This window comes from Amphiura filiformis, chromosome 14, assembly GCF_039555335.1.
Source record: "Amphiura filiformis chromosome 14, Afil_fr2py, whole genome shotgun sequence".
Classification (NCBI taxonomy): domain Eukaryota; kingdom Metazoa; phylum Echinodermata; class Ophiuroidea; order Amphilepidida; family Amphiuridae; genus Amphiura; species Amphiura filiformis.
Genome location: NC_092641.1, coordinates 13,105,336 through 13,177,424, shown reverse-complemented (window position 1 = coordinate 13,177,424; position 72,089 = coordinate 13,105,336). Strand labels below are relative to the sequence as shown.

The following is a 72,089-nucleotide window of genomic DNA, read 5'->3' as shown; positions in this document are numbered from 1 at the left end:
AACAAATAAGAGACTTCTTTACTGCAAATCCACTAATTGATCGAACACATATTGAGCCTGTCGAGTGTGGTGAAGAATTCGGGATCATCTGGGTTAACGGTCTTACCACGCACTATGATAGCGAAAACCAACCTCTCACCAAATTCAGGTTCGTAAAGATGGTACCAAAAACTTCGTATTTAAAAGTGTAATTCCCATTGTGCCAGACGTTGGGATTACGTCAACAAGATTTGATCGTATATCCGTATTGGGTTAACACGAACATGTTGTACATAGCTTGTTATATATATAGTATATTTTATTCACACACAAATCGTGGCCCTCAGGCCAAATTACAAGTGGTTTACAATATTAAAAACATTAAACATTAAAAAATATAGTATCAATATTAACATGGAAAAATAGAGCAACTGCTGTTGATATTAAATAAACTATTGCACTTATTCAAGACATCATTCAAAAACATTATAAATACACACCATTAAAAGGCTAAAATTGCCTCAATATTACCATATTTAAAAAGTCAGAATATGCAAAAAAGTTCAGGGCATTTAGTTATTCAATAAATTGATAAAGTATGGAATAGCGCTGTTTTTGAAACGATCGGTCCTTGCATAAAGTTGAGAGATTTTATTTGCATTGCGAAGGACCCTGCCATGATTCTCCAGTCTGGTAGGAGGGATGAGATCTTTTGTTCGAATAGAAGCAGAAAGCCCTTCGGCCAACTTACGACAATGGTCCTCCCTCCTTTTGGACACAATTTCAGCAATGTTTCTATCCCATTTGAGGTTGTCCTGCATCCAAATACCCAAAATTTTTGCCTCAGAAACAAAGTTGAGAGGAATGTCATTGATTTTGATAACATTATTGGGTGGATTCCTCTTAAAGCAGACCTGCAGGGCTTGACATTTCAAAGGGTTAAGTTTCAGATTATTATTGGCATACCATTCACTGAATTCATCCAAAACATCTTGAATTTGGCTGGATTGGGGATGGATACAGTTCTCAACAATTGTTAAATCATCAACATATTTCCAACATTTTGTTTTGGGCACACTACTTGATACAGCATCATTGATTATAATCTGAAAGCCTATTGGGCCTAGTGTTGAGATTCCAAGAGTCTTAAAAAATGATGAAGTCTTTCTAACAAACTGGCAGCGTGAGGAATGGTCACATGGCTGGTAGAGGAGGTGTCTGTCCCTTGACCATTAGGCTTGGAATTAAATAAATTAGTTTTGGTAACAGATCCAAAACTAAAGTACTCACTCGAAATAGTCATACTCCTATCAAGAGTGTTGTTCACTCTGCAATTACATCAAAATATTTCAGATTACTTTCATTCCTTAGGAGCTGTAACTTATTTATTTAATTGACGTTTGAATGACAAATCTCATAATAACATTAGGCTTAGAGTTTTGCTCTGTCTTATTAGCTTCCATGAGCCCACATTAGGGGTATTAGCAGTTCCCCCAAAGAGCTCTGAGTGCAGTATTTCTCTTCCGGTATGTACTTGGGGTGCGGATCACTGTGTAGGGCGATGATTGAGAGATCTGGTTACATCAAGCTACAATTGGTGATCGATACGTTCTGGCGTTCTATATACCATAGAACCCTAACTTTTCAGGTGTAGTTGACAGTATAAAAATCCCAAATTGTTGTCATCACATTCCTTCCGTGTGAAGTTGATTAATGTAATCAAAAACGAAATAGTCTCTCTTTTATCTATGATGATGAAAGTGTCATCGACAAACCGAAACCACAAGTCCCGCCTCAAGTATGGCGTCTGCCCAGGGTAGTTACTTAACAATGTCGTGTTGCTCAAAGCACATAGCACATCAATGTTGTTGAATGTAAAAATATATTGCTATTATATAATTCTAATCGTTTTTTTAAGACATATGGTGCAATGTGTTCCACTGCGCTAAGTAGCAAACTGCCATTCCTAATATGTCACCACCACCAGTCAGATACCCGACGAAGTCCGGTTTTCTAGTACTACTGTAGGAATATCTTGACAAAAATATGTTTTACATTATTTCAATCACACATAAAATAGCGTTATTATTATTATGTTTTCAGGTATATGGGTGTGTTAAAACGCGTCGATGGACAGCTCCGAGAATTCATCATTATCCTCTTTTAAAGTATCATGGCGATTTATTTGGATTTTAGAGACAGGTGCAATTCCTTTTGTCTCAGAAAAAAAGGTCCAACTGGGAAACTAAATACATTTTAACAATAGAAACTGGACAATGTCCGGCTAACTTTGTCACATCATGGTAAATATGTATATATTAGGACCATTCCTACAATTATTATTTTCGTATTGTGTTAACCGAGTACAATAACATAAAATTCTAACATCTAGTAATATATAAGTATGATATAAATAACTCAATGAAAAGGATTTGCGACTGGCCGTCAGTGGCGTAGACAGGAGGCAGCAGCTACCCAACACCACTACTGCCAATGTATAGAGAATAGCATTATCATCCTGGTTGAGCCAGAGTAACGTATCCATCGGGCGTCAGAGACGTAAAATAGTTGGAAAACATTTGGAAAGTAGGACGCTAGAACCATTTTTTTTTTCAATTTTAGCCGTTTAAGGGTAAATACTCTAGTATACTGGTTTGATTGGTCTAACAATATTTTCATTTTTTAGCATTAAGGCGATATGACAATTGATCATATGAAATAAAATAATGAAAACAAATCATGAAAGTGTTCTATTTCGACAATTTTGAGTAATGGTAGATCTTGTTTTCAAACTTTTTGTGGGCCCAGGGCCAGGCCAAAATTTGGAGGCCCCAAACTCACCGTGAGGAAGGCATGTGCACTCAAGTGATCAAGATTTGGTATAGGTATAATATCGACAGTGGCGGCGGGAGCATTACAATAATAGGAGACAATCATAGAATTCAATAGGAAAAATGTGTGCGAAGCGGGCGAAAATAAATAAATAATTTCTCATCATTTAACCCCAAGTGGAAGTGAATTTTGTTATATATATTTTTCAATTTTACCCTATTTTGGCCTAAAACACGGCGTTTTCGGGCTTATAAGAAGGATGCACAGGAAAATGTTTGGGGCCCCAAAATTTGGGCTGCCCGGGCCCATCTGGCTCAATGGCAAATTTACCAACCGCAGGCCAGAATTGGTGATTTTGAGGTTTTCTACACAATGTTCGATTCTTGGCTGCGATATCACGTTCAAATGATTAACGGCTACGTTTGTCGCAAATCGGGGTCGCAACGACGCGGCAAGACGTCGAATTATTGTATACTAGAAAACAAAATTAAACTTCTGGGCTACTCAAATTTTGTATACTCATCGGAGCGATTTATGTAACATGAAATCCAATGCGGCCAGTTCCAAGTCACCGATCAAGTAAAATATTGATAGGAGCAAAGGACACCAGATTGACTGGGAAAACATAACAGTGTTAGAGAGGAGTCAAATGACTCCCTCGTATGGTCTTGGAAGCAAACCATATCAGAACTAAAAGACCCAGACTGAACCGTGACAAAATGTTAGAAATCGACCCTGTCTGGAACAACCTCCTGACCCACAGTCCGAGCCAAGAGGCGCCAAAACATCTTCTTTTTGCCGTCATCTACATCTGTGACGTCATCGGAGGTGTCTGAACAACATCACTATCAACAACAAATCTTCACAGAAATAACATCCGCTGGAGACGCCGATTGACCCGGCGAAAGCACTCCGGTTAGTACACCAAATTTAAGTAGCGTAGAAATTTAATTTTGCTTATGTTTACCGCTACGTATGAATAACAGCGTGTGGCGAAAAGCTCTTTTTTCACGGATCAAGTTGGAACTCTCGGAGAATTTTACTGGGGTATATACTACTATTGTGCTGAAATATCAGTAAAATTAAAGCATGTTTCCCAGGTCTACTCAGTCAAAGATGACAATTTTAGTCTTTTTGCATAGATATGAACAGCAGCATTACCAAAAATAAATGATACATGATTTTCGGGAAGCCATATTTTGACCAGAAGTCTAAATGTTATATGGCCTTGAAAATTACTGCAAATTGCATGTTACATGACCTTCTATCCCTGGTTTTTTTACAATTGTAAAAGCTATGGCAATTGACTGAGTAAAGTCGAGAAATAACCTCTTAATCTAGCAACTTTTAATGCCGTCGTTGTCATCGCCCCCAACATATCTCATATACAATTGCACACACCAAGTACTGATTCATTTGGGCTTATTACCGAAACTTGAAGTCGCCTGCGATTTTAGATATAATGCAACCTGGTCTCTCTAATATGTGAGTGGACACTACGAATGAGCCGTAAACTCGGCAAGTTGTATTCTAAGATACAGTGCAAAATGTGCCGCAAGTCGTATTCATAGGTGTCTCAATTAGGCGCGACATGTTTCTCATTTGATAGCGTTTAAACCAATAATCCTATTGCTGAAGAGGATAATAATCTTCTACATATAAAATCATTAAATAGCTTGTATTTTGGCTGGGAATGTATAACCAACAATTTACAATGAGAGGACATTCCTGTACCTCGTTGACTCGGGGATGATTTGAAATGACCGCCAATTATGACTTTATTACCAGCAAAGTGGAAAAAGAGACACATATAGAACCGAAAGGGGTACAATTTTGTTGAAGGAGCAGAGTTCAACAAACCATAACCCCGCTTCTGGATATCGTTTGAAGTCAAATGATATACTATTTTAAAGCTTATGATATATATATATTTTCTAAACACGAAATAAAACAAAATTGACCGGGGCCGAGTTTACGGCTGATTCGTAGTGTCCAGTCACATATTCAGTCTATAACGCACTGAATCACATTTGAAATTCAGTCTATATTACACTGAATACTACGGCATAAATAGCGCCCTCTGTTGATACCTAGAGCGTTCCCCACACCATAGCTGAAATATGGGGTTCAGCTATTATAAGTTAATAAATATTTGATGCCATAGAATATATAAACTACTATTTTGAGAAGTAAAATAGCTGGATGAGGTTTGGGCTGGATTTGGGTGGCTACGTGGCGTTAAAACGAGAAACGTCAGAACCACTTGGCTACCAAGAACCACTCTCAGTTTGTGGAAATGTGGATATCCAACAAGCTTGGAATATTAATTTGCCCCCGGTATGGGCAGGGCCTGAAGAATGAGGAAAATTATGGGGTAGTTTTAAAAAAAAAATAAAGGTATAAAAGAAGAACCGCTAACCGTGAAATGTGGATATCCAACTAGTTTGCCTCGCAGGGCTACAAAGAACCAATATGGTAGCCCACCTGAAAAGGACAAGAGCACGACCAGTTACTTTAAATTATCTCATTGCCACCATGTGGTTTAATCGTTCAGGAATTCTATAGAGACAGTGAGACACTGCTTATTCTATTGTTCTTCAACAATGTAGGAATTTTATTCTGTTTGGTCGTTACTAACAATATGGTAGTTATCATTGGTTACGAGCGAATATTTTGTATATTGTTATCGGCGGCGTGATAGCAGATACACGTGCATTGATTTAGTTTCGCTGCCTGTTGCCTGTATAATATAATTATTTACCTGGCGTTGTTGCTGTGCCTAGTTAGAGTCAGGGTTATTATATAATTAAGGTTAGCGTTATGGTTACGGTTTTCACTGGGGTTAGGGTTATGGTCAGTGATAGGGATAGGCTAGGGTTGGAGTCAGAGTCAGGGTTATGTTTAGGTTTAGGATTAGGGCTTATATAGTTTATAGGTTAGGGTTAGGGTGGAGTTTATAGGGTAAGGGCGGGGATAAGGATTAGCGTTTATTAATATTTTCGGACTAACGAACCTTTCTGACTATCGACCCGCAACCGGGGAGGGGTTAATAAGTATATGGTTGAATCCAACCAAAAGTGTCCACGGGCCAAAAATAAAAGTCCAACATAAAAATGTCTCCACAATTTTTTCCTTTTGCCCATTGATTGATGGCATGTTGGCCTTATAGGAACCAAAAGTGCCATCACTAATCTTGAAAAATAAATCCAGGACGTGTGATAGTAAATGTGACATCAAAACCCAATGTTACCTACGAATACCACTAGCATGCTTTCACTATCGCAATACTAATCAACCTAAAACAAATGAAATATTCCCATTAACACTTTTTTCGTGTAATGTAGACCACGGGGTGTCAGGAAAATGCTAGCTCAACCAGAAAATATTTGTTTTTATTTTTACAACGCGATCAATATGATCTTAGTCAATTTATGCTAGTTTATTTTTGAAAATGAAGTTTAGGTCAGTTTCTGTATTTTATTTATCAAATGAGTATGACTAAATTTACATATTGTATAAGAACGAGTGGGATATCTGTTTTCAGGAATATTAGGATTTATACGGATACGCCTAATGCTTTATAAAATGATAGGTGAAGAAACCCGGATATTCGTAGGTAGCATGAGCGATTTAACAATTTCTATATTGAGTTTAGAGGTTCAAATTTTGCTATTATGATAATGAATGAATAAAATGGTAGTATAAGTGCTTTTACCTTAGATCAAACATTTTTTGATGCTTTTAGCAAAATTTTGAACACTTCATTTTGATATACAAGTAGTTAAACAGCAAATTTACAAATAATTGTTGAATGAATCCGTATATGGGTAATAATATTTTCCGGGGGTAACGCTTAAAGCTTTTGACAATTAAGTTCCATTGGTCGGGACACTTCATTACACATGTCATGTATTATGCTGTATTAGTAAGTAACATTTCAGTATTTGTAGGTAAGAATTAGACTTTTGGTGGATATCGCAAACAAATCTTCATTTTATAAAGAACTTTGAATGTATTATCTTCTTTATGTGCGTTTATTGATACTTGAGACCCTATCATGTATATTTAATGTCGGTTCACAGTGGTTGAAAGAGATTGAAGTAAGAAACAAAGGCACTAAAGTGACTTTAATTTGCTTAACTGCACACAAATCGCTTAAAACCGTTATTGCAGACTTGTGAAGTCCATTTTGGAATCAGTTCACGATGCAGTCATGTCTACAGTAGAATTCATCTCGACCTTTGCAGGACTTAAACCCCATTAAAAGCTATTAAACCAAGATAACACTCATTGAAACAGCTCAACTGATTAAATCGGATCTTCTCTGGTTGTGCACATGTGTCTGTTTTCATGTGTGCGATATCGCAATAAAGCTGGTATTATAGCTTCAGTTGGGTAACCGATTATAAAGGAAACGAAAGGAAACAATGGTATGTGTACCTTTGTTCACGAAATGAGACAATGGCCTGCTTTTTGTAAACCAGCATTCTTGAAAATGAGCAACATAATGATTGTTGACTTAATACGGTTTGGAAATAATTTCTTCATATTTTTGGTGTTATCTGTCCTTTACATATCCTTCCTAAAACACAAAAGTGCGACCTCTCCAAACACCTAAATTAGCTAAAAATTTAGGACATGTTACAAAACTATATTTTCTAGAATTTCATAGAATAGTTTAAATGTAGCTTGTACCGTTTTTTTTTTTGGCATCCTTCAGAACGGAGCGGTCCGTTACCAATATAGCTCAATATTTTCGGTCAAATCTCCATTCAATTAACACGGGGAGTTGCCTAGCTATGAGCTAGCTATGCTTTACCCTCACTCATATTCTACGACAGTGCGATCCCTTCTGAACATCTAACCTAGCTGTAATTTTAGGTCATGTTAGAGAAATATATTTGCTAGAAGTTTGGAGAATAGTTTAAATATTGGCTGGTTATTTTTCACACAGTGATGTTAACTAGGCATTGCCCATATACCTATAACATACACTGTTTGTAGAGGTCACGCGTCAATGGTGAGAGCACTGTGTATTGTGTATAGGAAAACGGACAGTAACTGCAGTATGTACGTCTTGTGGCCTTTCGTTTAAGGGCAACTATAATTAGCTTTATACTAGAGTCCACCACTGTGTTGTCTAGATCATGAGACAATGAGAAAAGTCGTTTTTGTCCATGGTATTCGTAGGTAAACTTAGCGAAAACGTCAAAAGTTACCTTCGAATAAACCAATTTGGACACAAATTACTCAGAAACCAGAAGGTCGGTAAACGTTTAAAATGAAACACACATGACAGCTGACAAATCCAAGTATTTATCCCCTTCTAATCTTCTTCGAATCTGATTTTTCATTCAAATGAGCAGACCGTCGTCTATTTCAGTACATCTTTTTCAACAATTAAGCCGTATTCAGTTTTGCATGGTGGGCATGTATGTGAATTCGCAACTTTCATTGACATATGATTTGATAGCAAACATACAGGCCTTCGTTATGTACCAATATGGGCATTGGCATGAATGGCGGTGTTTCACAATAGTGTCATGATGTCAAATTGTATTCGTAGGTAACATTCGGTTACCGAAATTTACCTACGAATACTTGCTTTTATTGTTGACATCTCAGAAATATTTAAACGCAGGCTATTGAAACTTGGTAGAAATAAAGAGTGTATTACCCTGCACATATTGCTTAACTACTGTTTACTATTCTCTCAGTTTGTGGAAATGACACAGCTTTTAACATGTATTCGGAGGTAATGCATATTTTTTACCAAACCTACCTTTGTGCCATTTAGAATTTCTGGCAGGTAAACACAATAATAAAGATGTCCGAATGCAATGCATTTCAGTATTGGACATATCAAAGCTTGTATCAATTACGCATTTATTAGTGATTTCAATTTTTAAAGATATATCTAGTGCTATGTAATATTGTATTCGTAGGTAATGTAAAAAATACCACTCAAAATATTATCACAAAAAATCATAATTATGTACAAATATGTGAAAAATTGAACAGGCAAAGTTTGAATACACACCTTTCAGGAAATCAATTTAGATTCAATCCAATGACTTCTTTTCATAACTGATTTAGATGTTTTTAAAAATACTTTAAGAAATATTTTGAAAAAATGGGTAAAAATAGCACGTTTTGGGGTCTCTGTGTCTAAGTTTTTCACAGAAGGGGGTCTTATTATATATGGCGCGAAGCGTATGATCAAGGCGAATAAACACAATACAAAACGAATGCCAATTGATTTTAATCAATTGGCATTCGTTTTAAAATACTTTTAAGTTATGGCCCTGAACATGACGTGTACACTTTTCGTTGGATTCGACCATATAACAAAAAGAAAAATTAATAAAAAATAATAAATAAAGAAATGAAATATGACTACAATTTTTTTCTCAATGTGTTTTTTTTGTATCGGTGGAGTTTTTTTTCGTCATGTGTTATTTTTCTAGGTGATATATTTTCCACTCTATTGTGCTATAGATATTAAAAATCTCCGAGAGTTCCAAATCGACCCGAGAAAAAGAAAGTGTTTATCGCCACGCTCTAATACATCATTTTATTATTTACTATTATGTACATTTGAATACCAGTAGTTAGCATAATATAATCATTATAGTAGCTATTTTGATTCTCAGTCACGACGTTCTGCAATCACAATATGCTATACGTATTTTTTGCAGCTTTTTAAAAAGTCGTCAATATTTTTTTTCTTTATTATGATATTGCCATGAGTCCCAGGAAGTCGTACATAATCATCACAATATCGTTTATCAGTTGGGGAAATGTTTTCAATCCATAGTCCATGCGTGACTCCTGTTCTGTTAACACACATCTGCTGCATTAATGATAACTTTTTTCGAAGCTCTCTTACATCCTTCCAAAACCTGTCTTGATCAGCTGCTTCAATTCTTGACCATAGCGTTTTGTTGTAATAGTCATACAGTTTCATATCAGCGAAGTTGTAGTTTTCAATTTTACTCCTTACATATTCAGACATTTCTCCATGTCGCTTAGAGTTTATCCTAACATGTTGTGGTACGTATACCACATCATCTATATCCCAACACAGCAGATCTTTGAGAAGAACAAGTGATTCCAGGTAATATTCCAGTATGATAAAAAGGTGGATGTCTCTATCCAACTGCTGAAATATATGTGCAAAGTCAGTACCGCTTATGTTGTTCTTATTTATACCAAGATAACGTAATTGATAGTTTTGATGAAATCGCTCGATGTTAGGTTCAGCAGGAAATTTCGTGAAAAACGATTTCATTGGATCTTCGACACTTGTCGGAATTGACAATTGATCTGTAACGTTCATATTATAAAAAGTGATTCAAAATGGGAGACAGGGTTTCGTAAAGTAGTGATGTAAACTGCATTTGGTACAATGTTATCCACTTCCTCTTTTTTTTTTTTTTTTTGATTAGTCAACATATCAAACGTTTCATGACAACCAATTATGGAATCATACTCGTATATATGTTTGGTCAGTGGGCGATGAATTTCTGGAGTAAAATCTGGTACGGCAAAAGTCAGGTTATGCGCAAATCCATAACGGTCTAAGATTGATGTGGTTGTTCCACTCCCTGTTTTGTCAATTTTTATGTAAACAATCCTTTGAACGGGTTTACAATGCTTTGTGATTACAGACTTATTTGAAAATGTTGACGAAGACCTGTTGAAGAAGATATAACACGTTGAAGCACAGGTTTTAAAAGACATATTTACGTCAAAGAACTTTGATCGCTAGAGTGAAGCCGTATATTTCATACTTTTTATCACGCTAAACTTTTTAGATTGACTTGTACACATGATCTTCTTCACTGCATAGGTGCAAAGCTCGCTTCCAGATCGTATGGTTGTTATAGCTCACGTTAAAGCGTCTAGTTCCAAAGACTTCCAAATGCTTAGCCTTACCACACTTGCACCTGCATTGCTGAAAAGTCACCGTATTTAGATTTACCAATTCGTCAAACTCAGTAAGTTATTATAGATGTGCACATATCACTTTGCTCTTTGGCTACGTTACTGATCCCCGTAAACCCGATAGCGTATGAGCCTGGCCCCTCAAATGGGTGTTTGGTACCAGTTAGGGGGGAGCTGCACTGCTAGAGCAAAATCGGTCAAGTACCATTGAGGCCTATTTACCTTAACTTTGGCAACGTAACATCCAATATGGTGCAATCCTATTCTTATGTGAATAACCTTTTCGGGTATAAATCAAGGAAACTATACATTTTCTGAATCCTTGTGACTAGAGAAATACATTGGAATTATTTTAAACACAATTTGAGCAAGTTTTGACCCCGTGTAAAGTTTTAAAGTGCAGTTTTGCCCCCCCCTGATACCGTCCAGCCCCCGTTCTCACAAAGGCAATTTGTATACTTACATCATTGTAACGTTCACATACCTACGCAAACCTGATGTCATACCAATGTAAACATGGTTTAGTTCTTCATTCCAAATGAAAACTGAAATTTTACGAACAACAAAGTAATTATAGTTCCACCAATTGACACCAAACATAATGTGTGAAATATTCATTAGCTTCGGAGCTTTGGTCAGTTTAAAGTCTCATTCAGTGATCCCAGCGCAAGTGTTTAAAAATCGAATTGTTTATAAATTGCTTAAAAGTGAAGGATAAGTAATTCAAATTGCCAAGCTATGTTAGCACATCTATGAAAATGACAAAGGTACAAAAATCTGAATTTTGATTATTTTTACGATCGTTCAGATGAGCAAATTACTGAATGGGCCTTTATGTGTTTGGATAGAAGGTATTTAAAGGACCGTTCCCAAACACTTGTTAGGGGAGCCTGATTATCGCGAAATTTTCTCAATCTCAAAGCCTTCAGGCCCCCCTTTTGACATGATAATTATTGGCCGATCGACCCCATAGAAAAGCATATAAAGTCAAATTTCCCAGATAAATTTGTGGTCATTTTCTCAGCACCCCCCCAGGGTACAAAGTTTAAGCCCCACCCCCCTCCCCCCTTTTTTGCTTCAGCCCCCCCCACAAGTATTTGTGAACAGTCCCTAAATGACCGGCTCATATTAGAACCAACTAAAAACTATGCAGGGCCTAGTTTTCGTGTATATTATCTATGATGTGTTTATATAGACGAATCTCACGAGCCAAGTCAAGGTCAGGATTTGGTCGGCCATTACTGGGTCCCCGTTGCACCAAACTGGTGTTTTGACTGCCCAATTGTGCGACTAAAAGCCGCCTAATGCCTAGAGAAGATGCAAGGACAAGGAGAGTTAATAGAATAATATATACAGTAGAGATAATTCCGCAGGTAATCCCGTCGCATCTATTCATACATAGTACTTTTGTTCGCAAGTAATAGACATCAATTTGAAGTAGCGTTTGATATGGTGTATGACTTTATTTTCTTTGTACCGCACGTAAAAGGCAATAGACCATGTATATAGAAGCTGTGTGTTTTGCCGAAGGGAATTCTATTGTGTTGCAAACTTTCATCATTCTTTTGTCTGCAATGTTTTCGCGGCAGGTGTAAAACAGGTGATGGAATGCAGTTTACAATTCCCGCCAAGGCCGAATCATTTCACATTTTGGGTGTATTATAGCCGACGGGGACCCAGGTTGGCTGCCAGTGAGGTGTAGGAATGCGTGAAATGAGATTCGTCTCTAGACCACTTGACATCATTGTTTATCAACAAAGGCGAGGATTGGTCTATCGATATGCTCGAACGAACCGCTTCAATGTGCAATGTTTCAATGGCTTTCTTGTACAAGTGGTCTATAGATCAACACATAGCAGGATTAGTCTTTCGTATGTCGACACGATGACGTCATATCATACTAGACAGGGTTATATTTTCGCACATGAATGTGGTACGTAAACATTGCGCCAATTTGGGTATTTTTATTCAAAAGTGCGAATTGGTTGAAGTGATATCACGTATCGCGTCCACGTACGTAAATCTAATCCTGTCTAATTTGTTTCGGACCAGATAGCATGAATGTTGAGCCGACGTTGACATACCAACCACGGTAAGGTCGATATGCCAAAGGTGAGTTAATTGGGCCAACGTTGTTGTGCCTACCTTCCCACATTCCTTTTTACAGTCAATGCTTCCAAACCTAAAATTACGGCAACTACGCTAAAGTCAGGCCAACGCAGCCGACCAACCTTAAAATAATAGTCTGCATCTAATGTCATGATTTATTTTAAGGCATAAATTTGTAAGAAAAATACATCTTAATGAAAATGGTAGAAAGAGTATGAAAGTGCGATACTTACAAATGTAAGCAAGTGAGAATCCCAACACAGGGCAAATAAACAGTATAGTCTTCCAGTTCATTTTATGATGCTAGAATATTAATGGAACAAATTAGATTTAGAACTAATACAGTTTGCAATTTAGCATTTGGTCTGGTTTTTTTTAAACTGAATAAACCCTATTTTGGCCCGTTTTAGCATTAACGTTCTCGCTTCTCTTACGCATCAGAAAATAACTTTTATGCAAAAGTGTATCGATACTGATACATCTGACTGCCATAATGTAGGTGTAATGAATCACCGTTTTCTATTTAATTTGTTTGCCTTTGTTTATTAATTTTGTCCTAATATTGGCCTCTAAAATATAACTTATTTTGGAGATCAAAGATATTAATGAAAATTTTACCTGCTTACGACACAAACCAATTTACAGCAACTAATATTCCTTTTTTCTCGTATGGCTGCCAATACCGTACACACTATATATGGAACACGTATAGCACAGTGTAATTGATTGGATTTTCCACTCCAAATAATACCACATACCCATTAAACCCAGTACAAAAGATAGTTATTTCATTATGTATCAAGTTCAGGGCCAAGTTCACAATTAAACTGTTGATCTAAACCATTTCTTCACTGATTTCAGTGGTTTTTGAACGACATACGCACTACAAGCAATGAAAAGAATGTATGTGTAACTAGCTCTACCTTTTTAATACGCCATCACGAGCTAGAAAAACACCTTTTACCCAGTGGAAGCAGATGTACTTTCAGGTGTATAAATTCAGTGCGTCTGGAAACTAGTCATGGCCCTGTCCTACAGACCCGTATACAATTGTTCAGGAAGAAAGTTTGAATGTTGATTCGAGTAGGGTATGCATAGGTCTTTCAAATTCTACTAGGTGGAAAATTCCAAACCCGGGCAAACTCTGTATATGGCCGTTTTTCAAAATGGCCGCCAAAATGTACTTATGAACCAGGTATAATGACAATAACTCTGAAACTATTTGACCTAGAGGGCGATTGAGGTGTCTATCCCCACTAAATCAAGGCTGTCTGATTGAATGAAGGGGGTTTCATGGTTGTCCGAGGTCTAGGACACCTGAAATCCAAGATGGCCGCCCGTAGCAACCATAATCATCATATTCGCCAGATTAAATGACAATAATTCGGAATCTGCTTGACCTACAAGGGTCATTAAGGTGTCTATCCCCACTAAATCAAGGCTTTCTGATTGAATAAAGGGAGTTTCATGGTTGTCCGAGGTCTAGGACACCTGAAATTCAAGATGGCCGCCCATAGCAACCAGATAATCATCATATTAGCCAGATGAAATGACAATAATTCGGAATCTGCTTGACCTGCAAGGGCCATTTAGGTCTCTATCCCTATGAAATCAAGACTGTCTAATTGAATGAAGAGGGTGTCATGGTTGTCTGATGTCTAGGACCCCCGGGTCTAGGACAACCACAATCTAAGATGGCCGCCCATAGCAACCATATAAATATTCACATTAACCAGGTGAGATGACAATATCTCAATAATTGAATACATGAATACAAAAGCCACCTAAGTCCATGGGAAGTGATTTTGAGAGAAAAACCTGTGTATCATTTTAATTCCTTCAGTTAGATTTACTTGGTCAATATGGTAAGTTTTAAGTGCAAATGAGTGGATTAACCTGTAATAGGTATGACGATTAGCATTTCAGGGACTTCGTGGGGTTCATTTTAAATTTTGGACTTAGGTGGTTTTTTGAATCATATACAAAGACAACAATGTTAAATTGAGATTACCACTAGTAAGATAATACAAAATAAAGCACACAGGTATGTATAATGTTGATAAGCATTCTGCCATGTAATATAAACCACACACTTTCCTTTATTAAACCCATTTTTTTCTTCAAAAGTCACTCTCTAGCAATGAATGTGTTACAAGTGGACTTTTATACATACTGGATTTCAATCAATGTGTTACAAGACTCAAATCATGGAATTGGGTGATTCTTTCATACATGCTATTTTTCACATGCTCAATAGACACAGTGGGCGAATTTGAGTTGTTCTTTCATACATATGACAGGCCTATGTATAGCAACAATTTCCAATGCTTAACTCAATTTGGCCACAGTATGGACTTAGGTGGCTTTTGTATTCATATATTCAATTATTTGATCCAGAAGAGCAATTAAGGCGTGTAACTTCGCTAAATCAAGGCTGTTTGATGAAATGATGTGATATCATGGTTGTCTGAAGTCGAAGTCACACCAACCCAGATGGCAGCCATAGCAACCACTATTAACCAAGTAAAATGTCATCAATTAGAACCTCTGTAACATAGAGGCTGGATTAATGCCGCCAAAATACGTTTTTTTCACTAAAAATGGGTTAGAGTGTCATTGAAACAGCATTATAAGCACTAAATATTCAAAATAATCGATGAAAAATGGCTTTGAGGGTTATAGCAGAAACATTTCTCCCTAAATTATGTTGCTAATATGTTTTTAATCCAAAATGGCGCCGATTATGAGGTCCAAAATGGCCTTCAAAATACATTTTTTCACTTAAAAATGGGTTAGAGTGGCATTAAAACAGCATTTAACACATTAAATATTCAAACTTATCAATGGTAAATGGCTTTGAAGGTTACAGCAGAAACATTTCTCCCCAATTGTGTTGTTAACATGTTTCAAATCCAAAATGGTGCCGATTATGAGGTCAAAAATGGCCACCAAAATACTTTTTTCACTCAAAAATGGGTTAGAGTGGCATTAAAACAGCATTATAAACATTAAATATTCAAAATAATCAATGAAAAATGGCTTTGAGGGTTATAGAAGAAACATGTCTCCCCAAATTATGTTGCTTATATGTTTTAAATCCAAAATGGCGCCGATATTATGAGGTCCAAAATGGCCTCCAAAATACATTTATACACACAAAAAATGGGTTAGAGTGGCATTAAAATAACATTTAACACATTAAATATTAAAACTTATCAATGGTAAATGGCTTTAGAGGGTTACAGCAGAAACATTTTCCCCAAATTGTGTTGTTAACATGTTTCAAATCCAAAATGGTGTCCATTATGAGGTCCAAAATGGCCGCAAAAATACATTTTAAGCAGCCATAAGTAGTATTAAAACAGCATTAAACACATTAAATATTCAAAATAATCAATGGTAAACCGTTTTAGGGATTACAACAGAAACATAATTATACAGAGTTTGCCCGGGTTTGGAATTTTCCACCTAGTATAATTTGAAAGACCTATGCATACCCTACTCGAATCAACATTCAAACTTTCTTCCTGAACAATTGTATACGGGTCTGTAGGACAGGGCCAGGACTAAACTCATCATTGCAAACAGCAGCGTATCGGAACCTGGGTGTCGGGTATGTACCGTAACCCTACATAGTTTTGGTCCCAGTAAATGTTAATTTTAATTAACATTTGAGAATTTAAAGATAAGTATGTCATGGAAGTCTGGCCATTGGCACGGCCACTGATATCAATATGATAGCTTATTGATGTTCCTAAAGATACTATAATAATAATCGAATAAATCTAATAATAATAATCTAATAATAATAATAATAATAATGATAATAATAATAATAATAATAATAATAATAATAATAATAATAATAATAATAATAATAATAATAATAATAATAATAATAATAACACTAATAATAATAAATGTTTACAATAATAACAATGACGATAAAGATAATAACTTACCAATATTTGCCGCTTACTACGTCATGGAAAAATAATGCTGAGCTAAAATAAATCTTTTGGTCAGAATACTCAGTGAACCTGTAATTTTATATTTGCATTTCATTAAATATGTAAGAATAAAAGGCATATCACATGAGGCGTTATGCCATCTGTCGATGGGGAATCTCACCGTGTGTGCACCAAGTATATAACTTTCATATTTGTCGGCATGGCATAAATGTTTGCATCACCCTTTTTCACTGGTGGCTTCAGAATGTTATGATAAGGACGATTCACTGAACAAAGTGCTTTAGTTAAGATAATCGCACGAAGAATTATTGCATTTAAATCGTGAGCTAAATGCAATAATTCAATGGTCAAGTGAGATTATCTTAACGAGTGCGCTATTGCGAAGTAATTATCCGGCATAAACCTTGCGAGTGCATCAGATACTTTACTTTGACCATTTAGGGAATATCTTAGATTAAAACGCTGTCAGTTCAGTGACTTTAAAGTGGCATAAATTATCTATATCAATATATTTTTGATAGTAGTGCCGAACACAGAAAGCGTGAACCAGTTGACCTGGCAACGGTCGATTTTGACGTCACACTACGACGGCAAATATGCAGAGAAGATGAGAAAAAACACTCAAATATCAACGGGAATTAATTACATGTCAATAGTTCTGTAATTGGAACTGTAACATCTACTTCTATTAAAACTGGAATCTGAATTGTACAGAATAACTGTAAGCAGGATCATCATAATACGCGCCAGTGTGTGTTAATGTTTATTTTTAGACATATTTCATTTGTAAAAAGCTGAATTTTGGACATCTCTTGGACGGATCTTAAGAACTTGAGGAAAATTACCCTCGATTAGAGAAAAGCGAGGGCAATAAATCTTCTTTCCCTGGTCTTATTTTCACATACCACTGGCGGCAGGAGGGCTCCCAGCTCCAACCAAACCATGGGAAAGAACCCTTTCCCTTCTTCCCTGGACCTCTGTGCAACTCAGTGGTATACACTTAGTAGGCCTATGTGGTAAAGTTCAAACATGCAGAGGTCAATTTCTCATTTAGATTATTCTTTCTTTTAATATTATCTTATTAAGATAGTTATTCTTTCCCATAATAATATTTTCTAAACCTTTATTCGTTATGCAGTAGTAACAATTTTACCTTGGTTAATGTTAAATCTTGATATGATGAATTCTTGAACAGCTTGAACATAGCTTGGTGCAAAAATTATATATACTGAGACCTTCATGTCCAGACCAGACATAGTGCCTATATGGCATATTGTATGTTCCACCTGTTGTTAAAGGTCCGTAACCCGATCGACAGCATCATCCCCCGATTTTTTTCATTGTTGATGAGGTTTTGGTATCACATAATAGATACTATTTTTCTCATTACTATCCTGAAATTTGACGCTCCAAGTCGATGTATTTCCGGAGAAATCATGAAACACACCAGTTGTTCGCATTTTACACGACACGGGAGTTTTGGGTAGTCATAGAATGAAATCGGAATAGATACGGAAGACTTCACCCCAGTACCAATTCGTCCGCAAAAATACATCAAATAGGCCCCCTAATGTCAATGTCCTAAACCGATAGGGTTACCCCCTTTAACTAGTCAATTATGACATTTTGGCATAAACACACCAGCAGGAATTCTAGCTGACAGCTTCCAAATTTGCTTTCAAAACTTTTAAAGGATATGTTCGCCTAATGAAAATTGGGATAGCCGAAGTTAATTATTGCGTATGGAGGAGTACCCGAGGTTACATTACTCCCTCTGGTTACATGCATAGTGTGCCGTGGTTAGGAGAGTCACGTAAAATGGTGGTACCATGTACCAGAAGAGCAATATCTGGACATGTAAATGTTGCCGGCCTTTTCATTATTATTATTATTATTATTAGTGTTGTTATTATTATTATTATTATTATTATTATTATTATTATTAACATTATTATTATTATTATTATTAGTGTTATTATTATTATTATTATTATTATTAGTATTATTATTATTATTATTACGTCACTGTTTATCTTTAATCTTAAATGATACATTTTACTGAAATAGAACCGTCGAGAATTCCTGAAGCTCCCCGTTGATGTGCTTGAAGAGAGACATAAATCTGTAAAAAATAATGCATAAATACAAAACAATTCGTACGATATTTTTAAGTATAATAAGTCATGAAACACCAATTAAATTAATTTCCTACACTCTTTGATAGCAATAACCAATCAGACCAAGCGTTAGAAAAATCCAAAACATGCCTTGATTGTGTATATTGTGCACTCCGCGTACTACGCGCAGTGTTTCTCGCGTGTTCGCGTCGCGTATGATTGATTCATTTTTCGGCCGGGTTGATGCATTTACATTTGTTTCTATTTTCCAACATGTTTAGTGATAATTCGTTATAAAAATAGGAAAATCATGTGTTTGTTTTACTTCGGGGCACGTGCATTAGACGCATCAACATCAGCGCGCGTGCATTATTTTGTCTCATTTCTCTCCCAACAAGTAATACGCGTTCATTAACCTATAAATAATTACCGGCTTAGATTTAAGGGGTCGAATACCAACGTTTGCACAGTATTTTGTAAACATTAATTAGAGCACATCAGACATACGAGGAATGTCCTTCTGATAATAGTAGATAAATGATATCAGTCATACCTGATGAAGTCCTCCGAAGTGAAGGACGAAATATTGTAGTGAGTAAAAATTCACTTGGTTTTGTCACACAAAAATGTCGTTTTGTTTATTTAATCAACAAACCTGGTGAACTTATTCAATGGAGTAAGTAATGTTTCATGTTATTGCATATTGGATAACTTGATTCTAAATCAGTTGTTACTGCATAAAGGAATACCAATTTAAAACACTAATATCGGAAATTCTATGCCGGTTTGGCCTGCGAAAACAGCACCATGTTCGACCTACCGACACTGTGTCTGTAGAGAAGTGGGGGACAACAAAATAATTATAAGTGAAATAGCTGTGATGTGTTAGATGAGTACAATTTACTATGTGTAAATTGCCAAATGTTCACAGGGCAGCTATTTGCACTTACCCATTTCTGTGACTGCTTAGTGCAAGAACTGGGTAAGACGAAATAGCTGCAATTTAGATGAGTACAAAATACCATATGTAAATTGCCAAATGAGAGGAGGGCAGCTATTTGCACTTATCGACTTCCAGCATGTATCCACATTATACACTAAGCAGTTATGTTGTTGTTTCCCTAACCGTAAAACCTCGTCTACAAGCAGTGAATTAAAGTGTTTCTGGTGAAAGCTAAATTGATACGAAACAACCTTAAATATACCAATACAATATATATTGGTATGTGTTTGGATGTCCTTGACCGAGGTCAGGTTATTTTGGTGACAAGTTGAGAGAAAGAATTTTCCAGTAGAAAATTCAGGAATTTCATATGAACAGGTGCAGGTTTGGTGTTGGTGGTGGACCAATAGATGGGTCTTACATTAGTACTTGTTCGTTTGTGTATGCTTGTATTGGTAATTTGTTTGCTCAAACTCCATAATGATATAATTTTGTCGATGGATGGGGCCTGAATTAATTTAGGTTTCATAAAATGTATTCTATACGCTTGTAGACGAGGTTTTATGGTATTCAGTGTATCGTGCGGGTCTTAGTTGTTACAACAACCGCCCGGCCTGCTCACCTATATGATGAGACCTTCTGGTCCTGCTTATCATACCAAGTCTGAATACCGTTGACCCAGATGATTCCGTATTCCTCACCATAGAAAACGGGATCAAAATTCGTACGATCAAGGTCGGATTTGCAATAAAGAAGTCTCTCAGTTGTTGAGCCCTTTCTAATAGAATAAATAGAATAATTAGTGTTTGAGTTAGATTATATTATATATTTTATTTATATTAAATTAGTCGAGTCAGTTAATTTAGGTATATTTACTACAGCAACTTACTGGCGCGTATTTAGATTAGGTATGAAATCAAAACTCGACCGGCAGTTAAATGCCGGTTCCATCCGGTTCCGTCCTGTTGCTATTGTTCTAAGCAATGGGAACCAGAAGGAACCGGGCGGAACCGGTCGAGTTTTGATTTCACCCCTTAATTAGTCAAATACCTAATAAGTCAAATAGCTAGTAGTCACTCCGTTTTACGTATTTAATTATCATAATAGTTAGCCGATTAGTTAGGTAGTGTATAGGTAGGTAAATGGTATTGTAGGTATAGGTACTAAGGTAATTACATTTACCCTCACGTCCAATAACAGGCATCTGCTCGTCAATGATACACACGGTGCACACGATATCCTCATCCGTTATTTTATCATTAAATGTAGCTACTACACCTGCCACGTCTTTTGCCGAAAACAAATCGGATCTTCTTTCGTAGAATTCCTCAATCTCGGATTGCAGCACTGGAGTAGGTGTGGATACTGCACTAAGGAACGATTGGTCCCCTTTGGAATGAATCAAATATGCAAACAAACATTACATTGTTACCCAGCGTTTCAAATAGTTGTAACTAACGCATGGAAATCACAGGATGCCTAAATCCAGAGATTGTGGCAGCGTTTGAGTTAGGATTAGGGTTTAGGCTAGGGTAGGGTTAGGGTTATACTTATGGTAAGGGTTAGGGTTATTGATAAAGTTAGGGTTGGGGTGGCAATCCTGTGATTTCGGAGCTGCCGAAAGCCCGGGGTTTCTTGTCGAAATCAATCTGCCGATTTCGGCACTCCCATGATTTCGGCGCAATATGTTGGACGACTTGTTTTACCCCGATGATTGGCATTAAAAACTTCACACTCTTGGCACAGCCAAAATATAGCTCCCAAAGATAATACCACAATACTATAGCTGACTGTGATCTAAAAAAACGTACTTAAAAAAATTGGCTTTCGAATTAATGTCTTTTCACTTTTTTTAAAAACCTATTGCTGTGGTGTGTTTTCATACAAAACGTTTTAAAACGTTTTAATGACCTTTATATAACCCGACATTTTAATATTATTAAAACGTTTTTACCTAAACCAAAAGCCAAAATATAACTTATTTAAAACGTTTTTAAAACGTGTTTGTGTTTGTCTTACACTGGCGCTATACAAATTCGATTTTCATTTGGTAAAATGCTATTTTACACTTACGATAACCTACTGGGTAGCAATTCAGTAAGTAATGGCTCCTTATCTTATAAGCTGAAGTTTGTTCTAGATCGTCCCATTCATAATCAAAACCAGACACTGAAGTTTTTCCCTTGTGGTTGACCACTGTTTCACTAAAACGCTATAAAATTCCAAACGCTGCTATGTAATTGTATGACACCATTAAGTGCTCATTTTAATGATACTTTACCAAATTTAACAACCCTACCTTATCCGGGGTAGGTTGTGCTATTCAAGTCTTCCTGCACAAGATGTTAGAAAGGTCTCTAATGGAAATTATATTAATAGCATTGGCAAACAAAACATGCAAATTAATGTGTAGAAGATCGGTGAAAATATGGTGTGATGTTTAACATTTGGGACTCATTTTAGTATTGGGGCTCTTTATTCAAATATCTTAACAAATGTTACAATTTGGTATAATTCTGGTATCCTGCGCACCCTGTGTTTTAGTGTTAGGGGTTAGGATTAGTGTTTGGGTTATAATTAGGATTAGGGTTATAAAAAGGGTAGGTTCGGATAAGGGTTAGGGTTATACTTGTGCTCAGGGTATTCCAGAATTATTTCTATAATTTATAAACAGTTAGATTACCAGAACAAGTGAAATGGTCTACCCCCTCTGCAATGCATTTCTCCAAGCATCCCATCCGTTTCATTGAATCCTGATTAGCGAAGCATTCTTTGCAAGTTGCCTCACATTGCTGTTCATCAGTCTCACTCATAATGGCCTCTGGATTTGCAATACAATGTACTATGCATATCTTCGTAATGATCAGGAATGTTTGATGGAGTATCATGATGTATATCGTTTCTGCTATGATAAAAACATAAATATGGTCCAAATAGATCATTAGACAAGGTCTGTTTTTAACTTTTGGTATGTCAGATAAAAATAATATATAAAAATAGTATAAATATTTACAAATAATATTTATTTATCTATTTATAATAATGACAATGACGATAATGATAATAACTCACCAATATTTGCCGCTTACGCCTTCATACAGAAATAATGCTTTAATAAATATAAAGAAATAATATTTTTGGTCAGAATAATTAATAAACCTGCAACTTCCGTAATAATTTGCATCTCATTAATACGAAATGTTAGTTTCATACTTTCCTGCTTCTTGCCGCTTTGACGCTTAGATATTGTGTTACTGCGCAGTCGCACCCGAAAGCGGTGATCAGCGGCAAGCCGATATATCGATCACTCCACCGTGGCAGATCGCTAAGAGTTTAATTCAAATCAACTCGGGAGCAACGCAACTCTGACGTAGGCGGCAACATTGGCTTTCATAGTCAAGCCACTGCCATTTAGTGATATACCGCTCAGTTTGCTGAAAAGTAAAAGTGGCACGATTGAGCGTCACGCCGCTCAGCGGCAAGCATCAGAAAGTATAAACCAGCATAAGAATACAAGGCATGCCACATGATGTGCTATGCCATATGTCGATGTGGTATCTCTCCTTTTTGTGCAAAGTATACGGCATGGCAGAAATATTTGCATCACCCCTTTTCCACTAGTGGCACCACACTATTATTTACGGGGCAGGTGTGGAGCAGATGAGGGGAGGGAACAAAAATGTTTGGCTCAATTTTTTTTTTCTATGATTGATCATGTTGATGATTGTGAAACACATGCAAGTTATCATTTGAAAGTATTTATTATGATATATTAATGAACTTGAAAAGTAAAATGAACAGGTACTAAGAGCATTGACACAGTTCAATTCAATAGCAATTTAATTAATTTTACGTTTATTTTCATAATCAATGAGAGACAAAAATATAAAATACATATACCGCCTATATAACAAAATGGAAAAATCAATACCATAATGGAGGAATGGTCAAAAGGTCAGCATTGTCCATTATTTTTCATGAGACGACATAAAGAAGGAAAAATTAGCATATTTATTACGAAACACAAATGGGTGTGCATGGTGCAGAGCAAATCAACATTGGTATTGAAAACCGCATAGACCTACCGAATAACTTATACAAATGATGTTTCAGATCAAATTTATTTTATGTTTCAATGAACTTCATCTTATGTTTTCATCTTCTACAATGTCTTTACTTTTGAAGATTCATCACTAGCTATATATTGACGTAGCTAGGGGTTTTGGCACCCGAGGACAATTAAGATTATAAAATGCCCGCTCTTCCTAAAACAATAGCGCGTTTGATGGGCCGCGCGAAAATGTAAAGTGCATAAATATCACTTATTTTATGTAATCAAGGTGAATTTCTGTGTTAAACTGTCTTTTAAATGACAAATTCATGTTAAAATGCGAAAATGTTGTGTTTAAGGATAGCATCCAAATGAACACTAATTCAGTGCATGTCGGGTAAAGGTTTCCACTTCTTTCCTTTCAAAATGGGTATCCTGGCCTGGGTGCCCCTTAGAGCACATAGGATTTACGCCATTGCAATTGGGCTTCGTAAAGACACTAAAATTAAATTACAAAATAAAGTTGCCGATAGATGAGAATTTATGATACCCTATTTCAGTTTAGTACGATACAATTTTATTTTCATAACTTATAGCAATTTGAAAAAAAAAATTCAAAAGTGACAAAATTGGCATGCACTTTTCCCTCGAAGTACGCAGATATTAAACATAGCGGATTGAGTGTTCATCCGTCAGGCTTTATTGAAACAGTAACAAAAGGTAGCAGACATCGCCTTGAAGGTTGAAATACCTACATTTGTCACTTTTGAAACTCGACCATTTGTCATTCAAATGCGTTTAGCTTATTGGAATAAATCGAACTGCGCAGAACAAAATCCTCCATCTATCGACTACTTTGTTATCAACTCGTCGCTCTGAGGCAGGATTATTATGGATAATGACTTTGTCTGTGTGTAGGCCTATACATCATCAGCCTTTCAGTGTGGTAAATCTTTGACCAAGTTCGGGGACCAAATGTTCTTTTGGAATATATCGTTGTAGGTTTTTTGTTTTGTTTCTGCATTACACTTTCATGACTCAGAGCTGACTTATAGCCTACCTGTTGCAATCGGATACTGTAATATTATCCAAATAAGTGACATTTTCGGGTAAGTTAAAGTATATTTTAGACTTTAGTAGTAGGGAATTGCCGATTCTGGCTCATTTATTGTCATTTCCCGTGTAAATCGCCCCCAACCATCAAATACACAGTAAAATCACAGAAACCTGTGTAACTGCCGTGTAAATCGACTCAACCACCAAATACACAGTAAAATCACAGAAACCTGTCTATTTCTGTGTAAATCGACTCAACCACCAAATTACACATAAAATCACAGAAACCTGTCTATTTCTGTGTAAACCTCCACTCTTCAAATCACAGTAAAATCACAGAAACCTGTCTAACTTCTGTGATTTTTTTATCCACCAATTCACCAGAATCTTAAACCTCCCCTCATTTCTCCGTGTAAAAAAAACACTCCCACCTCGATTCCCAAAAATTTACACACAAAAAAAAAAAACTCCTCCTCAAGCCAATACTTCAGTAGGGGTGCACCACTTTGATCCCTACTTAAAAAAATATTTATTCATTTAAGAAAAAAATATTTAGAAAAAATAAATATAATAAAAAAATGGAATCATTCAAAAATCATTACAACGTTAAAAAGAAATAACTCTCGAATCGAAAGTAGAAAATAACCGTCTGTTCGTATTTTACAACAACCAGTGGGTTCAACTCAGTCAAAAAAATTCCAACAAATTTTACAAACCCGTAACATTGCAGAATCGTTACAATGTCGGTCTATGTAAAGAGTTGGGAATTCCGACAAATAAGGGTAAAAAATATAGTTCGACTTATTACCGGAAGAATAGAGAGAAGTATTGTATGGCTTCAAAAAAATATTACGAAAAAATGAAATCCTCGCGATAATTTTGATATTACGAGGATTTTTTTTTTGAAAAATAAAAAATCTATTTAAGAAAATAAAAAAATTGTATATAATAAAAGAAGATGAAAAGAATACTAAAATTTTCATCGGTCGCTGAATGGGAGCGTTTTAAAAAAAATCAAGAGGGAATATACGGTAAAGGATCTACGAGCCATTGCGAAAAATGCTGGCCTGCAAGGAGATTGGAGACACACCCGCAAAACCGATCTGATAAAAATTCTTCAAGAAAACTATGTCTTAGATCCGCTGGATGCTCCGATACAAAATATCGATACGCCTATCCTTCAACCAACGCCGTACATGCCATCAACACAACCACAAGCGCAACAAAGACCACAACCGCAAGACTGGTCCTTTTTGGACACACCTCAACCACCTTTCAACGAAAAATTAAACAACTGTACAAGCAGAAAGAAAAACCTTTTGAAATTCAAGAAACCGAATCTGCTCTCAATCGATTTACTACTCAATACAAAATTGGTGGAAGATCACGTTATGAACCAAGAACCTTTTTAGCAGCAACTAAACAACCTGTTGTGAACCTTTTAACCAACAATCGTCAAACAAAGGTTGTGCTAGTTTTTCGCTGCATGATGGAAAAGACGAATCTCCAAACGGGAGAACTTATCATCAAAGAAGCCGCATTTACCTCCACAACGGATGTTAATCTGGAGGCAACTGATCTTGATGAATTATACAAAAGGTGGTCTGAAAGAATTTTGGAAAACATTGCGACATTTCAAAACAGTGGAAGCGGATGGGTATTCAAGTCCATCGTAGCTCTGGAGATTCATACCGTGAAGTATAAACCGATGAGTGGTTCGTCATACATTCCGCTTCCAAAAGATTTAGCCAAAAAGAAAGCGATCATCAATCCCAAAAATGAGGACAACCAATGCTTCAAGTACGCTGTCGCTCGAGCTCTTAATCCAGTTGACAAAAATGCTGAAAGAATAAGCAAAAAGCTTATAGCACAAGCCGACGAATACAACTGGGATGGTATCACATTTCCAACTCCTACATCAGAAATTGTCAAGTTTGAAAGGAACAATCCTACGATTTCCGTCAATGTCTTGGGATACGCCCGAAAAAAATCATCCGAGAGGTTGTACAAAAATGAAGTCTACCCGCTGAGAGAAGGTGCTAGCAATCGAAAACATGAAGTTAATCTTCTTTTAATTTCGGGCAAAAATAAGGATGGCTATGACACCCAACATTACTGCGTCATCAAGAGTATGAGCAGACTAATGTCGTCACGAGAGAGTAAAAATGGTCATGCTAGATATTATTGTATGCGATGTCTCACGTCCTACATCTCCAAACAAAAATTGGTGAAACATAAAGAGCTATGTCAAAATAATGAAACCGTGAAAATTGAAATGCCGGATCCAGAGAAGGATTCATCTCAGTATTTTAAACATCATTTCAAGTCTCAGAACGTCCCCTTTGTCGTGTACGCCGACTTTGAATCTTTTACAAAACCGATTCAAACTTGTCAACCAAACCTCAAAGACTCCTACACCAAAAAGTATCAGAAGCACGAACCATCGGGCTTTTGCTATTATATCAAGTGTTTCGATGACTCGGTGTACACTCAAGAACCAGTGATCTTCACCAAGGAATCCGAGGACCAAGATGTGGCTCAGATTTTTGTGGAAACTCTAGAGCAAAACATCAAAGAGATCTATCAAGAATTCAAGTTCCAAAAGGAAATGATCTTCGGGGGGCAAGAGCGAGAGATCTTCGAAAAATCCACCCACTGCCACATCTGTAAGGATCCACTGACCCCCGATGATAAAGATAATTACAACGTCAGAGACCACTGCCACTTTACTGGAAAATTCAGAGGAGCTGCCCACAATATCTGCAATATGAAATATAGGAAACCAAAGTTCTTTCCCGTGATTTTCCATAATCTAGCCGGATATGACGCTCATCTGTTCATCAAGAATCTTGGCAAGACCGAGGGAGAGATCGACTGTATTCCTTCCAACGAAGAGAAGTACATCTCATTCACCAAGAAGATATTGGTTGATACATTTACCAATAAGGAAGGAAAAGAAGTGGAAGTTAAGCGTGATCTTAGATTTATCGATAGTTTCAAATTCATGGCTGCTGGGTTGGATAAACTTGTCGAAAATTTAACAGGGTATGAAGATGCTATCAAAACCTTTGTTGGAGGAAAGTTTGACACCGTCAAAGATTATAAGAAAGCTTATCGAAAACGGACTGGAAAGAGTCTTACGCATCAAGATTATTGTCATTTGTTGCGAAAGAACAATTGTAAAAATCTTCAGCAGTCTTATAAAGATGAAAGGTTAGACCTTCTCTTGAGAAAAGGAGTATACCCTTACGATCACGTCAACTCTCTCGAGAAACTACGGAAACTAGTCTCCCTTCCAAAGAAGCGTTTTACTCCAAGCTCAACGAATCGGAAATTTCCGACGAGGACTATCAGCACGCACAGAATGTTTGGAATACCTTCGAGATGAAAACCATGAGGGAGTACCACGATCTGTATCTCAAGTCGGACGTTCTTCTTCTAGCGGATGTTTTGAGAGTTTTAGGAAAGTATGCTTGAAAAATTACAAATTAGATCCTTGTTGGTACTACACAGTTCCTGGACTTTCCTACGACGCCATGCTGAAAACGACGGGTGTAAAATTGGAACTCCTTGTGGATTATGACATGGCTATGATGATCGAAAAAGGGATCAGAGGTGGGGTTTCCATGATATCAACCAGATATTCAGAAGCAAATAACAAATACATGGGATCCGATTACGATCCGAGCAAGCCCTCCAAGTATATCCAATACCTCGACAATAATAACCTTTATGGCTGGGCGATGAGTCAACCATTGCCAACCGGAGATTTTGAGTGGATGACTCCGAAACAGCTAGACTCTTGGGATGAAATCCCATGCATTCTTGAAGTGGATCTGGAATACCCTAAGAAGCTACACGACCTCCATAACGACTATCCCCTAGCTCCTGAGAGAGTCACCGTAAACAGGGTGGAAAAACTCATTCCAAATCTTGGAGATAAGGAAAAGTACGTCATTCACCACACGGCTTTGAAACAATGTCTAGACCTTGGACTCAAATTAACCAAGATCCACAGAGGAATCATATTTAATGAGAGTCCCTTTATGAAAAAGTACATCGATCTGAATACCGAGCTTCGCAAAAATGCAAACTCGGAGTTTGAAAAGGATTTTTTTAAGTTGATGAATAACTCGGTTTTTGGCAAAACTATGGAAAACATCAGAAATCGCGATAATGTCCATCTCGTGAATTCGGAACACAAAGCCATCAAATTAGCCGCAAAACCCAACTACCAGCGATGCACAATCTTTGATGAAAATCTTGTGGCTGTTCACATGAAGAAAATCAAACTGTACTTCAACAAGCCGATCTATCTTGGAATGAGCATCCTGGATATCTCAAAGACAATGATGTACGACTTCCACTACAATTACATCAAGAGGAATTATGGTGAAAGGGCAAAGCTCTGTATGACTGATACCGACTCGTTGACCTATGAAATTCAGACTGAGGATTTTTACACTGACATTTCGGGTGATGTGAAAAAGCTTTTTGACACCTCCAACTACCCAGCTGATCATCCGTCGAAAATTCCGACTGGAAAGAACAAAAAAGTTCCCGGTATGTTCAAAGACGAAGCCGGAGGAAAGCAAATCACCGAATTTGTTGGTCTCAGAGCAAAGTTGTACTCTTACAGAATGCATGAGGGAAAAGAGGAAAAGAGATGTAAGGGTGTCAAAAAAGCAGTCGTTGAAAGAAAAACTACCTTCGACGACTACAAGCGTTGTCTCTTCGATGAGAAACCTCTGATGAGAACGATGAATGTGATTAGGAGTTACAAGCATGAGGTGTACACTGAAACCGTCAACAAAGTTGCCCTAGATCCGCACGATGACAAACGAAAGAGACTTAAGGACAAAATTCACACACATGCACACGGTTACTGTGTTGAAAAACTTGAATAAGAAATTTTACTTCAAAACTCTGTCGGGTGGCAACTGTGTACCCTCGGGTACTATCATAAGCTCCTGTCTAACAAACGCTCTTTTTGGTGCACCTTCACTCAAATAATACAAAATTGGATCACCCGGTGTTCTCGCGATACTATCAACCGTGTAAGTTTCCAGAGACCAAATGGGATCGGTTGCGCGTCTTCTCTCACCTCCCTCCAACTCTCCGGGAGCGTACAAATACCTTAATCTCACGTTACCTGGAATTTTAATCTCATTTTTCAACTTCTGTGGAGCTGAAGACATCGTTTCAATCTTTTTCTTCTTGATAGCATCAACCGGTTTCATTCCTATCAGCCGAGTCTCTTCGCTGTTCAAAGCTCTGATCACATCCGGAAGCCTACCCACCCACTCGGTAGACCTCACATTTTTCTGACCACGAGCTTCCATCAGTATTTCCTGCGAGTACTGATGGCCAAACAGTCTTTCAGCCAAAGTTCTGTTGAATCTTTCAACAATTGCCTGAGCTCTATGTTGACCAGGCAACCCTCTTCTGATATCGACCTTGTGCTTTTTCATCACTTCGTTCACTTTGCCCATGAATTCTCTTCCAGGATCGACCTGCAGAAGCTTCGGCCACTTTAAAACTCGAGAGTAAATTTTTCAAATGCCTTAGCCACCTCCCCAGATTCCTTCGAGCTCAGAGGCTCAGCTTCCTTGTATCTGCTCGCGACATCCACCACAGTCAACGCGTACTTGTAAAGCTTTTTTCCTTTACTTTTTCTGTCGAGAGGGCGAAACAACAAATCGGCTTGATGAACTTCATTAGGTACACTTACGTTAAATTTTGCTCTGGGAATGTACTTTGGAGGTGGTAGGTAAATTTGCCACTGAGTCTGCTTTTTCAAAAATTTCTAGCTTTTTTTTCGTCACTCCAGCCTCTTTCGCCAGCTTGTCTATCGCAGAAACACCCTTCCAATACCCTCTCGGACTGTAGTAAACCTTAGACATTTTAGTTTCAGCCATCTTTTATTTTTAGCCTCGATTTGAAAATAAAAACAGTTTAAGAAAATCCTAATTAATAAAAAAAAAGCGAACAAAATGGCAAAACAATCAAGCATACTGAAGGTGGAATTTGAGCAATTGTTAGAAGAGCAAAAAGGCTCCTCAATTTTGAAATGGGTTGAACTAGAAGAAGGTGGAATTTACAAAATTACCAATTTTGAGATCATGGAAACCAGGGTTGGAAAATCCGGAGTTATCACTCTCAGTGATGACACTCGAGTTTGGAGTTGTTCTACCCTAACAAAAAGGCTAGAGAACTTGGACTTGGACTTCGGTGAATCAATAGCTCTTGTTAGACCCACGGGCAAAAAAGAAAGCAAAACAACCGGGAACATGTACCACAGTTTTGACCTTGTAGTGAAGAGTTGGAATATGACGAAGACTCAGACTAGTCGTACAGTCTACCATAACAACAAAAAATCTCCTTTAGACATTCAGTCTAAAGGAGATTTTTTATTGTTACAAAAATGAAGTGTACGAGTAAATATAAGCGTTGTTTTTGCAAATTGTGTAAAAAGAAAACTCGCCTCCGAAAACAGAACAAAAAACCGATTTGCAACCTATACGGTACCGAATTCACTCAGTTGTTTAAAGAACCCGCACGAGTGGAGCAAAGAGTTCCGCCAAAATGTAAAAATTGCAACTCAGAATACATAGTAGACGATGTGTGTTATGATTGTGGTTTAGAAAATGACGCGTCTCTTAACGAGAACTCACCCCGAGTTAACATCGACCAAATTCGACAATCGATAAAGTACTGCGAAACCAAGACCTACCAGTTTGAAGAATACATCGAAATCTATCAAGGAAATGTTACGAATTTGAACGAAAAAAAAATTATTGTTCGAGTCCCCTCCGAGTAAAAAAGACTTGTTAAAAGTCTTGAGATCAGACCCAAAAGCCGTTCACAAGATTTATTACAAAGTTACGGGCAATTCTCCTGTCGATTTTTGGCACGATCGAGCTAATTTGTTATGCGATCTTGATAATATACTGAAAATTTATCTACAAAATAAACCCAAGAGAAATAATTTTAACATCCACTACACTCTTTTTACCTACTCAAACGAAGAAATTATCCCGTAACTCTCGACGATTTTCCAGAGATTAGAGGCTCAGCTCCCACCCAAATACTTTTATCCAAAGTATTTGATAGCGACCACACCGGTTCCGAGCAATCCCAGTCCGAGCAAAGCTAACTCCCCATTTTGGATCGATTTTGTTTGATCTTCGTCGAGATACTCTCCATCATAAAGTTGTGGTTCGGGTGGAAAAGAATCCATCAAAATTCCCGTTAAATTATAATACTGTCTCATCGCGTCATCGACGTCCGAAAAGGTTCTCTCCGCGTGACCCTGTTTTTTAATTGATCGTTGATGTAATCTATTCTTGAAAGACGCGCTAAATTCCAAGAATCTCGGTCGTGCTGAAGTTTTTCGAGAGCGAGATCGTGTCTTTTGCGTTCTTCCGAACTACTGAGAGAGTTGAACAGATAATTGCTCCCTGAAAATGCCAAAGCGTTAACCATGGCTCCACCAACCATGAATGCGAGTGACGCCATTTTCTCTTTATTTTCACAAAAAAAAAACCCTCTTAGCACAGATAGTGCTAAGAGGGTTTTTAATATACCTACCTACCATAGACAGAATGTCTAAGCCATAATTTGATCCGGAAGAATTCCTTGATTCACGAGCCAATCTCTGAGCATCGTAGCCGAAAAGACACTCAAAGTCAACTTTCCGATATCCTCCGCATCAAGCTGCGAGAGATTAGCCGGCTTCCATTTCAGGAACTTTTCATAACGAACGAGTTAGCCCATATACCGAGGCTTATCGTTGTTGCGTGATACGCACCGTTTACGATTATTTTTACGTTTGGATTGGTTTCTGCCATCTTCTTTTTTGTGTCTAAAATTCGATAGGCTCGACTTTTGGTTGATGCTCGACCACTGTGGTCACGGTGGGTGGGCTTTCAGTCGTACCGTTTAAGGTAGAATACCCATATGCCACTATCCTCCAACGACGACGACCACTCCTCCAACAAGAACTGGACCTGACAACCAGTTTGACACGTCTGAAGGCATGGTCTCAGGTGTATCTTTGGATGGTGTTGCTTGCATTGCTTCAAAGACTTTCATTTTTGCTGTCCTTTCTTTGTTTCTTGCGGCTAATGCTTTTCCAGCGGCAACCCGGTTCGGGTTTTTGACTTTTGCTTGATTCACTCCTGCCGTCACTTTTGTCGGAGGCGTCGTGTCCGCTGCTGGAACGACCACCTTAGGCGGAATGTCTACTGATTTGGTTTCTAGATCACTCATCTTTTATTATTAGAAAAAATCTATAGATACCTGTAGAATCATCTATAGATACCTGTAGAATCATCTATAGATACCTGTAGAAATCATCTATAGATACCTGTAGAATCATCTATAGATACCTGTAGAATCATCTATAGATACCTGTAGAAATCATCTATAGATACCTGTAGAAATCATCTATAGATACCTGTAGAATCATCTATAGATACCTGTAGAAATCATCTATAGATACCTGTAGAATCGTCTACAAAAAAAAATTCTTATCATACAATTTTAGTATGATAAGAATTTTTAGTCAGTTTGTGTCTCTATGGATCTCATCTCCGGATAAGTTTGTGTTTCTATGGTTCTTTTCTCCGGATAGGTTTGGGTTTCAATCTCAGGATGCTCCTGTTGAACTTCATGCATCGCTTCGTTCTGCAACCATTTTTCCAGCTGCGACTCGTCTTGGATTTTTTTCCTTTACTTTTTTTTGCGCTTCAAACTCTCTTAATAATTCAAGCTGTTCTTTATTCTTTGCAGCCAATGCTTTACCAGCCACAACCCTTTTTGGATTCTTTGCTGGATCACAAATTGCTGTTGACATAACTGTAGTTGTAGTGATTGTTGTCATTGTTTTGGTTTTCTTTTTGTTATGCTTTTCATAAATCAATTTTTATTTATTCTGCACTCGGACATACATCTGATTTAGCACTAAGATTTTCACTAGAGTGTTTAGCTGGTGGTGGAGATTCTGATTGATTTCCAGCCAAGGGTTGGAGTTCCTAAGGGGTTTCTGGGTTTTTCTGAATGTGATTGCCTGTCAACAGTACAGCCTCAAGTGGGTCTAGCATATGTCCAAATTTGTTCAAGTACCATAGGAATCCAACCAAAAAAAAATTCAAGAGGAATAAATACTTCCTCTTGAATTTTTTAGTTTCCAGGATCTTAACCCTTTCCATACTAGGCGGGTTTTTGTTGCTTTACGAGTTGTCTCCAGAAAAAAAGATTGCATTCGATCATCATGGTAGTCAACAGAGCTGGCGATTCGCTTCTTCCTAAAATCACGGCCCTTGTAAAATCATCCTTGCTGGATTCGCTAAAAATGTTGTAAAGCGGAGTCGGAAACGGTGAAAATGAAGAAAGTATGTAGCTTGCCATCAGCCTTACGGTTCTTCCGTTTCCGTCCGAAAAAGGATGCAGTTCGAGCATTTCGGCTACAAAATATGCGCAAGCTTTGAAGGTATTCAACAATCTTTTTTCCTCGTCAGGATCTTCCCTGCTTTGAATAAACAAACTATTGAATCTATCAACAATGTTGATTACCGCCATTTCCATATCTTCAGGCATGCGATACTCGTGTCTCTGACCCATAAACGTTGTAAACCTCCGAGCCTGACTATACTCTCCGGGCTTTGTTTCACCAAATTCTAACGGAAGATTTTTCCTCACAATTTTGTTGGTCTGTCTAATCAAGTTTTCTTCTAGAAACCCAAAATTGCTATCATTTTTCAAACTCATTAAATTTTGGCAGGCTTCGTGTAGGTTGAGCGTTTCTTTTGCTTGTAAGGAGGTGTCATCGGAGTCAGGGTTCGATAGAAACTCTCGCGTTTGCGATAGGTTTTGAAATCCATGATATTCTTCGTCTAGACAATGATAAACAAATTCTGTCAAGAGAAAGTCTTTTGGAACCTCGCAATTATTCATCTTTTTGCACTTCAGAATCTCTCGAATGGCATCTTTGATACTTGGAAATTCACCCTTTCTCCAACTAGGGTTTTCTTCTGGAGAAAAATCGATCAAATCGCTAACCGAAGAAATAAATGGCATTTTTAGAATATAAAAAAAGTTATATCTTAAAAACTGTTTTGCAAACTTTTAACTAACGGCGACTCGAGTCGCCGTTAGTATTCAAAGGGTTAATCAATCACATCAATACTTGGGGAGTCGTCTACTGTGCACTTCGCTTCTGGTGGAAAGTCAACTTTTTTAACACCGTTGCTAGTTAACAGAATAGCCTCCAACGGAGCTAGCATATGTCCAAAACTATGATACAGCCCACAGGTCCATTTGTTTAAAGCTAAATCAATAAAGGGTCCTTCGTTCAGAGACTCTTCCAGAGCATCGCGATCGGTAATCGCCAAATTTTTTGGAAGGAAGAGTCCGACCAAATTTACGTAAGTGGTAACGAAGTGCTTTTTCATTGACCTGGTCACTATCCCACCCATGTGAGCCTCGTATCTGGCGTAGAGTCTCATCAGGCTCTTTTGATCAAGCCTATCGATCTCAGCGGAGGTTATGGTCTTTCCCAAATACTCTTTGCTTTTTCCTGCCTCTGCTACGCCGATCAACCGTTCCCGCAGCTGTTCCGTTTCGCCAGACTCCCTCACAGGTTCCTCCCGTGTAGCCGTACCGTCTAAGGTAGACATTCCGCCTATGGTAGACGTTTCGCTCAGGGTGGGTAGAACGTCCACGGTCATCGCCTCGTTAACTATATCTTCAATTTCAGTCATCTTGCTTTTTATCTTAAGATTATTTTTGCCACCAGTACTCAGTCGGTTGCTCGGTAATTAGAATTAGTTTGGAATGTTTTTGTTTAGCTAGCTTTTTTTATCTCTTTCTTCTCTTCTAGAGTTGGGATTATATCGTTCTCCCTTAGAGTCTCGCCAAAACTATCTTGATCTTTTGTGTAAAACAAGGCTGTCCATTTTGTCTGCTCTCTGAGATCGGTAACGATGGAGTTATATTTTTGTGTAAGCACCCAAACGGAGCAATTATCGTGTCTTCCCGAGAATGCTAGCTGAGAAAGCATTTGTTTCTTTTTGGTTAATGATCTGTCAGAGCTGCAGTCGTCGATAATGAAAAGTGTGTGTCCGTCTTGTATTCCATAAGTTTTGTAGCCAAATTTCAAACAATCGTTCAGCCAATCGTCGGACTTTGGACACCAGTTAGGATCCATTGGAATGACATCAACGTCCTTAAAAAACCAGGATCTGTTTAAGTACGCTTTGTTGCGCGTCCAGGTAGGGCAAACGATTATGATGTATTCAAAGAAATTCTTGTATTCCCTCTCGAGTAAATCCAAAACAAATTCAGTCTTGCCACAGCCGGTGGCTCCGCAGATTATAGCCGAGTGCGCGTGTTTTGGAAACATCTTTTATTCTAGTATTTCACGCTCTGCAATCTTCCGGCTTCGATATTCACCTGTGCATCCTGTATGTAGTACACGTAAGCGTTCAACGCGCCTGCCGTCTCGGCTTCTTTTTCGATCTCGATCTGAATACTCTGACTAGCTCCTTCAATTTTCCTACCAGATCCATACAACGTGTCATCATCCGTGGTTCTCATGTCCAACCAGAGACCATACTTGGTTGTGAGATAATCTCGCCTCCTCACATCAGCCAATCCCGCTTCCTTGATTACGTGTGGAACGGTTCTGAATTTTCCATCCGCGAAGTGCTTTTGAATTTCTTTGAAGTGATGGTGAGGCAGCATCCCAGAGGAGTGCAGCTGATTTGGAATACCGTCGAGCGTTGTTGAAACTTTCTTGATCTTTGGGTTGTAGAACTTTTCGGTATCTCGAGCGTAATTGGCTCCTCCTCCATCCGCAGCTGGGTCTACGAAGAGAATCAGAATACCTTTCATGGACTTTGCTCGCGGTGCTAGAGCGATATTCCAGACGGTGTCTGACTTGTTCAGCGACTCCTTGCTGTGTCTGATGACTCTGTCGTACATGACGACGCTTTTTCCATTCACCTTGTTCCTGAGATCCATCGCTAGCTCAGGATCATTGACTACATCAAACTCAAGGGTAATATCTGAGATGGAATAGCTGGCTGCTGTATCCGTGGACACCACGACTTTTCCGTAATTGTTGAACGTCAGCTCGTAACTCAGCCTGTCCTTCATCTCGTACTGGAAATATGGATTATGAGAATTCAGCATCTCAAAGTCCAGAGGGATGCAGAACATGTTGTCGCCGAAGGACTTTCCTTCGGCGACATCCTTGGCATCTGTACCTTTGTCACCAGCGTCGATTCTTATTTTTCGACCTGCCGCAGACTGGATGCCCTGATCAGCGGCGTTCTCTCTTTCCTCGCTCGTCTTCCAGAGATCTTGGTAGCATAGGAATATATCAGCATCGTTCAGAGTGAAGATGCTCTGTCCTTCCAATTTAACCTCAATTTTTGACACTATCGCTCTTCCGAGATTATTTACGATAGTCCTGTTAAGATCTTGATTTCCACCAGAGGCGGAATTTAGAGCAATCTTGAACCAAAGAAAACTCGTTCCAGGGTATATTACGTCATCTTTTCCAAGACCTGGAAATTTCACCGTGAGAATTCCGGTTTGGTCGATAGTACTCGGAACGTGCGTATTCCGAATGCTACGTCTATCACCTTTAACTCCTCGCGCTTTGCGAAGTTGTCGGTATGGGTCCAATTTGTATCCGTATTCAGTCGCCATCTTTTATTTATACGTAAAATAAAAACCAAAAGACGGCAGATTTTTATCCTCGAGAAGACATTCAGATGGATGACTTCGATGAATTCGAAGATACGATCGGAGATACCACGGGAGCAGTTGGTGGTACACCGGCTGAGACTGATTTTGGTGATGGGCAAATACAAACGGAGGGTCAGAGACGACGAGGAAGCGTCGGTTGGGAAAATCCCGATGTGAGTTTCGTTTCCGATAAGAGTCGAAATTCCATCGAAGATCTCAACGATCGACTCGATCTATTAAAACTTCGTGAAGACAGTCCTTCCCTGAGGAGAACCGTCAAAACATTGAATCGACAAAAAGCGGAACTGGCTAGGGATGAGTTTCGGGATTACGTGAAACGCTTAGGATACACGCAACAAGGAACGGCCTTTGCTACTGAAGCGGTTTTTGCGGTAGATGAAACCGGAAGAATCAAAGTTAGTTACAGAAAAAACAAGTTTGGTTAACCAAACAAAATTCGAGCGAATTTTACCCCTAGAATCGATAGCTAAACAAGTCAAAGGCAAAGATCCAGGAGGTACCAATTTTGTCAAAGTAGGTCTCGGAATCAAGGATTTCAAACGAGGATTAACGCCGCAAGTGCAGGAAAGTGCCGAAAAAGCGTCAACTAGCGCGAGAGATGTATCACCCTAACCACTACACCCGCTGGTAGACCAAACAACACTAAAAGAGTTTTGGAGGGTCTTCAAAAACAAACCAAGACATGGAAGGTTTAGCCAATGAATTGCCAAATGATCCTCTTGTAGATCACGAAGAAATCCGAAATTTTTAACCGAACGAGGACAACTCAAGAAGCTGTCTGATGTCTATGAGCACCTTGTCCGAAGAAGGAATGAAAAGGAAACTGAACTAAAAGAATTAAAGTCTAAAGGACGCGGTTCGGTCAGTTTTACTAACCCAACTTACGAAGGTGATGAAGGAGAGCCTCTGCTACCTGTCAGCGAAGAAGATGCTGAAAGAGCTAGGGAGCTTGAAAGCGATATCAAAGAGTTTGACAACGCCATCGCAGATCAAGATGCCAAGGTCAGAAATTCGCTTCAGCGTCTGCGAAGATCGATCGAAAGTTTCATAGACAGCGATGCTACCACGGGAAGTCGGATTCGAGAACTCTTTAGACGAGAGGGTGTTACCATAGTTTCGCTGCTCACAGCCATCGGAATAACGATAGCAACCGTCGTCGAGGGTATTCTGTTAGCCACCAAATCCGCAGTCTCAGCGATTACGCCGAAGCCTCCAGAACCAAAACCAGGTCCTCCTAAACCAGACCCAGGTCCTGAACCTGGACCATCACCAGGACCCGAACCCCACCAAAGCCTAAAACTTGGACCGATTGGATTAAGGATCAGCTCAAGAAAATAGCCAATCTCCTTTTGAAACTTGGAGACAAAGCTTTGATCGCACTTCCAGGGATCATCGGGGCTGTTGTGAATTTCTGTCTCAAAGCTGCGGGGTCTGTTGCTGGATTTCTAGCTGATCACATATGGACATTAGCTTTGGGTGTTGGAATTTTGTTGTACACTACAGTTATGGAATTTGTTAAAAAGAAGTAAAAAAAAATCTTCTCACTAGAATTTAGTGAGAAGACTTTTTTGTGTGTGTTACCGAGTTTTAATCCAACTTATTTTTTTAAACCGTTTGCCAGAAAAATAAGAAAATTGCAGCGGCTGCCAAAAATAGAGAAAGCTTTTTCTCATCATGCATTAGAGGCTCTTCAGTCAAGGGTGGACTTTCAACCCTTTCAGTCAAGGGTGGACTTTCAACCTCCTCTAAAAACAACGGACTTTCCTCAGGAGCACTGTCTCCAACATTCGGTCGAGAGTCGGTGTTTACGTCTGAGTTTAGCCCTATCTGCATGTCATCCGTAGCGATTTGGATAAAATTGTTGTATCCGTTTACGGATCCCACGAGGATTTCCATATTGCTCGGAAGCAAGTAAAGTCCGTGACCCACGACAAAATCCAGTTTGCTTTGAGCGTACTGAAGAGTTCTCTGGTATCTGTCGATCGAGTCCGGAAGATCCACGACCGAGTTGATCGCATCCTCGACGTTTGCTAGAAATTGTTTCTGAGCGTCGAACGCCTTGCCGGAACGCAGGATGCCGGATCTGGCTTGAGCTTGGGATCCGAGAATTGCCCACGTGTAAGTCCTGATGGAGTCGTTGATTCTCGAAACTCCCGCACGTGTGAAACCCTCGTTCCAAGTGTCTGCTACGAAACTGCCGATGGCAGCCATGGTATCTCCTTTCCGAATGGATCTGTCGGTTATATCCGGATCGTGATCGAACAGCTGTTCAATGTATAGAATCTTGTCAGTCTGATTGTCCACACCTCCGAAGCTGTCCGCATCAAAGTGAACTTTCCAGTCCATCGACTGACTGTAGTTTCCTCCGTTGGTAAGCTTCGACCATTTTTTGGTGGTCACGAATTTCCAGTCGTAAAATTGTTTGTTGAAGAAGTAACTACCCATTCCGTTGGAAAGATCGAACTTTTGTCTCCAGTTAGCTCTCGTGGACACTCCAAATTCGTTGCAAATTCTTTCGTAAGCGTAGGTGTCGATCCCGTTGTTCAGAGGATTGAAGGATTCCTCCGAGGGTAGTGGACAGGACATTTCCGACAGAATTCTTCTGATCTGATAATATGCGTGAAATCTGAACACGGATCGAATCATCGGATCTTTGTGACTGAGAAGTTCTTTGGACACCCCGCATCCTGACGTGGCGCACCAGACCGCGAAGTTCAGCTGGTTTTGCCAGAATTGCATCTGGTTGGAGAGCCAGTCATCGTACACGGTTTTGTCCGTGACTCTCGGAAGTTTGTACTTTTGCCACAAACTGGGAAATCTTACGTAAAATGTTCCTTTTTTTCTTTTTTTTATTTCTTGATTCACAAGACTGAAACCGTGCGTCGGTTCGAATACTCCTCCGGTTCTCATTTTATTGAAAGATAAAAGAAAAATGTTTGTCACAATTACCGGCACCGGCAAAGGAAAACCTTATCGCCCGTTGCAAAGTATAGACAATAACGGCGAAAACTTAAAATTGGAATCAAAAGGATCTCGGGTCGAGTAGGTTGGTTCAACGTCGAAGAAGAACTCGAATGGAGGTACACTCAAGGAGGGCAGGGACCTGAAGAAGCGATAAAAATAAGCCCGGGGCTGTATAATTTTGACCTGCTCGCGAAAGAATTCACGAGCCAGATCGACGGTTTCGAATTCGAAGTCGACAAACGCGATGGAAAACTCAACATGAGAATTCACGAGCAGTATCAGATTTGGTTTCCGGACCGCGTTCGAGAAATGTTCGGATTGGACGACGAAGGGTGGCTAGCAGATGGTGAATACACGGGAGATCGGGCGATAGAATTTTTACCTCGAAGAATTCTCGTGTACCTAAATCAGCTGTCAACCACGGGTAATCTCGTAGACAACGACGACGTTCTGCAGGGAGGCCAGGTTCTTGGGTCTATCGATCTCACAAACGCCGCGTTCGGGGAATACTTCGTTTCGACCTACGAAAAGCCGAGTTTCAAAAAACTGCAAAACGGAACCATCCACGAGCTCGACTTCAACTTCAAAGTAGAATGGAAAAATTCTTCGAGAAAGCTCGATAATCACGATCAACCGCTGGATTTGGAATTTGAAATCCGATAAAATAAAAGAAAGAATGTCTATCTGGGGACCAACGATCGAAACAAAATCGACGTCAATAGATGGCGAAGATGTGGATCTTTCCGCGTACGTCAAAAAAACTGGAGCGCGAATGACCGGAAGGATTAACATGGGAGGGAAAAAAATAACTGGGTTGATGAATCCAACCGAGCCGCAAGATGCAGCTACTATGGGTTCCGTGACCAGCCTAACCTCATGGTTAAACGACAGAAAAGTTTCGAAGGATGGCGACTCGATGACCGGCGAACTCGCTATGAGCGGCAATAGAGTCACAGGTCTCGGAACTCCCACGGACAACGAGGACGCTGTGACGAAAGAGTACGTAGACCAGCAAATTGGACACGAGCACGATACCAGCTTGCATGTTTTGGGGAGATTCATGGTATGGATGAACGAAGACGGAACGCACTATGTTTCCATCCGAGCCAAAAAAACATCGACTTGAAGAGAGACAAGTTGATCGAAATTAAAAACGGAATGAACAACACTTTCAACGCTAGGCCTATGCAAATTGGCATCACTGCTGGGTTTACGAATTTGCCGAATCCCGGAAAAGATTTGACCCCCATGCGACTCACTAGACCTTTAGAAATTTTCTTCAACAACCCACATTTTATTGCTCAGCCTTGGAACCTCTCTTTTTCGGTAAAATCGGGAGTGAACCCGCCGAACGCCCCAGCGAACGCTTGTTCTTTGACGTTTCAGTCTAATCAGAATTTCTTCATGTACCTAAATATTACTTGGACCGACGACTCGATATCGTTCAAAGTGCTAAATAACGCGCGGCAAACCCTCTTTTCCACATCCGTTCAAACGGACACTACGATTATGCATCATGTCTCGATCGAGTACGTTGAAAATAAGCTTTGCTTTTGGATCAACGGGGTTTCAGCAGATGTCTACAGAACTCAAGCCCTGGTAAGTCTCCTTGGAATCAACATGAATTTTGAGCAACTGGGAATACTTAGCTTCTACGAAAAAATTTAACCAAGCAAGAAATCATACAGCATTTCGTTGAAAATCACATCTCGAATTTTACGGAGCACGAAGTTTTGTGATATAAATAAATAAGCATGAAGAAACCTAACGCACCGCCACTTTATCCCGATCTTCCTCAGGAAAGCGAAGATCGAGGAGTTGAATTCCGACTAAAAAATATCGAAGAGATTAGGAATTTCTTGGACAACGAGGTTAACGAGAGGGAGAAATTGAGGAGAAAATACAAGGCAGCGTGGAACATGTTCTACAACACGGCTCAAGTTTCCGGGCTCATCGCGGTCGGATCTGGAACAGGGGCTGTGGGGACGCTGGCCAGTGGAATTGGCGCGATCGTGAGCATTCCACTCGGTGGAATCGCCATCGCTGGTGGTCTAGTTAGCGCGGCATGCGTAGCTCTTGGAAAGGCTACCATGAAAAAATTGGAAAAGCACGAAAGCGTAAAACGAACGGCTGAGTCCAGTTTGAATACGGTAAATGATCTGGTGTCCAAAGCCCTCGAAGACGGACGGGTCAGCAACGAAGACTTCCACCACATTCGGCGAGAGTTGGAAAACTACAGAGGTCACAAGGCTGGAATCAAGCACAGAACCAGAGCGGATCTAATTGAACTTACGGCTGATAGAGAACGTGAAATTCGCACAGAGGCAGAACAGGCTGGACTGGAAAGAGGAAAAAGAAGCTTTGGAGAGTCTCCGAAGTACATTGAATCCGTAGAAAATAAAAAAAAAATTAGAAATCAAACTTGTTTTGTATAAATAAAAAAGAAATGGGCAATATTCCATATTTAACGGATGACAACTTGGTTAAGAACCTAAAAGCGTTCGGAGAGTATCGAAAAGAAATGTGGGATGATAAAGGAAAACCATGCGGTGTTTGGAGATGGTACCACGACGAGGAAAAAACAAAAATAAAGGCTGAGTTGACGTTTGATGGCGATGATCCCTCGTGGATAACAGTTTTTGACGAAAACGGATTAATAAAATACGAAAATAGATATGTACCTAACAAAATGGTGGAAATCTTGGGAAGTGATGGACTCCTTGAGTGTTGGATACTTTGCATTTGTAGCAACCTACGGTGTTACATCCATTTTGAAATGGATGTGGTAAACTATGGCAAAAAAAACCTCTTGTGATTATTAATCACAAGAGGTTTTTTATTTTTTACTAGGATAGAATTTAAGTTCGTTTTGTACAAAAAAAAAAAAAAGGTTTATTAATCTAATATTGCTCAGTTTTTTTAATAATAAAAGATGAGTGATCAAGAAACCAAATCAGTAGACGTTCTAAGCCTAGTCCAACGCCTCCAGGACCTGAACCTAGGCCAGGTCCGAGTCTATTACCCAGTCCGCCGAAACCAAAAAATTGATACAACGGATGAGAATTGGGTTGAGAACCTGAAAGCGTATGGAGAGTATCGGAAAGAAATGTGGGATGATGAAGGAAAACCACACGGCGTTTGGAGATGGTACTACGACGAGGAAAAAACACATATAAAAGCTGAGCTGGTTTTGACGGTAATGATCCCGAGGAAATGGTTACGTTTTACTACGACTACGACGGATTAGTAAAAGAGGAAGGTATATACGAAGACGACGCACCTAGAGAACCGCAGGAATTTTGGACTCAGCCGGATCACCCGGATCCCTTGGTTGCTGGATACACCGCATTTGTAGCAGCCTACTTGACTACAATCATTTTAAACTGGGTGTGGTAAACTATGGCAAAAAAACCTCTTGTGATTATTAATCACAAGGGTTTTTTTTTATTTCTGTACTCATTCTGCATCTTTAGCATCGTTGTAGGCTTTTAAAATTTCTGTCATGCGTCTGGCTTCCATCCTGATTCTCCTCTCAGGAGAATCCAAAAGAGCGCTCGTGAGAATCCAAAATGCTACGATCATCTTTATTTAAATAAAAAATGGCTGATTCGATTTATTTTGAGCTCGCTGATGATGAAATATTCCAACAACTGGAAGACTCGTCCAAAGGAGATTTTTATATGTGGAATGGTACTAGTCTCGGAAACCTGTTTGTTGCTGTCAGCGGTTACAACGGAAACAAAGTAAGAATCCAGGCAATCAACCTTTTGATGTGTTACATTGGGTGGTATAAGGATAGATACAGGATGAGATTGTGTTTAAGACCACCTTGGATTTTTCCTGAAAGGACAGAGGAGTTCGAGGTTTTGAAAAAGACTCTTGAGTTTGTTACGAATGAACCACCGATTGAAAAAAAAAAAGATATGATTGCGTTGAAAAATTATCAAGACAAATTTGGTCTTGTGAATAACTTTTGTAAAATAATATATTAAAAGTAAAAATTAAAATTTTTGATTTTGATGAAGAGGTTAAAAAATGCAGGGAAATTTTTCCCTGCATTTTTTTTTTTGATAAGTTGAAATGCAGGGGAAATTTTTTCCCTGCATTTTTTTTTTTTGATAAGTTGAAATGCAGGAGAATTTTTCCGTGTAATTTGGATTGGGGTGAATTAAAAATGCAAGGATGTTTTTCTGTGTAATCCTGTGTACACAGCAGTTACACAGCATTTCTGTGATTTTATGTGTAATTTGGTGGTTGAGTCGATTTACACAGAAATAGACAGGTTTATGTGATTTTACTGTGTATTTGGTGGTTGAGTCGATTTACACGGCAGTTACACAGGTTTCTGTGATTTTACTGTGTATTTGATGGTTGGGGGCGATTTACACGGGAAATGACAATAAATGAGCCAGAATCGGCAATTCCCTACTACTACTTTTATCATAATCCAAACAGGTAGACACCCGGGGAAGACATGTACATGTTTGATGTTGCAGCCTGCAGCCAGTAAGAAGAAACTTAATAATGACCTATAGGAACATGGAGCTGTTGTGGTCATACGTTAGGTAATGGTGTAAGTTTATCGTTCATGGCTGACGTATAACAACACTCGGCTTCATGTTATACTACAGAGGTTGCGTCTGGACTCCAATCACAAAACATTATACGGATCATGTACCGATGTAAGTTTTTGTAACCATAACGTCGCATCAGTGGCGTAGCCAGGATTTTGGAACCGAGGGGGCACAACTTGCAAATGTACCGACGGAAATATTTTTTGCCGACGGAAGTTGTGATTTCTTGACCCAAAATTTTTTTGCATGGTTTAAATAAGTTGAAGAGAAAAAAAAAAAAAGGATTATAGGCGGTACCAACATAAAAACACAAAATGATTGTGTAAAATTCAATTTCATTCACAATCTTTAATCATTTTTTGTTAAATTCTCCCCTTTTTTTTGTCAACCAGGGTAAAAAATAGTCCAAATTTTTTTCTTCACCAACGCCTTCCGTCTACCGACGGCCTTACATGTTCCGACGGCCAAGACGAGCGGGGGCACCGGCCCCCTGCACCCCCCCCCCCCAACTGGATACGCCACTGCGTCGCATCGTTTAAGTAGTAAAGAATTATTGTTAAACTGTTCTTCGATACTTAACAAAAATGTATTTAAACAAACTTCCATGTTCGTACATTGCTGTTCCTCAAAGGTAACACAAACCCTCCTAGGAACGGTTTTTAACAATTTTTAACGTTATAATGGCATTTTAAAAACGTTACAAAAACGCTTGAAAAACGCCACATTTTATGTTTTTAAAACGTAATATTGAAATGCATTCGTAACCTAACTGATATGTTTTAACGTTATAATGGCGTTTTGAAAACGTTACATGAAAACGTTACTAAACGTATTCAAAACTCCACACTTTTACGTTTTTAAAACGCAATATTGAAACAATAAAATTTTTCATGGCTGAGTACACGCCTTGTGAATGTAGTGGTGTCTCAAACAGAATTTGCCCGAATTGACCATTATTCTGTGCTCAAACAACGCTAGCCACTAACATCAGTGTGGAAAAACAACAGGCAGCCACAATAGTCAGGCACCTTCTCCGCATGCTGCTCACCGACCTGGTTACACGTTACTGTGTGATGGCATTCCATTCTTCAGCAAAAATTCGTCGCAGGTCATTCAATGTGGTTGCATATGGGCTTCTCTGGCACGCACAGCACGATCAAGCTAGTCCCACAAGTGTTCAATCGGGTTGAGGTCTGGCCCCCGCGTCTGGCCTGATGGCAGCCCAGCGATCGCAAATCTACGAAGCCAGTTTGGTTACGCTCCCTCCACAGGGAGTGTTACCAAACTGGCTGCGTAGGATACTCTGAGGGCGCACTAGCGTCCTAATCCAAAAAGTGCGAGATTTTCGAGTAACAGAGGTGAAGTTTATAATGTTGTTTCTTGGCAAATTTCCAATGTTTTTCGCGTCCAAATGTGTTGGGAACTTTCATAACGATTTTATATTAACTATTTTATCATTTTGGAAAAATCTAAAAATCTAAAAAGATCGTACATTAAAGCTTTGATGTGCTTACAAAAAGAAAGTTCGTCAACAAGTAAAATTTCACTGAAAGTAGTAATCATGATAATGTTGTTTTTTTAATTTCAAATGAAACGATCAATTGAAAAAACACATTCACAAATCATAACGATCACCACCTGGTGTGCTGCGTTGCAAAGTTAATGGGGCTTACAAAAGAAAGTTAGTCAACAAGTAAAAAAATGATATCAAATTATACAATTTCACATGAAACAAACAAAAAATAAAAAAATACATTCACAAATCAGAACTATAAGCACCTGGTGATTATACGGTACAAAGTTAATGGGATAACAAAAAAAATGTTCTTAAAATTTCACTGAAAGTAATAATTTTCGAAGTCATAGCGACTTTTGAAATACACTGTGAGACAGTTTTGTAATTTTGGGACGTACGGGAAAATTATTTGTTTTATGCGTACAAAATAGTAGAGAGGCGTTCACTGCAAACGCCATACGGGTTACGGCATTATGCGGTAGGACGTCATAGTCCCGTTCACATCCAAACTAGCCTCCTACACAGCCAGTTTGTGTCGGTCCTAACGCTCGTCGTTCCTAGTATATTCGTGATAGCCACATATAATCTGAACCAAGACTACATGTAAACCCAATTGCAACTAGACTTAGCTGTGGTCTTAGACCACGAACACAGCCGTGTTATGACCCCTTATTGACCTTTTACCCCAAAATATATGAAAACCCCATAGACATTGGCTAATGTCAACGTATGTGTGCACGTGGCAATACTTTGCCATGTTATTTGCAACAGAAGGTTGAAGGTTTTGTCTCAGACCGGAAGTGACCCTAATGACCTTTTACCTGAAATAAAAAATACCATCTATACACTGAGTAACATCAATTCATGAGTAAACGTACCGTCTCTGTGTAATATTTTTCTTGACTGATAAAATTAAAGATCGTTTGACGTGTAATGCAGCAACTAATGAAGATTCAACATCACAATCCTCTCGTAACCGTAAATCACAATTATCAACTGCCATGCGACTATTCCTCCAGAATGTATCTTTTGTGAAAGACTGGAAATGAAAGTGTCTGGAAAGACTGCAAGATGTATCAAATTCCCAGTATTCAAGGACAAAGCATTTAAGGAGCCTACTTGGAAACAGATTGAACCTCGGGCACTAGAACTAGGACTACATCGTCTGCATAGCATGGTGCAAGGCGAGGACCTATTTGCAAAAGAGGCGAATTTTCACTCTTCCTGTCGCAATTCATTCAACACGAAGTACAAAACTTACCTGGGTGATAAAGCCAAAACATATAACATGTTATAAGCTTACAGGCACCAAGGGTGTGATAAAGACACTAAATGTGTCAATCCGGACCTGAAGCACACCATGAATACTACCAAATTCATTTTCTGTAGGTGGCTTAAAAATTTAAATGCAAAATGACGTTTAGAAAATATTTCCAGAGTCAGGATGTATAAGTATCATTATGCCTTAAATCACTATTGTCAAATCAGTGCATAGTAGGTAATGATATGAAAATTGAAATTTGAACTTCTTCTTTTTAAAGACAATTCGTGTTTGACACTCTTTTGATAATTTTCATGAACGTTGCTACTGTCTGTTCAATTAGCTTAGATTCTTGAATTTCTAAGATATTTGAAAAAAAATTGTGGTCAAAGTCGTCAAAGAAAAGTGTCAGCACAGCCTTAGACCTAACGTGATTTATATTTTCAAATTCCAAAGTTCAATTTAAAACCCCTTTTCTTTTCAATTTTGGCCTTTTCCCGCGATATTTATATAAAAAGCCGTAGAACGTCGGGTACCATAAATTTTTTTGAATCAATCCATTTAGAGCAATGGGGACGAATGTCACAAAGCGCAGAGATAGTATATATTCGACCATCCGCATCAGGAAGCATTGTCCACCAAAATATTTGCCGTATGCCTAATTTGTGTTGAAACCCTACTGATGAAACATTACGTTATTATTTATGAATAAGGTTCTCTAAAATGGGCCTGGCTTATATAAATACATTCCTTGCGTATTTATTTATTTATTTATTTATTTATTTATTTATTTATTTATTTATTTATTTATTTATTTGTTTGTTTGTTTGTTTGTTTGTTTGTTTGTTTGTTTGTTTGTTTATTTATATTTATTTATTTACAACAAGGGTAAATTTATATATTTATTTATTTATGTATTTATATATTTATCAATTTACACTGTAAACCAGTTGAAATAAGAACGAAATTCATAATTTTAATGTCATTGTTTAGGAAAAAATAATGCTCAGAATAATGTTATGCATAAAACGTAATCGTGCCATATAATTTCGTGTAACAAAAACCGATGGACCATCATCACCTATAGAACCTATCCAATAACCGGAACGGTATAACAATTGAAATGGCAGGACAGATGGTGGACAGATTGTTTTGCTAAATTGGATAGGGTCTATGCCCTAAGTTGAGAATGGACCGTCCCACTCGATTTGTAAAAGGTCGCGAACCCTTTTAGTGGACCCAAGAAACTGCCTAAAATGAGGCAAAAATGTAAAAGAAATGGGGTTTTAAATTGAACTTTGGAATTTGAAAAGTATAAATCACGTTAGGTCTAAGGCTGTGCTAACACTTTTCTTTGAAGACTTTAGCCACAATTTATTATTTTTTCAAATATCTTAAAAATTCAAGAATCTAAGCTAATTGAACAGACAGTAGTTCATTATACAGCAGGGGTCTCTGACATATATCTAGCATTGATACAATGCCAATATTGACATTATAGTCATTATCAAGTTGAACAATTAGTTTCGATTGGATATCTAACACATAGCAGGTGCGAACATTCACAACAGGGTTTATAGCTAGACATCTCAAATAACAGTTTGCTGGCTTGATTAGCTACACTTTATATATATACGTCGTAGTTTATTCAGCTCGTAATCGGTGCGCCTTGTAACATCCCGCATTGATGTCAATGTTTTTATTTCATGAATTGTCTTGTGACATCTTTCCAGAAACAATTAAGTCAAGTCGGCCCTATACTTCATCCCGGGACTTCATCTATACTGCGAACAAAAAGTATCCGAACACTTGAAACAAAGTTACTAGATCTAAATTACAATATAGTTTTTGTTCTGCGTACTTCTGCGATACCTTATTCGGCTCCATGCGATGTTTTTCCACTAAGCTATCTCATTTGGAAGACAAGTGGTCGAGTTTCAAAAGTGACATGATGACGTGATGACATGATATGACGTGATGACATGATATGCCGATGCATGATTATTACTTGCATTACTGAGACTTGAAAAGGGTTTTGTTATGAAACCTCTTTGTAAGTTGGTTGTTTTGACATTTTCAAGGACTTGTCCTCCTTCTTAGATTAACACAGTGTGTTGAACATATTAAATACCATCGATATTTTAAAATAAAGATGATTTTAGGTTTAAGGGAGGTACGTCATCTTTATTTTAAAATACAATAAGTTTCGATGAAAGAAGGTGGTTATTTCTATCTAGTTAAAAACAAACAATAACAACAGCAAAAAAAGGCAACAACAAGGGGGTATTTTTGTTTATGTCCATGGGTGTGGACTTGACATTCATATACAGGGCCTCTCAATTTGTTCTACACATGCTCTACCGCATTTCCTTACTGTAGAACTTGCAAAACAGGAATAGCCTAGTCAAATTAAGAAATCTCCCATACAAGAATTGCAACATAACCCATTTTGCATGCATCCATCTTCCAGAAGCTCACAAAAAGCATATCAAATGTCCCGAAAATGCAATTAGTTGAAGAGTGCCTAATCTGCATAAATGCATGGCTACTTATGCAGGGTGTTTTAGATAGGTTGAAACAGTCAAATTTGTTGGGTTTTTTTGTAGAATTTTTAGATGAAAATCAATTTTTCCAATATTTTGTATGTAACCCAGATTTTCCCAAATTTATTTGGGCGACGATTTCTACTATTTACCTTCTGTTGTGGGTTCAATAAAGCCTGGCAGATGAATGCTAACTCCACTTTGATCAGATAAAAGGGACTTGCATAGATTTTGGTTTGAAAACATTTTGCCAATAACTGTTTGTTGGGAATTCATACTATCAAATTCATTTTAGTGATATGTGTCTTTGCTGCTACGGCAACTGGCAATAAATCACAACGTTTTCAACAAGATAATATAATGTTTTCCATCGTTTATTAGGTTCCGAAGTGATTTTTACTCGAGCTTTCGCGAAACTGGTAGATTTTAAAATCAGAATTGTTCAATAGTAAAAGAGCCATCCCAGAAAACACAAAAACGTTTTTAAAACGTTTTAAACATGTTACATTTTTGGTTTTGGATAACCTTTTATAACCTTTTGCGAATGATGTCGAAAACGTTTTGTGTTTGCTGGGATATCATTATGCTATTATTAAGATATGTTGCATTCAATAATTTAAGCCTGGGTACATATAATTTACTTTTACTTTTTATAACCAGTTACTAGTATTTTGATGTAATAAGCATCAGTATAATTTCGAGTTCAACTGAATACGTTCATCATGATTAAAAACATATTTCTATTTATCACAAATCAACTATGGCATAGTCTAACAAGATCCTTTCACAGATGATAATTTTCAAAACGGTGCTGCTTTCTGCTTTTTACACACTTTCTTCAGGAAACAGGTCTTGTTCCACTATTTCACTTTACTCTTTGGGAATTAGGGATCCTGTACGGATTCTCATATATTTCTTATACCGGGTGCCAATTATTGGGCTGCGAATGTGGTCCATGAAGCTGGTCCATGTCAGTGCATTTTGCTGTTGTGTCAGTTGGACGACATGCGGGGTTAATAATATGTGTTTTGAGTAGAATATTAAAATAATCCTGTGTGTAATTTTGATTCATTTTGATGTACAGGATTTTAAGATATGACCTTGTGACAAATTATAAGTTTCTTTTTGAGCTCAGTTTATCTTAAAATGCATTATATACTTTTAGGTCTTCGATTCATATTAATTATATTTTGAAATTAAGATTGGACTGATTTCTAAATTAATTGCCAGGAAATAAGTATCACAGAAACAATAGAATTGCACAATCAATAAGTTTATAAGAAAATAATCATCGCTATAGGGAAAGTGACGAGAAAAAAATGGGATAATGGAGTTATGGGGTTGGGGTGGGGTTCGGGCCACCAATTGAAAAGATCTGAACAAATATCCTGGCCGTCGATTATCAGGAACGGAACCACCAGTAATTTGCATTAATGTTGGGAAGATATCCAATTGGCTAGCTACTGTTTCACTGATGGATCCTGGTCTAATATGTCCTGGCCAATGGAATATACCAGGAACGCGAACACCACCTTCCCAGAAATGCAACTTGCCACCTGTTGGTTTTAAGGTAAACATTCAAAATGCCATTTAACATATTAACTTTTATGCTCAACAAAACGAAACAGCATGTTATTATTGACTGCGATAATTCTACGTCAAACACAGCTTGTGGTGTTTAACATTCTATGAATACTCGATGGGGAAAAGTAAATACCTACCAATAAATAATAACCCCCATCCCTCCTGAATGACTGACCATTATTCCAAACGTCATAAACATACTAAACACAAACCGAGAAGTAATGCCCCCCTTAATGAATGACCATTATTTCAACAAATTGATCGCATGCCAACTTTGTGGTATACATTCGAAGCATTATTTATTTCTGCACATTTTGTATTCAGTATTCAAGCATTCAGTATCCATTGAAATATGTTCAGCTCTCATTTGAATATCATTTCTGCTTTTGGGGTATCAAAACATATTATAATCAATAGAAATTGTCATTATGAACAAACATGATCATTATCCACGTAATATCAAATTGAAACATGATTTTATATTTGTTCTGACCATCAAGTCCTAAATGACCTATATATATATATATAATTGCAAGTTGTCCTTTCAGTGGTAACGCTAGATTTGAAAATGTTCTGATTGAGAGGTGTTACTAGTAGATGTAACCCTTGTGTTGGTCTTCCACTTCTTGTGAATTTCTGGGTCCCTGAAAACATTGCACTTGTCATGTTTTCATCCCGGGGACGGGGTTTTAATATGGGATGAGGTAAATAATGACCACTGATGTATAATCACATTTTTTACTGATCATAACAGGTTTTGACCTCTTACAAGCTCAAGAAACAAGAATCTCTTGAAATAAGAGTTTTGGAATAATGGTCATTCATTAAGCGAAAGCGGTAATTTCTTATTTGTAGGTTTTTAGTATGTCTATGATGTCTTGACTGTAATGGGTTTACTGGTCCAGTCATAATTTGAAAATTGAGCGATTTTCATTTGCTGCATACTCTTGATTTGAACATTATTGTCTATTAAAACCTGGTTAAAAGTAATGCAAATACCGTATTCACTCGATAGTTAGCACATGTGCTTCCTATCGAGGGCTTTTGAAAACGTGCAAAAACGAAAAAAAATGAACAGCGCCATCCACAAAAGTGACAAAAGTGTAAAGGGTTTTGAGCAAATCATCGATACACATAGCTGTATACGAACAATTAAACCTACAAATTTGTGTGTTAACTACATTAGCTCAGTTGGTAAAGCGACAGAATTTGAATCATCTTAAGAAGAGCGAACTGAGCAGGAGTTCGAGGCTCGTTATAAACTTTTCCGTTGATTCATTTTTATTTTGGGGTTTGAGCTTTTCTTGATAAATTTAATCTTTTTTTGCTTTGTTTTTCATTTTGTTTCTTTATTGTTTCTTATTTGCTTTATTTTGTTTTGTTTTTTCTTTTCTTTTCTTTTTCTTCTTTCTATTCATACTGGGGTCATGGGCTGTTTATTCAACAATGTAGTTGGGTATGCCCTCAATGTTAAAATGAGGTGGTCATGGTCCTCTTTGCCATTACACGCTACAGAAATTCCATATTTTTCAAAGGCTCTAATGATGGTTCCCTTCTATCAAATGACTATCATTGAAGACTGAGTTTCGCAGTCTATTTCAAAATACTGACTTCGTTTTACATCAAGAAGGACACAATAACTGCGACTTAAACGTGATATGGACATGCTTTTTAACCGCAAAGAAATCTTTTGCATTTTATAATTTTAACCTTATCCATTATACTTTTATGATTTTGTGCAATACGAAAAATAAAAAAACAAAGAGCGTGTTTATAGTGAGCCAGATTATGCGGTATTTAGCTGGACTGCCACGCAGTCTACATGTTTATGTTTTACTAACCATTGCAAATCTAGACTGCGCGGTAGTTTAGCTAAATAACGGAAAGATTGTCTCACTATAAACACGCTCATTGTGTGTAAAATCCCGCTCCAATTCAATTGTGCCTGTTACATTGTATGCTTTATTGAATCAGGGACCATGTATAGAGGCCCTGCATGAAATTATCGATTGGCTCCAGACAAAGGATTTGAACCGGTGTCCTTCACCGTAGTTATAGCGGAGTGCAGTCCATTCAATCAAATGTTGTCATCAACCTATTTGATCGTAGTGCAGGGTTATGTGTGTTAGACGAACTGTCACGGTAGATTGCAATCATGCTTTTATTGAATGCATTTGAGTAGTCCGCCATATTTACGGGATGATACGTCACATGCAAGGCCTCTATATGGAGGGACTGTAAACGGCTTCCACCCATTGTACCATGCGAGTTGCAGGTTTACAAATTATCCTCAGTGGAGCAAGCATGAATAATACGTTGATCAATAGACCCTACGAATCCAAGCACAGTTACAACACAGCGCGTGGCTTGTCTTGTACATTGCGAAATGAGCCTACATGTTTGCCTATAATGACAGACTCTAGAAATGCCAACATAAATCTTCAAAGAACATCATCTTAAGAATTATTTCAGTATCGAAATCAGTAGGAATACCAAGCGTACGGTGTACACACATTCCAGAAAAAATATAATTTTGTTTGTTCTAGCATTCTGTATCTCCACAAAATCATCACATTTTGTCTTCAAAATCCTATGTAAATGATTTTCCATGCTACACAGAAATTGTGTTCGACAAAGGATAGACATTTTACACAATTTTACATAACTTAAAAAAGATATTGGATTTTTTTATTTTATTTAGTAGGGCAACATGAGTAAATAATAAAATTCAAACATAGCGCACTCGGCGCAACTCGCATACAATCGAAGGTCGAAAAGATAATCTGATAACAATAGCTTGACATTAATCTGTTTCCAGTCCCTGATTAAATGGCCAAAAATACGCCAACAATGACATAACAGCAAGCCAAAGACGAATTCTGATCACCAAGTGGGTTGGAGAAGTATATGGAAGGACATTACATAATAGACCTACTGTACATATTTCGATGAGCATAACAAACACCAATTGGTGTCGTATGACCTTTGACATGCATGCATTCTTTTGTCGAGAGTGACATGGTCTTTCAATTCGAGTGTCCTTGTCAGACTTGACTATGCATCAGTGGTCATGAAAGGATTCAATTAACCTCTGCCCCAGTAATCCCAAGCAATTGTCTGAAATTGCTCCTCGGAGATGTATCATGATAATCATATAACGACCAAAAGATAAATGACTGACTATCATTGAGGACTAAGTTCCGCAGTCTAGGTGAAGCTGAGTCCTACCAAAATCAAACAGGAAACAATTTCGTGCCTAATTTTAACACCGGGATTTTTTTTCAAATGCATATCCAAGAACTATGTTTTTATTCAACATTTTTTATTCAACATTTATTTTTTTATTTGACCGAGAATTTTCAAAGCAAAAACGCGTATTTCTGAATTGTGCTCAGTTCAACATGTATCGACCTACTTTTAGCACGACTATGCGTAACAATTCGCAAGGGAAATGTTACGTGTAATCCGATTATCACTGTCAGCTGGATCACGCTTTTGAGTTCTGCACCACGATCGATATGATCGCAACACAAAGTCTATGGCATTCAACGCCATTTATTGTTCTATTGTGTCCCAGCAGCTATGTCTGCCATTGCAGTGTAGCATGTGTGTAGAAATGCATGACATTGGATGTAGGGGTGAAATTTTAAAGTTGATCCAATTATTCGCCAGCGAAGTGTTACGTGTAATCCGATTATCACTTTGTCTATTAGAACGAAATGAGCGTATTTATTTGCCTTCAAAAGGTGCGTGATCCAGTTACCAAGGAGTTATGTAACCACTCCACTTTTAATCCAACTGATCTCTAATTGTTCCTTTGGTAAAAATAAATAAATAAATAAATAAAAAGCCCACACAAAAACCTTCAAGAATTGTCAAATGTAGGCCTATATTCGTAGTTAAAAAAAGACCTGTAAAACAAACATGGCAGAGAAAAAAAATCTAAATAGTGAAATACTGAACAGATTTGAACTTCATCGAGTCTCGAAGTCCGGCGTTTTCCAAACTGAGCTAATGGGGTTCAGACATACATTTGCAGGTTGAATTGTTCGTATATAGGTATGTTTTGAATAAATAACCCATGACCCCAGCATGAATAGAACAAAAAAGAATGAAAGGAGAAAAAGAAAAGAAAAGAAAAAACAAAACAAAATAAAGCAAATAAAAAACAATAAAGAAACAAAATGAAAAACAAAGATTAAATTTATGAAGAAAAGCTCAAACCCCAAAATAAAAATAAAGCAACGGAAAAGTTTATAACGAGCCTCGAACTCCTGCTCAGTTCGCTCTTCTTAAGATGATTCAAAGTCTATCGCTTTAGCAACTGAGCTAATGTATTTAACACACAACTTCGTAGGTTTAATTGTTCGTATATAGCTATGTGTATCGATGATTTGCTCAAAACCCTTTACACTTTTGTCACTTTTGTGGATGGCGCTGTTCATTTTTTTTCGTTTTTGCACGTTTTCAAAAGCCCTCGATAGGAAGCACATGTGCTAACTATCGAGTGAATACGGTATACCATATTTTCAATGTAATTAACTTATCACTTTCAGAGCATAAGTTATTCTGCAAAACAATCAATATTAAATAAAATACGTCACTATGTGAAAAGAGCTAAGAACAATTTTGCCGTTCAAATGACACATACGTCGTGCAAATACATTACATCATGTGAAAAGGACAAAACAGCAATTTTACCTGCAATGACAAAGTCGCGCAAATATATACGTCGCGCAAAAATGTCATTATGTGAAACGGCCAATTCGATATACTGGGCTTGCGCAGTGTAAGTCGTTTACAGACATTTCAATGTTTTCTGATACGAAATAATTAATTTAATTAATGTCTTACTAATTAAGCCACTTTGAGGCATGCTTATTGGTGACTCAAAAATTTTAAAAATATTGAATACGTCACTATGTGATACGGCCGACAAAATGTTGCATGTTAGAACATTTTACATGCTGTTTCCCTTTTTAAGAGCATTTTAATCAATGTTCATAAATTTAGAATTGTTTTTATTTTTGTGAACCATTTAATACCAGCAGGTACGTAACAACAGGATCGGGCCCATGCACAAGGGGCGGTGCGGCCCTTTTAACATCTCCTTTATCAGCCCTATTCCTAACCAGCTTCATTTTTGCTTTTTTTTTCGGTGCCCCTGCACACTCGAGGCCTGGACTTCGTCCACCCTGTCCACCCGCTTGCCACGCATTAAGACAATGACGATATATGGCATATTCCGCTCCTGATCGGTTTGATGTTGGTTCGCACGTTCACGTTCGCAGGTCTGCAAACATTCGCATCTAGTGCTCGGCTTATAACTGAAACTCTTGGATGTCATTCCGTTCGTTCAACGATACCTATTTTTGCTAAATACTATACCGTTGTGGTTGCGCTCACACTTTCGTTTTTACAAGAATTTAATGCAAGACTGGAGTCAGAGGAAGTCTTGAACCTACCCCATCAAGCTCTTCACCTTGGTTTATCTTCAAATATGAATTGTGTACTTTGATCAGCTCGTTATCGGCGGGAATTGTTAGGCTTTTACCACTACGCCGAAAAGTAGACCGACGTTAAGAGTGATATAGTTGATCTGTATAGTCTTTATTTTGAGTGTTACAAATACAGTAAACAAAGTGTAGGACTTAAATTAATAACTCGTGATGCTTCTGGCGAGATGTCACAAGACACTTATTCTTAAAATAAAATATATTCATATTAATTCGTGATGTTATGAGGCCCGCCGATTACGAGCTGATCAAAGTATAGGTAAATATTCCCCCTTTTCCAAAAATTAGTTCTAGATTCATTACAATAGAAACAATATTAGGTCAAATTTCACTGCATCTAAAACGCATTGGGTCACGATTCACCCCATGGTTCTGCCCAGCAAAGTAACGATTAGACGTATTGTCACCAACGACATGGTAAAGGCTTGAGCAGGTGAGGGTCCATGTTTACATTGACGCCTGCATAAATAATCGCATACCTTTCAGAATTCCTGCATCTCCACCTTCATTACAAGCGCTTAAAAGAGGACCATTATCAGAGGTGAATATGGAAATGGTGTTGTAGTCTTCCTTCAAGCGTTTTACTTCCTCCATTATGGCGCCCACTGACCACGACATTTCACGAATGTTGTCCCCGTAACGACCTAAAGAAAAGAACATATCATAATTGTTGACTTGACGCTCGAACTGTGTCGGCACCATCCCTTTTTTCTGGTTAGAAGACATCTTTTATGCGGCAAATATCTGCAAATTCGCCTAAAATTGGTAAGCTGCATATCTGTATTTTGACTGGGGCAGGTTGGAGGAGGGGAGGATTTCTAGAATTTTCATTTCAAAAATGCCACTAGATTAAAAAGTGAGGTATGACCATTAATAAGGACTCAGTGGCTCTTTTTGTGAGCCGAGTAAAATGCAGTTGCGCGAAGTCAATTGTTAAGTCAATTCCCATTGTTAGTTATTTTAGGGACACTTGACTAATATTACCGTCCCCATCTTATCCCTTCCTGTCTACAAACAATAATAGATGCCACCAGTGCTAGCAGCAATGATTTTTTTAAACGAAATTAATAAATTCGGTATTATATTGACTATAAACCTTAATAACATTTAATATGATAATAGCTGTTCGAAACGTGAAGATAAGGTGACTGCAGTCTAAACGATTTTCATTATCTAAATCATTATACTATTGAAAAATAACAATTTGATACTTTGAAAAAGTTCCTTCTACAAATCATATAAACTGGCCTCAAAAAGAAACTTAAAATTTTTCACAAGGTCATATCTTGAAATCCTGTACATCAAATTGAACCAAAATTACACACAGGTTTACTTCAATACTCTACTCTTAACACATGTCAGTAACCAACCAGTTATCCAACTGACACAACAGCAAAATGCACTGACATGGAACAGCTTCCTGGACCGCATTCACAGCCCAGCCCTGTTTCATGAAAAAAGTGTATGAAAAGCAGAAAGCAGCGCCGTTTTATCATCTGTGCAAGGATCTTGTGTGCATTCTCACAGAATTTTTGTGCTGGGTGCCAAATGTTTGGCTGTGAACGTGGAGGAAGGCCAGGAAGCTGTCCCATGACAGTGCATTTTGCTGTTGTGTCAGTTGGACAACTGCTTGGTTACTGGTATGTGTTTTGAGTAGAGTATTAAGGTAATCCTATGTGTAATTTTGGTTCATTTTGATTGACACTATTTTAAGATATGACCTCGTGATTCACAAATTGAAAAAATTATAAGTTTCTTTTTGAGCTCAGTTTACTTTGAAAGTATTATTATTTCATCTCTCTTTACAACATACCTTACCTACAAAAGTCTATGACATTTGAATTCGTCTATATACACACTCGTTAAGAAAGGCAATTTTGGCACAGCTCACTACCATTCGCAAGATGCTGTGAACTACCAAATCGAAACAGTTGAAAATAGTTGCCAATCTTAAGTCAGTAACTGGTCTTTATCAATAATGCTTGAACAGCGCATTGCTTCTTCCTTTTTCTTTTGTATATTCAATTACCTGTAATAGCTATTTTCTCTAAACAGAAAAATAAAGGTGTAGAATTGACTCGATTACTGAATCAGAAAGGCCCCAGTACTGTAGAGAGTCCTGATGAAGCCATCAAAGGACCCATTCGACTCTAGGTAGCTTCTCCAGCTTTTTGAGTAGATGTATAAAGTGTCAAATAGGTATCTGAGAGAGTCAGGATAACTATTTTTGCGGGTCAAGGAGCCTTGCCTACAAAGTACAGAGGAGAGTCTTACTGACTCACTTTTTTCTTAAAGATATGCAAGTATCAAACGGAGGTCACGATATCTTGCTCAGAGGACTGTGTGATTCATGCAAAGGGTATCGCTTAAATGTGACTCCGTAACACTACTGAAAATGAAGGTATTAAGTTGACTTGATTACTAGATCCGGTGTAAAATAGAGATGTCGGTTATAGAAGATTCGGTAGAAAATACAGTACTAATTACTATTGTGATTTTTTTCACGATTGAAGGGTAACCTTTGAAAAAAAAAACACATCAGTATTGAAAGAAAAAGTTGAAGCCCCGTTGAAATATGTGTAGCTAATTTACAGAAAGTACAGATTCAAGTAAAATGTCTTATTTTGTCTTTAATACAAGACTTTCGGCTTAACCACTAGCAGACTATGTTAGCACATCTATGACACTTAATAAGGTGCAAAAATCTGAATTCGGATGATATTCACTGAATATAGGACTTAAATGAAATGTCTTCCATAGGGTGTGTATGGATTGAAACTGGAATCGCTCAAAATGTTAGCAAATAAGATTACAAAACAATTACCTCTCCTAGATGAGCCTCTAAACCCTTCGTTACTATAAAGATTCACGTGAGTCTGGAGGAGACCATAATACAAGAAGAAAGGTTTCTTTTCTTGGTGAGCAGTTCTCATGAAGGAAACAGCGTCATCCACGAATATTTCGCTCAATTTGTAATGTGAGTATGGTTGTTGAATATTTGTGGTACCGTTGTAAAGATAACAAAACAATGGAGCAGGGAATGGAAATTCACGATCCGCATGCCACTGTTAAGAACAAAGAAAAAATATCGGTGAGTGATATATGATAATTGAGTTTAGATACTACAAAAAGCGATAAACGTCATTTTCAAACTACCCAGCAAACACAGAAACGTTCTTACAACGTTTTAAACAGGTTATATTTTGGATTTTGGTTTAGATAAAACGTTTAATAATATTATATTATCCCTGGTTATAATAAAAGGTTAAGAAAACGTTTTAAAGGGATGGAATATGAGCGTTTGGACAGTATTTTTTTTTTGTGGGGAATGAGAGCACACCAGAGATATCGAATTGCATTCTGAATACTAAGAATGTCCTTCTGATATCAAATAATTTTGATTTTTAAGAATCTGCAATGTAATACACATTTTATGGTAAATAATTAAAAATTGATATTTAACAGTCCTCGAATATGAAAGGTCAAACTTTTCAATTGATCGACGACTTTTCCACCCAGCTACATACACTTTAGGTACATATTATAAGATAAGTTTACTTTGAGGACTGTTAGCCTATATATCAAAAAATTAAAAAATATCAAATTTTAATAATTTTTTGTATTATAGCGCGAATTTCAAAAAATGACAATTATTTGATATCAGAAGGTTTTTCTTTGTATTCAGAATGCAGTTCGATGTGCTCTCATGTCCCACAAAAAATACTGTCGAAACGCTCATTCCACATCCCTTAAAACGTTAAAAAAATAAATGCAAACATATTTTTCAACACTTAAATAACATTATGTTAGAATATTTGAAAACATTTGATGCCCGTTATATAACCCGGCATTTCAACGTTTTTTGGTAACCTTTTCTAACCTTTTCAGAATGATATCCTAAACTTTTTGTGTTTGTTGGGTATTTGGGGTCAGCCCAGGAACGTGAAGCGACTGCAGTCTTTATCAACTGGTCTTTATCAGAGATATAATAAATAAATTATACCTGCTCTTCTTCACACTCCCACAAATTGCTTAAGGGAATGTTGTGACCTACATAATCAAAGCCATGGTTATGTGGCAGATGACTCCCATCTGTGTGGTTATGTTCATTCACACCTGCAGGATGTTAGAAACAGGAAGATTGAGAAAGTTCAGATATCAGAAATAAATGGTGATGCCCTATCATGTACACCCAAAAATGTGTTCGATTCAGTCAGTAATACCGTACCTACATAATTATTTAAACGTTCTTGCTGCTGAGACTACACTATTTTTACCTCAATATTCTTAGTTGTTTACTTAAAAGTAGTATCCACAGAGTAGGTAACAGCGAATAACGCGGACAAATTTACGTGTAACTTCGCGTAAAGGGTCTGCGTATTAAGTTTAACTTTACTGCGTTCCAGAAGCAATAAGGGAAGAGCATTTCTGCTATATGACGCTCACGTGACGAGTGTGGACAAATCACAGTGTGCGAATTTTAATAATGGACGGTGGAGGTAATAGAACGATCGATATAAAATATATAATATATAACTGGGCGAAAAGTCAAATTGCATACATACCTAAATGCCACTTGCCAATAAAGCCGGTATTATAACCGTTATCCTTTAATGCTTCTGCTAGGGTTATTTCGTCCTTAGGCAAACCATGTGTACTGGAGTGCCAGAATACCCGGGATCCGTCTGTCGGGCCTTCTGTTAGACCAACCCGTTCTGGAATTCTTGCTAAAATGACAATAAAAAAGCCAACACATTTACGTTACTTATGTACGACGCAAAATCAAATTTTGCACTTCACAATCTGATTTGCCCCTGAAGCCTTCAACCTGAGTAACCATATTACAGCCATTTTGGTTCGTTTATTTTGATTGGATTCGTTGGCCTTTCAGCTACTTAGGCTATTAGCGCCTTTATAAACCGGTGCATTGTACCTTCAATTGGAAATCGGTCCAGAAATGTTATAATCAAAGAAGAAGTCCAGCTTTAAAAGCAGGAGGAAACCAGAAAAACCGGAGAAAACATGTGACATTGAGTATAGACTGGAAACTAAATGCATATGAAGTTGTTGGAAACAGCCGGGGCTCGAACCCTGTACCTCCCACCCGTATTTGTAGAACTGAATATTATATTACGCTGTTTATGAAAAATAGTTTACGATTTTCAGTAATTTAAAAATGCACACATTTTCTTTTAAACAACTTGCTTTAACAGGTTTAAACCGAGAAGTACAAGATCCGTTAAATTTTCACAAGTTAAAGCCTTTAAGCAAGTGGGTTAGCTACGCAAAAATCCTATCTTTTCTGTTTCTATTGTTCAGAAACGAAAACGAAAGGGATTATGTGAGTTGATCTGTTTGTACCGAATATTTGCCCAGGGGGCGTGGAGTGGCTCAAGATTTTGTCCGGGAGGGTCCGGGACTGGTCAGGTGTTTACCCGGGATTTTAAAGCCCCAAATCCCCGGCCCATGACCCGGTTTTCCCAGGGTACCCAGGGGCCGGGGTTGCATTTGATATGTGCATAACTAAACAGGCACTTTTGGAATAAATTATTTATTACCACCATGCACCTTAGCTTTCACTTTGGCTAAATATGGTTACATCCGCAAAATCAGTTTTTATGTTAGAAATGATATGTCTACCAATTGGATACTTTTAATTCCACATTACGTAATAGATGTCAAGGTTCTTCAAATGAAACAGTTAAGAGTCGCAAGGCGAAGCGGTATTTAATTGGGTAGCATAGCCAAGTTACTAGAGCTTAAAGTAGAGGAAGTATTAACATGATTAAATGGTTCAAAAAAAGAAAGTCCCACAAGACATTTTAGTATAATCCCAAAAAAGGCTTGATCAATTATCTTGTTTTAATGTTTGGAACATAGACTGATTAGTTATGCATCAAGTGAGGGGTTTTTTGTTGCTACTTATATCATCATCATTGCAAAATGCAGCCAATTAGGAAATTTTCGGCCAAAAAAGTTGCATTTTTCTACATAGGCTTTTTATGTTTCAATTTGTGTTTGACAATTTTTCCCTTTAATGGAGTAATTTAATCAAAAAGAAGCATAATTTTATTTAATATTTATGAAATTTAAGCTTTTCCTAATTTAGGTGTCACACATTCAAAAACAGTTTCTATGGTTCAGTGAATAAATTGAAATGAATGCTGCAGCTTATTAATGTCTTTCAATAACGAATAGGCCTTCCTTCATGTGGCTTCCAACCCGACCGAATTAGGCATAGAGACAAATAGCATGCATGTGAAATGTTCCAAAGGTTAATGATCGAGATGATTAGAACATTATAACATTTTATCATGCATGTAGGGATGCGTAATGGTCTTTACAATATTTTCTCATGTTCTCGATTAGATATGAGATAATAGTTCTGTTAAATAAAATGAAATCATAGTACAAATTAACTTTCATCTTGAAAACGAGTAGAAGTATAGATTGTCAATTTTGTCGCAAAAAGTTAAGCTAATTTTTTGAGGGGGGGGGGGGGGGCAATTTGCCAAACAATATAATGGCTTATAGCCACAGGAATTTAATATCTGAACGCACCCTTTATTATAGGCCTCTTGGTCCTAATGTAAAGAAAGACTTAATTTAAGTAGAAGATTTAATAAAGGCCAAAAGCCTACGTTTCAAAACATAGTTCATTTATTATGAATTTGTTATAACAGAAGTTTCTTAGCCGATACACATGAATGGGTTGTCCATTAACATGTAACAAACGAACCTCAACATTGATTCAATATACTAATTTTCACAAGTACTCTTGAAGACAGATCTTTACTTTGTTTTCAAGTAGGCTATATTTTTAAACTTCGTTTAGCGTCATAATGGTTATGTTTTGAAATAAACATCACTTAAAATTACATATAATCTACACTTATTCAGTTCAAAGGTCTAAACGAAATAATGATTAGAACAATAATTATATAATTAAAAAATAATACATTCATCAATTATTTTGCAATGTTCTTGTTTTACTTTCAACTTTTTGACACACATGATAGAATAATTTGTAGTTTTTATACATTCTCTCTGTTGACATTCATTCTCTAATTTTCTATACCACAAAGGCCTATACATTAAAATATTTCTTGAATTTGTTACAAACAAGAGCTTCCAATGCGTTTTAAAGCAAGTCTCATAAGCTTTAAACTCCTATAGTTGAAGTTAAAGTTTACATACCGTGTAAGAAACACAGCAAAGCAAAAGCACAAACACACACGCAAAAAAAACAAAAAAACACAACAAAAACAACAAAACAAATATAAACAGCTATTACAACAACAACAAACGCGTATTTTTATCCAATAAAATAAACCTACATACATAAGGTCAGAACAATAGCGTAGCCAGTCACCCTGACAAAATATGAAAAGGGCCTCCTATGCCCCTTGACAAAACCATTAAAGAGGAAATCGGGGCGTTAAGGGATGGGTTTATATGTGTGTAAATGGAGGAGAAATGGGAGGATTTTGGCATGTTTGCTGTGATTGTTTGCCTAGCAATATTGATCACAAGTACACAATTGATGGTGCATATCAAGGACCAAACTCTATAGTTTTATATTTGAGCACGATCACTTCTGTAAGGTCATGGGAAATTATGTAAATCGGCTTTTATATTTGATGTTGCATATCGGCTCACGCACTTTATTTTTGTACCCAGTATTTCACAAAGTCCCTGTACTCTGATGACCCTATGACTTTTTGCTGGTATGTTGAGCACTTTAAACAATTAATTATAGTACTTACCTCCTACTTTAGGAACATGCGTATGTCTTAATGTATGTCGACCATGTCAACAACCCAGTGTAGTTTTACATGGTTGGAAAAGTCTATTTCCTTTCGCTATTTTGCCAATCATAATTCATAAATTGTCCAAAAAAAAAAAACAAAAAAGAGTTTTACAACTATTCCGCCAGCAAGGAAACACAAATTTATGTGTATCCAGTGCGTCCTTTACGTTTAAATAGTTCAGTTTATTGTCAAGTTGTGCCTCTATACGCCATATTTACGGAATTGATGATACGAGCTGATACGGAATTTTTGAACCCAAATTTCTTGAAATATACATTACCTTTTTAACTTCTCGCCACGAAATTGGATTCATAAGAAGGTCAAATACAAGCCTTCCATTATGGCTGGTATCATCATCTCGATTGGTGTCTTGTGTTAGTATTATTCCATATTTTGCTGGTAGAAGTTCAATGAAACCCTCCATAATTCACGACTACTGTCACTTGTGTTATAAACTCGATGTGTTTACTATATTGTCGCTCGGGTCCGCGACTAATCGCAGGGACCAGTCTATCATTAGCTATTCTATACACTTTTCAATAGCCTTATTGTGATGTGTGGGAGTTTTAAAAGCCGAGCCATGAACAAAATATAATGCGAGCACCCGGGGGGGCATCAACTTTAGAGGTGACGGTATGTGCCTGTCAATATATGCCCCTCTTTTGAAGCCGACTATACCCGATGACCAGGCACCTTCAGTTTTCAAAATATTATACCCAATGACCCCTTTTTCATTTTGATTGTACATAATTGACCCTTTTTTTATAAAAAACCCCCAACGTTTTGTACTGATATGCACCTACTTCGCGACGCTTGTACAAAATGTAGGCACATATACCCATCAATTCTAAAGTTGAGTGCCCCGGGGCGAGCGCATACTGCGGGCCAATGAACAATGAGATAGTGGCTTTTCTGATATCACTTTGAGGAACTGTTGAAGTATAAATCAGCCAACGAGTAGGTGTGTCCAAATTGCACATCTTGAATTGAGACCAAGACATGCTGTTATTTCAATTGTTATATCGTTCCGGTTGGTTTATTACCTACCATTGCCTACGAGATGCAGTTCTAATGCACTTATCAAATGCAACCCCAGCCCCTGGGGACCCGGGGATGGCCGGGTCGTGGGCCGTGGATTTTGGGTTTAAAAGTTCATGTCCCGGGTAAACACCTGGCCAGTCCCGGACCCACCCGGGCAAAACTCTCAGCCACTCCCCGGCCCCCCGGGGCGAATATCTGATGCAAACCGATGCAAACCCCGAGTATTCTTCGGCCCAAGTTCCCGGCCCTGAGAATCATAGGCTTGGATCTTAATATGGTTTTAATATTATTGTGGCAATCTTGTCATGCGGGCTCAAATTTCGACTGCCGAGCTCTGGACATGCTGGGTACCGGGTGGATTCAAAGGCTTCAAAATATAGGTCTACATGTGTGTCCCATTGCAAATACGTCAGTTACTCACCATGTTGCGGAACATCTAAAAACGATCAACGAAATTAGGTTACCTAGATTCTCGTCAATAGCGCAGAGCAGCATAATTATTTCCTCTCCTTCCTATAATAGGTTTAGGCCTATATACTTGCTCAACTGTTTGAGTATCAACGCACGGGCTTCAACGTGCACCGTTTACCTATAGGCATGGAATCTAAAAATTTGATTTAGGCCTACCCTTTTGGTTTGGAATAGATCAAAGTACATCTGATGTCTATGTTTGGAAATCGCAATGTCTCTAGTAAGTATTGTTAAACGCTCCAACATGAAAATGTAATATAGTTTTAAAAATCTGTATATTAACACAAGATATTGAATTCAATTTTTATATCATGTATGTAGCCATGTAGCAGTCGATCGCAGATGTCATAGATTCTTTTATTATCACGGTCAGTTTTGTTTTTGAGTGTAGGCCTAATAATTTAAAACTTTACTCTCGGCAGGTGGTTAAAAACTAATACATTTGGCATAAATAAGCGTACAGCAGGCCCTCGTTTGCACATGCATATCCAAAAGCCAATGTGGTCTGGTTAACCATGCTAACTTTCGAGTCCCGCTAAATAACAGATACATGGCCTACTGCAAAATTTTGAAAAAACAGCCAAGATTTTGTTTTTGGAATGGATTATGAACAGTAACATTAATTTGGCGACTCAGTGGATTATTAGTATATCCACGGCGCAAGTACGGCTAAGTGAAAGAATTCCCCGGCCCATAAATGCGGGCATCCTTACTATCAAACCATGACCATGTTCACGGCCCATTTTATTGGTTGGAAAACCCCGGGTAAGTTACGACATAATCCCGGCCCTCGCCTGGGTAAAGTCCCGGCCCAATTTCCCGGGGTTTTGGCCGACGTCAATTCTTATACCAGTCCCGGCCAACACCCGGCTCCCCCCGGGACACTTTTTGAATCAAATCCCGAGTCACATGATGTCAAGTCCCGGACCATCCCCGGGTCCCCAGGGGCCGGGGTTGCATTTGATATGTGCATAAGGTGACAGAGGGACAGGTCTGCAATTCGATTCCACAACCATTCATACCTTTCATCTGTTTTATTGTATTATCGTGCGAATTGCTCCGTGGTACCTTACGGGTACCTGAATTTTATTTGAATGAAGATGACTCTGTCATGCTCGACGTCATATTACATAATTTCTATACAGTATATGCAATAAACCAACCAGAACAGTATAACAATTGAAATAATAGGCAGTTCTAAGATAGGTTAAGAAGAATATAACGTCATTCTGTATTATCATTCAAGGTTGTAACGTGTGTCTATGCTGTCATGTAGGCCTACCTGGCAAGAGACACGCCCTCGGTACAAACAGATGAAATTTGTAGAAAAGCGTGATTATGACAAAAAACATTAAAAAATGATACTTTGAGGTATTGTTTTTTTAATTTGTGTATGGCAGATCATACATACACATGTGCTGAGGTCAAAAAGGTAAAAATTTTGTTTTTGACCCCTGACTCACCTGTCATTCCAAACAACCCCTTAAACGGCCAGTAATCCGTTTTCCACCAACATTTGCCAAGACTTTGCATCTACGTCTCCTTAAAAAAAAGTGGGTAAAATGATGGAACTGGAAATTTAAATTTTTAATGTGGGTTTTAGATCAAATTTACGATACGAATCCCTCCTAATCCTCCTCCTAATCCTTAACCACCCTTGGCACATTTCATGCCAAACGTCATAAGTAAAATTATTTTAAAACAGGATGAAAACATGAGTAATATAGAATAAATTAGCCTCAATTTAAGACCTAATTGAATCTTCTATGTGAAGGAATACTCAAACGACACTGTTTTGAAGTCCAAGCTGCTCATTAAAATGTAACAAAACCACCTTTTTAGGTACCCCAGTATATGACAACAGGATCCTCAAACCTAAAAGTTAATGACAAAATGAAAACATACAGGAGATTTATTCTGATGCTAAATTTTGATATGGTAATAAAGGAATGAGACTGTCAATCGGGTCACCATGCAATAACAGTCATAGGCCTATGCATAATAACTAATTTAAGGCTTTAAACAACCACCACCACAACATCAACAAAACACAGTATGTGTGTTTGTGATTTTTTATGCTTCTACTCTATCAATATTTACGATCAGCTTGTTTATTCATTCTAATGGGTATTATTTTCTATGGTGCTTTGGATTTTTTAGCACATTTATAAATAATGATCGCCAAGGAGACCCTTTTTATTGTACAGTTCTTATTAGTTTAGTTAAGTTACCTGTGAGAAGACCTGCTCGACTTGGAGAAAAAAGTGAAGAGGGTGAGTAAAAATCTGTGAATCGCATTCCGTCTGCAGCCATATCGTCGACAGGACCCCACTCTTGTGTTGGGTGTCCATAAGAAGAAAGATCTCCCCATCCCATGTCATCGGCATTGAAAATGATTATATTAGGTTTGCGTGACCATGGTGGCCCATGCCCAGGAGGCGGCACAAATGGAGACATAAAACCTTCATCGCCTTTGATAACTGCAAACGCGCAGACTAAGAAGCCAACCGCTACGATTTTGAGCTTTGTCATGCTTTATACCGTCGTAAGGTTTTGAAAACTTAAATGTCTATGTGGGCAATTTGCAATTTCATGTCTATAAATTGATAATGATGATAACGCACGTGACTTATAAATTTAGACAGTCACGATGTATTTTTATCATACCACGCATGTCCGACTTTGAAACTATACACTTTTAAAATATCATTATGCTATCATTTCTGTGACCCATGGATGTTCTTTATACATGTACCACGAGCCTGCCACGCGCTGTGCATTATATCACCAAGATTCAAGATCAAGATAACTCACGTAATTGAAATGCCGAAATAAAACGATAATTAAGGTGGAGATGACAAAAACGTCACCAGACACTCCCTTTAATAAAAGAAGGTCACCGAATCACCGCAATCACGTATCATACAAACAAGAACAGCCTCAACAAATGTTTAATAATGTTGTTTTAAAAGTAAATCCGTCTTTTAGATCTTTTATGCAAAAAACCGAGGATCTTGATATAAATAGTGACTGTCAAGTAGCTCAATCTCAGAGCAACCCCTCTACAGACACTTCTGTGTCAAAATCAGAGGAACCCCCACGTGATTGTGAACAGTAGTCCTACAACAATGCAACATGAATATGAGTGCAACACTTACGTCAGTGTTGCATTCTTACCTTTCAGATGCAGTTCACCAAAACATCATTTTTCACACTTATATCAAAATGTTTAAATAAATATTGAGAGATGGAGCTTTTACATAGCCCAATTATGCAAAGATAATGTGCTCAGTAACTATGAGGACTATCTAGCTTAGACTGGGTACATATGATGTGCAAGCACAATAGGAGTATATTGTGTTTTGCATTTTAATTTTAATAATTAATTGGGGTTAATATCTTGCAAAAATAAAATGAACTCTTGCATCCGTTTTAATAATTAGTTGGGGTTAATATCTTGCAAAAATAAAATGAACTCTTGCATCCTCTAATTAATTATGCAGATTAAAGTTAGTAAAATACTAATTAAACGTAATATACTTCTAGTATACTTGTATATTATACTACATATGTGACCATCCACCACAACTGAGCCCGGATGTCTCCAGTGCCACTATTGAGATATGCTCCATTAAACTTAACAATAAACAATAGGAAACAAAGAATTTATTGACTGTTTTATTGATTTTTCACTACTTAAATGTCAAGTACTATAGACATGATCAGGGCTCAGTTGTGCTGGATGGTCCTTATAGTTACTTGGCAAATTAACTCTGCGTAATTGGGAGTATGTGACCTTTGGCCTCGCTTTCAGTTTTCCGCTTAGCAAACTCCGGGATATTGAAGTTATCAGAGCCAAACGCAAACAACGGCAGCGCAGTGGTCAATTACGAAAAATGTGAATAAATTGTAACAACTCAGAGACATGAAGCTCTTTTATTCACGAAGTACATGCTCCCATGTATCGCGGAACTTAAACACGTAACTGCTAATAAGAGTAGAATCATGTATCACGCTTTACATTTTACATTTCAGGACGATGCGATACCTCTAGAACAATCATATTGAGAAAAAAGAAACGTGTCTAAAATACATTGGTACAATGCCAATATTGACATTATAATCATTATCAAGTTGAACAATGGGTTTCGAATGGATATCAAACCATGATCTAACACATAGCATGTGCTAATATTCACAACAGGGTTAGTTATCTCTTTAAGGGTATACGATGTATTGTTGGTCGAAGCAGCAAAAAAGTAGTTCACAGTATCTTGCTAATGGTAGTGAGCTTTAGCAAAAATTGCATTGCTCAATCCATAGCGAGCGTGTAGAAGAATTCAAATGTCACAGATATACTTTTGTAGGTCTTGTGTTCTTAAGTTATGTTGTAAAGAGTGCTGAAACAACAACACGTTTGTAAAACGTACATAACTCATTAAGAACATTAAATTAAGAAAGTTTTTAAAGTATATGATTTGTAGAATGAGCTTTTGCAAAACACCAAAGTGTTATTTTTCATTAATATATTGATTCAGATAATGAAAATGGCTACTTCAACCAACAATACCTCGTATACCCTTAATGATGGCTTGTCTGTTGGTTTGGTGTTTGGTTTTGGCTAAACTTTATACTTTATACAGCTGGAAATAGGAGGGCATTGTAACATCGCGGATTGATATCAATATATTTTATAACGACGAGAATTGTCTTTTGACATCTCGCCAGGAGCATGACGAATTATTAAGTAATGTCATACGTCATATCTAATGAGCACAAATGTATCCAAATACTTAAAAACAAAGCAGTATCTAAAAATGTAAATTACTAACTTTTAAATCGGCGATTTAGAAAAAGCAGTCGATAGATCGAAAATGTTGTTTTGCGTACCTTGATATATTATTCGGCACGATGTGATTTTTTACCACTAAGCTATACTGAATGAAAAATAGTCGAGTTTCAAAATGTCCTCCTTCATGCCGATTTCTACTACATGTATATCTTTTGTTACGAGATCAATAAAAAA

At 37.8% G+C, this 72,089-nt stretch overlaps 2 protein-coding genes and 1 long non-coding RNA gene across 6 annotated transcripts in view; 1 reads left to right on the top strand and 2 right to left on the bottom strand.

Annotated features, from left to right (window-relative positions):
* The window catches only part of LOC140169736 (uncharacterized), a 5,244-nt gene extending 2,528 nt beyond the window's left edge, over positions 1-2,716 (top strand). Inside the window, exons 3-4 of the mRNA XM_072193030.1 lie at positions 1-148; positions 2,083-2,716. The exon at positions 1-148 is cut by the window's left edge and continues 9 nt beyond it. Coding sequence (XP_072049131.1) covers positions 1-148; positions 2,083-2,146 — 212 coding nt within the window. The 3' untranslated portion in view covers positions 2,147-2,716. The remainder of the gene's footprint in view (positions 149-2,082) is intronic.
* Positions 2,717-18,627: 15,911 nt separating this feature from the next.
* LOC140168928 (uncharacterized) lies at positions 18,628-46,608 on the bottom strand. 4 transcript variants are annotated; one of them, XR_011861290.1, is made up of 6 exons: positions 46,307-46,608; positions 22,971-23,007; positions 22,582-22,803; positions 21,081-21,287; positions 20,521-20,676; positions 18,628-18,960 (listed from the first exon to the last, which is right to left on the bottom strand). It is a non-coding gene; the product is annotated as an uncharacterized lncRNA (long non-coding RNA). The 4 variants fall into 4 exon arrangements; XR_011861291.1 differs by having other exon boundaries at positions 22,582-22,800; XR_011861288.1 differs by having other exon boundaries at positions 46,373-46,608.
* Positions 46,609-50,912: 4,304 nt separating this feature from the next.
* On the bottom strand, positions 50,913-69,618 carry LOC140170469 (arylsulfatase-like). The gene is made up of 7 exons (XM_072193830.1): positions 69,295-69,618; positions 62,306-62,467; positions 61,744-61,856; positions 60,565-60,805; positions 58,220-58,384; positions 52,059-52,196; positions 50,913-50,962 (listed from the first exon to the last, which is right to left on the bottom strand). The coding sequence occupies exons 1-7, from the start codon at positions 69,593-69,595 to the stop codon at positions 50,913-50,915; spliced, it is 1,170 nt and encodes a 389-aa protein (XP_072049931.1). The 5' UTR covers positions 69,596-69,618.
* Between the last annotated feature and the right edge of the window lie 2,471 nt (positions 69,619-72,089).

What these genes read in the sequence shown, in the direction of transcription:
- LOC140170469 (XM_072193830.1), bottom strand. Translation starts at nt 69,595, where the DNA reads ATGACAAAGCTCAAAATCGTAGCGGTTGGCTTCTTAGTCTGCGCGTTT. An exon ending in GGGAGTGTGAAGAAGAGCAG is followed by an intron (nt 60,806 to 61,743) that starts GTATAATTTATT and finishes TGTTCTTAACAG; the next exon opens with TGGCATGCGGATCGTGAATT. An exon ending in TAGAGGCTCATCTAGGAGAG is followed by an intron (nt 58,385 to 60,564) that starts GTAATTGTTTTG and finishes TCTTTTCTTTAG; the next exon opens with GTCGTTACGGGGACAACATT.